General features: G+C 54.7%; 5 protein-coding genes across 12 annotated transcripts in view; all 5 read right to left on the bottom strand.

Moving 5' to 3' along the window:
- LOC133342532 (cyclic nucleotide-gated channel rod photoreceptor subunit alpha-like) overlaps positions 1 to 1,680 on the bottom strand; it is an 11,660-nt gene extending 9,980 nt beyond the window's left edge. Inside the window, exon 1 of the mRNA XM_061551696.1 lies at positions 1 to 1,680. This exon is cut by the window's left edge and continues 1,348 nt beyond it. The gene's annotated coding sequence lies outside the window, so the exon portion shown is untranslated.
- A 6,870-nt stretch (positions 1,681 to 8,550) lies between these two features.
- Positions 8,551 to 17,674, bottom strand: LOC133342530 (vacuolar protein sorting-associated protein 37B-like). The gene is made up of 4 exons (XM_061551694.1): positions 17,459 to 17,674; positions 14,344 to 14,515; positions 12,911 to 12,993; positions 8,551 to 11,657 (listed from the first exon to the last, which is right to left on the bottom strand). The coding sequence occupies exons 1-4, from the start codon at positions 17,624 to 17,626 to the stop codon at positions 11,037 to 11,039; spliced, it is 1,044 nt and encodes a 347-aa protein (XP_061407678.1). The 5' UTR covers positions 17,627 to 17,674; the 3' UTR covers positions 8,551 to 11,036.
- Positions 17,675 to 23,278: 5,604 nt separating this feature from the next.
- Positions 23,279 to 31,951, bottom strand: LOC133342528 (dual specificity tyrosine-phosphorylation-regulated kinase 2-like). Of its 5 annotated transcripts, none has more exons than XM_061551690.1 (4): positions 31,853 to 31,951; positions 29,670 to 29,767; positions 27,468 to 28,406; positions 23,279 to 25,975 (listed from the first exon to the last, which is right to left on the bottom strand). In XM_061551690.1, coding segments are annotated over exons 1-4 (1,827 nt in total). In that variant the 5' UTR covers positions 31,854 to 31,951; the 3' UTR covers positions 23,279 to 25,186. The 5 variants fall into 5 exon arrangements, with proteins under 5 accessions (XP_061407674.1, XP_061407676.1, XP_061407675.1 ...); XM_061551692.1 differs by having other exon boundaries at positions 27,468 to 28,403; XM_061551691.1 differs by having other exon boundaries at positions 27,468 to 28,403; positions 31,849 to 31,923.
- A 2,213-nt stretch (positions 31,952 to 34,164) lies between these two features.
- On the bottom strand, positions 34,165 to 47,388 carry LOC133342527 (transmembrane protein 43-like). The gene is made up of 12 exons (XM_061551686.1): positions 47,249 to 47,388; positions 43,320 to 43,445; positions 42,625 to 42,762; positions 41,711 to 41,805; positions 41,411 to 41,460; positions 40,995 to 41,064; positions 39,807 to 39,877; positions 39,445 to 39,560; positions 38,161 to 38,229; positions 37,184 to 37,285; positions 35,987 to 36,104; positions 34,165 to 35,801 (listed from the first exon to the last, which is right to left on the bottom strand). The coding sequence occupies exons 1-12, from the start codon at positions 47,264 to 47,266 to the stop codon at positions 35,572 to 35,574; spliced, it is 1,203 nt and encodes a 400-aa protein (XP_061407670.1). The 5' UTR covers positions 47,267 to 47,388; the 3' UTR covers positions 34,165 to 35,571.
- Positions 47,389 to 48,082: 694 nt separating this feature from the next.
- On the bottom strand, positions 48,083 to 68,324 carry LOC133342526 (aminoacylase-1A-like). 4 transcript variants are annotated; one of them, XM_061551682.1, is made up of 15 exons: positions 68,257 to 68,324; positions 60,870 to 61,066; positions 60,030 to 60,094; positions 59,439 to 59,543; positions 58,555 to 58,649; positions 57,164 to 57,240; positions 56,908 to 56,997; positions 56,240 to 56,296; positions 55,963 to 56,036; positions 55,281 to 55,330; positions 54,240 to 54,384; positions 53,606 to 53,674; positions 53,158 to 53,237; positions 50,484 to 50,544; positions 48,083 to 49,902 (listed from the first exon to the last, which is right to left on the bottom strand). In XM_061551682.1, the coding sequence occupies exons 2-15, from the start codon at positions 61,027 to 61,029 to the stop codon at positions 49,738 to 49,740; spliced, it is 1,293 nt and encodes a 430-aa protein (XP_061407666.1). In that variant the 5' UTR covers positions 61,030 to 61,066; positions 68,257 to 68,324; the 3' UTR covers positions 48,083 to 49,737. The 4 variants fall into 4 exon arrangements, with proteins under 4 accessions (XP_061407666.1, XP_061407667.1, XP_061407668.1 ...); XM_061551683.1 differs by lacking the exon at positions 68,257 to 68,324 and adding an exon at positions 61,197 to 61,408; XM_061551684.1 differs by lacking the exon at positions 68,257 to 68,324 and adding an exon at positions 61,208 to 61,408.
- Positions 68,325 to 69,161: the final 837 nt, after the last annotated feature.

The raw sequence follows: 69,161 nt of genomic DNA, 5'->3' as shown, positions 1-69,161 counted from the left end.
AGACCTGCAGGGTGGTGAGTGGGTGGTGAGTGAGTCTAGACCTGCAGGGTGGTGACTGGGTGGTGAGTGGGTGATTGATTTGTGCCTGCAGTGTGGTGAGTGGGTGGTTGAGTCTAGACTTGCAGGGTGGTGAGTGGGTGGTGAGTGAGTCTAGACCTGCAGGGTGGTGACTGGGTGGTGAGTGGGTGATTGATTTGTGCCTGCAGTGTGGTGAGTGGGTGGTTGAGTCGAGACCTGCAGTGTGGTGAGTGGGTGGTTGAGTCGAGACCTGCAGGGTGGTGAGTGGGTGGTGAGTGGGTGGTGAGTGGGTGGTGAGTGGGTGGTGAGTGGGGGTGGGTGGTTCAATTGTTTAACGCTGCAGTTTCCAAACAGCGTAATTGGAGGTGGAAACGAGAGCAGAGTTTTCTTTGGGGAGAAGCGCACACGCTGGTTTTGCTGACATTGGCAGCCAGTTTGAGTGACGTGAATTGGTTTTGCATTAATTGCCGACAAAGGGGCAAGGGCGAGGTTTGTTTAAAGCAGTCGGCGGTGAAACGCGAAGCGGTTTCCTCGGCCGTGTCTCTGTAAACACACGGGGGGGGGGGGGGGGTCACAACGACTCGAAGCACAGGAGACACGAGGACACGCTCGTGGTCTGGGCTTCTCGTGGACAGTTCGTGCTCCCCGGGGTGGCACGTCCGTAGATCGACTCGGTTGGACTCCCGACACGCGCGCTTCGCGTGACGCCTCGTGAACTCAAACCCCGTGCACCTCGTCACAACGACTCCACAAGAAACAACACGATCTGGCTGGCTGCACCACAGCAGTGTGTTAGTACATATTCACACGAAGCATTTAATTTGACGTTTCTGCAACATAGCTTCAATTGTACTTGTATAGATTTTAAAAGTTTATGCACTTTCGTTCAGAGTAATGTGTCCTATTTTCAGTGTTTAATCCCGTTTCAACTAAATAAAAGTGAAAGCGCATCGCACCAGCCACGCGACCTTATGGGAGTGCATCATTTCAAGAGCATCGGATCAACACAAACTGGACCCGTTTCACAATTCAGCGTCTCATCAGCATCTTTAATTATCCTGGAGAAATCCGATGAGCCCTGAAGCTCTTTTTCACATGTCCAGTAGGGACTGGTCAGAAAGTTACAACAAACAACACAAAGTATAGGGAAGGTAAGCAAGTAATTAATAATAAATACAAAGAAAGTTAACACGTCCAAATTGCTTAAGTACATCAATTCCCAAACTTGGACAAGGCATCAAAACAAGAGGAAAATAGTCACTGATCACACCAAGACAACAACACAGTCCCTCAATAACATCGAACTATCGACACGTAGTAGGCAAGGATGAAAGTTACAAATCAACATTCAGGCTCGCTGTGACCAATGCTGGTGACCTACCAGATATTTGTAGGCAGTGAGCCCCTCTCTTTGTGCGAGATATGGGTCGGAATTCGACACAAAACTCCATAGAGTGATATACACAAAACAATCATGATATATTAGTTGTGTACTTTGTTATATCTCCCACGATGGTGACAGGAATTGGCGTTCGTTGGTCACGGCAGAGACGGAGGCGACCGTCCAACTCACCTCGCCACTCTCGCCGCCGCCTCCATCGCAGCAGCAGCAGCAGCAGCGACGACGACGCCGACGTCCGCGCCGAGAGTGCGGAGCACCTCATCACCCCCCCCCCCCCACCACTCGCCCCCCCCCCCACCACTCGCCCCCCCCCCCACCACTCGCCCCCCCCACCACTCGCCCCCCCCCCCACCACTCGCCCCCCCCCCACCACTCGCCCCCCCCCCACCACTCGCCCCCCCCACCACTCGCCCCCCCCCACCACTCGCCCCCCCCACCACTCGCCCCCCCACCACTCGCCCCCCCCCCCACCACTCGCCCTGCTGAGAACGCCGCCGCGGGGCAGATGTCGGGGGCGCGGGTGCTGGAGCAGGGGGGGGAGCAGGGGGGGGAGCAGGGGGGGGTGGAGCAGGGGGGGGAGCAGGGGGGGGCAGGGGGGTGGAGCAGGGGGGTGGAGCAGGGGGTGGAGCAGGGGGGGGGAGCAGGGGGGGGGGAGCAGGGGGGGGGGGAGCAGGGAGGGGGGGCAGGGGGGGGATGCGTCGTCACGAGAGCAGCGAGGCGGAGTGGCGACACTGGCGCCCCCCCACAGCAAGGAGGGACTGGGTTCAAGTCCCCGGCCATGCAGGCGTCAGCGTGCAGTTTGTATTCTCTCCCCGCGTGCTGCTGGAGTTCCTCCGGCTCTTCTGGTTTCCATCCACAGCTAAACAAATGTCACTGGTAATCAGTCAAACATCGCCAATGCTGAAAATGTACCTGCAAATGGCTAGACGAGGTGTACAGAGCGCAGCAGCAGCAACATCGCCCTCTACTACAAACCCGTGGCAGGACCCTCCTGAAGAAGAGTATTGAGACTCAAAGAGACGTTCTTGAGACTCGGCGATGTGAACAAGTGCAATGCGAATGAACCACGTGCGATGGCATTTCTCATGAAACAGATTCAGGAAAGTCGCGACGTCCGGGACGGTGTCGAGCTCGTGGAGTCCGGGGCCCGCCAGGAACCCTGACCAACAACCATAACCACCAACAACCATAACCACCAACAACCATAACCTGACCAACAACCATAACCACCAACAACCATAACCACCAACAACCATAACCTGACCAACAACCATAACCTGACCAACAACCGTAACCTGACCAACAACCATAACCTGACCAACAACCATAACCTGACCAACAACCATAACCTGACCAACAACCATAACCTGACCAACAACCATAACCACCACCCCGGAGCGCAGACACGTGACTCGTGCCCTCTCTTGGCAGGCGTTATTATATATAGATGTATGCATTCTTAGTCGGTGATTGTTATTTGCCATTAGCCGTAACGAAACTTATCAGCTTGTGAGCGTCTGGTCTCCTTTGTCCTGGGATTCACAACTACATGGTTTGCGATCAACCAGCTGTGGATCGTGGCCACCTCTCGCGGGTCAATGTCGACGGGCTGAACGAACCTCTCTGCTGTACTCCCATTTCGTGAGCGTCTCACGGCCATGCACGAACTGTTAGCAACTCCTCGATATTAGCATCAAAGTAAGTTTAGAATCTCCAAGTGCTGCTTATGCATCCAACTAAATGCGTCTTCAAAATACTTTATTAGAATCATTATTTAGCCTGGAGGAATCCGACGAGCTATGGAGGTGTTTTTCACAGACGTCCAGTGACAAGAGCACGCGGCTGCACTGCGGACCTGGCTTGTTCTCGTCGGGGATTCGAGTTCACGAGGCGTCACACCAACCTTGGGACACGGGAGTCCAACCGAGTCGACCTACGGCCGCGTACCCTCCTGTGTCTCGAGTCGTTGCGACCCCACCCCCTGTGTTTACAGTGACACGGCCGAGGAAGCTGCTTCGCATTTCACTACCGACTGCGTTAAACCAACCTCGCCCCTGCTCCCCACCACCCGTCCACACGGGACACCACCAAGTGCGTGGGCCAGTGTGAGAACCACGTGCAGAGGAGCGCTCGCGTGCGTGGGGTTCACCGACGTGGAGATCGTCGTGCATTGAGCCTTATTTTGAATTGAGCCTTATTTTTTAGAAGGGTCCTGTCAAGTTCTCGCAGTAGAGGGCGATGTTGCTGCTGCTGCTGTGTGATGCCAAATATTTGCAGGTACATTTTCAGCATTGGGATGTTTGGCCAACACCGGTTACAGTGTGTGTTCTCTGAACTATGGAAGAAACCAAAGAACACCCACGCAGAACAGGGGCAGAATATCCAAACTCCACGCAGAACAGGGGCAGAATATCCAAACTCCACACAGAACAGGGGCAGAATATCCAAACTCCACGCAGAACAGGGGCAGAATATCCAAACTCCACACAGGCCCCAAGACAGGAGTCGAACCCGGAATGTCTTGCTGTGAAACGCGAGTGTCACCGCCGCACCTCCAACGCCACCCGATAACTGACTTCAGGGTTTACGAGATTTGTTTGTTTTTCCGAGTGGATACAAACCATGCACAGAAGCAATTACCTACGACACCTGAAAAACAATATGGATAAATAATCATTGTTCCGCTTGCTTACCCAAGAAAGCCCCACTGAGTATGAAGACTTTTTTTCAGGAGGGTCTTGCCAAGTAAAATTTCTAATTTGTCCAATTTGGACTGTAATGCCGGCGCTCAAGGGCCCACTCTTTAGAATGACGTCACGGGAACGTTAACATCCGGTGCAAGTGAAGCACGTGGCGCGGACCAGTGATTTGTTATTAATCCACGCCGCAGCGATAACCAGCACGGCCTGCTGGGTTCAAACCACAAACCTCCACCCCAAGCGGCGACCACGCACCCGCTGGGCCACGAGGAGCGGGCTCTCCAAGGAGGGAACGGCGTGGTTCCACAGAAGCAGCGGAAGCTGCAGACGGCGAGACGGGAGACGTTGAGTTGAGGTCCACAGCGGCAGAGCAAGGGGACAGCTCGGTGTGCGGTTCCCATCCATTGCAGGTCAATGCTGAGGCTGGTGATGATTTTGTGATAATGTGTCGTCTCCTTCATAAATCCATCCCTCGTACACAAATGCATTTTTTTACACATCCCATCAGCCTCACTGCATTCTGGGAGTACAAAATTTCAAAAGCTTGTTTTCAATTACAAGCAAAACTGGACCTGTTTCAACATTAAGTGTCTCATCAGCAGTCCGGCTCGCTTGAGCCAATGCTGAATTCGCGACCTTCCCATTGTGAGCCGCTCGCTCTACTGCTGAGCGGCCACTCTTGGGATGAATAAGCAGACAACACGCCCCGTTCCCGCATCTGTCCCTCTACACATCCCATCGGCCACACGGCCTTCTGGGCGTGCATTATTTCAGCATCATTGGTTCCACAACACAAGCAAAACTCTGGACCAGTTTCGACATTGAGTGTCTCATCAGCAGAGTCGAGCTCGCTTGAGCCACTGCTGGAGAACCACAAATGTTTATAATCGAGGATCCTCTCTGCTAAACACAGTCCTAGCTTCACGCAAGCTTACAGCGCTCACACAAGCCGTGATCCAGATGATGACGCCAATAGTTTTCTGCCGCCGTTCTCAGGAGACACCGTTCGCTCCAGTCGAGTCGATCTCAACCACCGCGAGTCTCGGAGCAGTCACAGCCCCTTGGGCCTAGTGGGCGCGTCCTGCGCCGCTCGCGGCCGGCCCGCCGCGGGGTCCGCGGCCGGGCGCGCGGCGGGCGCCACGGCGGGCGCCACGCGTCCGCACAGCCACGCGTAGCCGAGCAGCAGCGGGGCCGCCGCGCGGGCCCAGCGGCCGCACGCCGCGTCCACCCCGGCGCACGCGCGCGCCGCCCAGGCGCCGGCGGCGCGCGCCCCGCGGCACAGGGCGCAGAGCGCTCCCAGGCCGCGCTCCAGCCGCTCGCACAGCAGCGCCAGCGCGGCCAGCAGACGGCCCAGGCCCGCCAGCGCGGCCAGCGCCGGACCCGGCATCCCGAGCGCCGCGGCGGGGCCGCCGTGCGTGGCCGCCGTGCGTGGCTTGCTCCGGTGGAGGGTGGACGGCCGCCGGTGTCTTCGGGGGTTTGAAGTGAATCTGGAAAACAAAACACACACGCACGATCGTCGCTCCATCTTATATAACGCTTGTGAAACACGTTTCTTCTGTCGCCAGGATTATCAGACTGGATTGTTGATCGTTATACTCAACGAGTTGTTCATTCCTACGGATTGGGTAGTGGTGGCCAATACGTGGATCACAAACGTTGTTGTGATTCATACTATTTGGTTCTTTCGGTAAAGTCTTGCTGTGGTTTTCCCACCTGATGATGATTGCGTGTGTTGCAATCGAAACGCCGTGATTTATTTTATTTTCTACCTACGTGACTTTACCGAAAGAACCAATGAGTATGGATCCCTGCAGTCACGAAAGCTTCAAATCTAGGTTGTCGTGATTGTTGACGTTACTCTTGTCATGTCACGCAGTGTTGCTGTTTATTTAAAAGCAGAAAATCCATATCGCTCGCAATTCACTTGAGTGAAATCCCAAGCGAGTGCGAGGAATTATTGCGCTCATTCACCCAATAAATCCTCACCGAGTCTCAAGACTCTTTCAGGAGGGTCCTGCCAAGTTTCACAGTGTGGGGGGGGGGCGATGCTGCGTGACCCCTGGTGCGTGACCCCTGCTGCGTGACCCCTGCTGCGTGACTTGCAGGGAATTGTTCAGCATGAGGATGATGTTTGGCCAGACCCAAGCAGAATGGGGGGAGGACACAAAACTCTACACGGAGAGGCACCCGGTTCGGTGTTCGAACCCAGGTCCTTCTGGCTGTGAGACTTGGGTGTCGCCGCTGCTCGCCTCGTCAGAGTTCTTGATGAAGCGAGTTACCGGATCTCGCAAAGAAGAAGAATTCGCCTCGGAGCGCCACGGGTCTCAGGGACGCGGCCGGAACGCGGAACCCGCAGGGAAGTCCGCGGGGAGCGGCTCGGCCGTCTTCATCAGAGCGGTGGCGAGATCGTGGCTGACGATGATGGTGACGGTGGTGACGGTGACGATGGTGACGGTGGTGGTAGGGTAAAGCGTGGTGGGTCCCTCCTGGTCTCGGTGCGGAGAGGGGGGGACCTCGCCACCGCTCTTCTGACGCCGTCTCCTGCACCACGGGAGCACAGCTGAGGGGCCCCGGAGCGAGCATTGGGAGCCCGGCAGGGGGGCCCCGGAGCGAGCATTGGGAGCCCGGCAGGGGGGCCCCGGAGCGAGCATTGGGAGCCCGGCAGGGGGGCCCCGGAGCGAGCATTGGGAGCCCGGCAGGGGGGCCCCGGAGCGAGCATTGGGAGCCCGGGAGGGGGCCCCGGAGCGAGCATTGGGAGCCCGGGAGGGGGCCCCGGAGCGAGCATTGGGAGCCCGGTAGGGGGCCCCGGAGCGAGCATTGGGAGCCCGGGAGGGGGCCCCGGAGCGAGCATTGGGAGCCCGGGAGGGGGCCCCGGAGCGAGCATTGGGAGCCCGGGAGGGGGCCCCGGAGCGAGCATTGGGAGCCCGGGAGGGGGCCCCGGAGCGAGCATTGGGAGCCCGGGAGGGGGCCCCGGAGCGAGCATTGGGAGCCCGGGAGGGGGCCCCGGAGCGAGCATTGGGAGGCCGGTAGGGGGCCCCGGAGCGAGCATTGGGAGCCCGGGAGGGGGCCCCGGAGCGAGCATTGGGAGCCTGGGAGGGGGCCCCGGAGCGAGCATTGGGAGCCTGGGAGGGGGCCCCGGAGCGAGCATTGGGAGCCCGGGAGGGGGCCCCGGAGCGAGCATTGGGAGGCCGGTAGGGGGCCCCGGAGCGAGCATTGGGAGCCCGGGAGGGGGCCCCGGAGCGAGCATTGGGAGCCCGGCAGGGGGCCTCCTCCCGCACCCACGTGGGGCTGCTCGTGTCGCGAAGCGGGAGGAAGGCGCGGGCCACTGAGGCCACTCTGGTGAACGCGCATCGCAGTCTCAGCACAGACATTGCACGACTTACGCCAATTACCGATGCCCAACATGGTGGGCATTGTGTAACCTTGCCGTGTCGTGGGCCGCTGTCACGCTCGTCCACGGTGTGGTGACGGCTTCAGCGCGCCATTAACGAGGCTGTCGGTGCGGTTCGCGTCCCCAACATCATCCTGGCGCAGCAGCAGCAATGCTGATGGCTGCTGCTGCTGCTGCTGGCCACCGGAGCGCCTCGGGAGGGAGTTCGCGTCGTTGTGCTGTTGAGACGACGGTGGTTTTACATTTCGGCCCAGTGTGGGTTGCATGTCCGCAGTCGCACTCCTTGTGGGCTGTCTTTGATGTTCCATTTCTGAAGATGAGGGCATCTACCTGGTGTTGCGTCCTTCCCCCCGCACATCAGATTAGCACGGTTGGCTACGTACGGGGCGAAAGAAGTTTAACACGTTAATGTTCTGATGCGTTTGAGGGCAGTCTCGTTTTTTTATTTTATTCGCGTATTTCGTTTAAGACCGTCAAATACCTCGATATACATTATTTAATACGGACCCCGAATTCGTTCTCTGCATTGATGTCGTCTTTGTTTTCTTGTCGCTGTGCTCATGGCATGACGCATCTCACGTGCTTTGTTATTACCGGGCAACTGGTAAATGGGATTATCCGTGGAACAAAATACATTTCGAGGAATGTGAATGCCAGGAGGTGCGATGCGTGTCGATGCAGCACGAATGGATACCAGGTGAAACTATCACTGTGAATTGTTACCAATGACATTCGGTTACATCGTTTATCGTCTCACCAGGACACATATCCAAGTGCTTGCCCATACAGTTCGCCAGCATCGGCTCAAGCGAATCGGACTGCTGATGAGACACTTAATGTTGAAACGGGTCCAGTTTTGCTTGTAATTGAACAAAAGCTTTTGAAATTATGCACTCCCAGGATGCAGTGAGGCTGATGGATGTGTAAAAATATACTTTGAGTTTGAGGGACAGATTCATGAAGGAGACTACGCAACATTTCCTGTTTTTTGCGAAGGTGGCGAGCTGGCTCCGAGACGAGATGTAGCCAACACACACACGCCCAGATCACCGATGTTTAATTGTAAATAGAAACATGATACGATATATACAAAGACATCATGATTTTGAAATATCACGGCATTTTCCAGTTTTACCAAAACAAAAGCCAACACAGGATTGGGGATTCTCTTGCGACATCTCGTCCAGAAGCAACAAGCTCAGAAATGAACTCGGCCCCGCTCGGTGGAGCGAGGCGGCCACTCGGGACCAACAAAGTTCTCGTAGTTTCTGAATGGCCCCCAATGGCCCCGTGCAACCACTTGGGTTGCCACGAGCCCCTGTTGAACTCTCTCATCAGATATACTGCTGTGTAGACAGACCGAGGCTGACTGAGAAAAGTGTTCAGATTTAGTCTGTGGTGGAAAAGGTGGAGACCCGAACCCGCAGCCCAAGTGTCGCAAAGGACGCGCGCACAGGCCGCGGAGTCGGGACGCGGCGCGCTTTGGTACCCCCACCACACCTACAAGCTCGACGTGTTTATTTCAACCACCGATTTGAAGGCAGATTCGGTACATAAAACAGAATTGTGTTACGTAATAGTTTAGTTTATATGGTGAGAAAACCCTAACTGAAAATAAATGCAAGTGCTACGGTTTTATTTTTAAACGCAGGAAGTGGTGTTCACTTTACCGACTCTAGGATGATGGGCTGAGTCAACCGCCCACAACTTGCTGACCTCGTCAAGGACGATAAACCATCACACCAACTCCAGTCATTCTCGCAGCAGCTTTTGGATGACCATCGAACAAAGACGGTCACTGCATCACGTGCTTTCAGATGCGGTTCTGCAGCCGTCTGGAACGCTCTTCATTGCAATATTAGGAAGCCACTAGATTATGCACTTTTAAATCTAGATTGAATACCAATTTCTTTAGAACTTATTTTTGTCTTGTGTGTTGTCCTTCCCTCGCACATCCAATGAGCACTTGTCTACATATGGTGCGAAAGAAGTTCAACATACAGTACATACAATAACCAGGATTTGAACTCGCAACCTTCCAATTGCAATTGGCTCGCTCTGCCGCTGCACCCAGGCCCAACTCAGCACTGTCAAAGTTGTAATCGATTCAAGTTGACACGTTTCTTGAATCGAGCAGACAGCTGCTGCTGCTGTCTGGCCTGGCGACACCGTGGGGGGGTTCCCACCGCGGCCTCCTCCTCCTCGCTGCTGCCAGTTCTGTTAACATCATCGCAGACTCGTGCAGTGGCTTCCAATGCACGATTACATTTCTCATTCCATTCCATTTCCATTGTGTATACAGATTAAACATACATATGATAGGAAGAAAATGCACTAAACCCTACACTATAGCATTTATTACAAAGTAAAATGTTCACGGCACGCAAAACAGACTTATTGATACAAGTTCAACAGAAGATCACTTTACATCGCCCGGGAGACGACCGTTTGCCAAATATGAGCGGTGCAACTCCCAACATGCACAACGGCCACCCCGCGCCGAGTCCCATCCGCACTACCCACCACCCGGTACACAACTCCTCGTGTCTGAGCAACAACCACCTGCCAAGACTACCAGCGGGCCTGTCCGGCAGCAGAGAACCCAACCGATCCGAGACCACTCCTTGCAACGAGTCCCGTGAGCGCAAACGCAGGATGTTCCTGCACGTGGGGGGATATACACCAGCACTATTCAACGTGAGCTTCTTCAAACTAAATTGTTCCGAGCCAAATTTCGCTACAGGAAATGTATTTAATTAAATATAGATTCACGTTTTTGCAGTTTTAAACGCAGTTGTTTTACACCAACTTATGTTGGTTGTTTTACACAAATGTATGTTGGTTGTTTTACACCAACTTGTGTTTGGTTGTTTTGGCACTGATTTCTATTTGCTTCATTGCTGTCTTTATTGTGATTTTGGTGACCCACGGTCACTCTTGAAATTACACTCATCCTTGTCTCTTGAATTCTCACCTGGTTAAGCAAAATAAACGGTTTACTCTCCAAGGGCACATGTGGCGCAGTTGTGCTTCGTGCCACATCAGGGCTCAAGGAGCTTGGGGACTTCCTCCTGGACACTGACGCTCACAAAGCCCAACAAGAAACGCTCTTGTCAGGACAGTTAATCTGCAAATGTACGATCCACAGCATCACGCTGAGAGGAATCACGCTGCAATGATGAAGGGTTAGGGGTCTGCAGCGCGGCAGGGTAGTGGCGCAGTGGTAACACTTACCTAATACCAAGAATTTATTGGGTTCGATTCCCGACTTGGGCACCTATGTGGAGTTTGTATGTTTTCTCCCCATGTTCTGCATGGGTTCCTTCGGGTTCTGCGATTTCCTCCCGCAGCTAAAAAAAACAGTAACTGATATTGCCCGAATATCCCAATTCTGAAGTATTCAGGAGTTATGGTAAAGTTTAAAAATTAAATATATAAAGCGTTCTCTGTACATTACATCATGTGGCAATGAGAGGAGTGAGGGGATAGTGATAGCGAAGGGCTACAGCGTCGATGGTCGGCTCTACTACTGCGGCATCACGAACCCAATTTGTGCCGGGCCAGAGCGGGGCGGCAGGGGAGGAGGCTGGGAACCTATGTTCCACTGCCCAGGCCGAGGAGGGGGATTGGGAGCCCTGTGCAGGATGGGCCCCCAACCCCCTGGCTGCTGGGGGGCTCCGTAGCCCGGACCCTGGTAGCTGAATGGGGCTGGCATGGAGGGCCCCTGGCCCCGGTGCTGGAGGGGCGGCAACGCTCGATTGGGGTCGAGGGCCTGGGCTGGCATGGAGGCGCCCTGGAAGTAGGGGTAGTGCATGGAGTTGGGCGCTGAGTTTTGGGGGCCGGGCTGTGGGTGCACAGGGCTGGATGTCCTCCCGGGCATGGGGGGCAGTGGAGCGGGCCTTGCGGGCAGTGCGCACTCAGCGTGATGCCGTTGCTGCTGCTGCTGCATATGTTGCAGCTGCTGTATATGTTGCAGCTGCTGCTGCTGCTGGTTCGCCTGTGGCTGCTGTTGCTGCTGCTTGGCGATGATCTCCTGCAGCTTCTCAATCTTGATACGGCGCATGTGAGCCAAGCGCCGCTTGTTCTGGTAGTCGTCCACAAACTCCTCCAGCGTCAGCTGCCCCTCCATAAAGTGTTCGGCCATTTTCTGCAATGGGGGAAAACCCAACTCAAATGACCGAGGACAAATATCGTTATTATTCCATTTGTTTACCCACAAGGCTTGAGTCCCAAGATTTTTGCAAGAAAGTCCTGCCAAGGTTTCACATAACATAATCGATGTTACTACTGTATGTAATCCAAATTGAGTAAATTGCAATTAATTTATCAGCATTGGGATGTTTGTCCAACAGCAATTACCTGTATTACGAATGATGTTGGTTGCACTGTGTGGGTTTTATTAGCTATGGAAGGAAACCGGAGAATCCGGAGAAAACCCATACATACTTGGGGGGGGAGAACATACCAACTCAACACAGAAAGGGGCCCGAGTTGGGAATGAAACCCAGGCGCTTCTTACTGCGAGGCACGAGCGCCATCCTGCCGCCCAATAAAAATATTTACCCAAAAAGTTGTAAATAACTTTTGTGCTTCCACAGTGCACATGTGGACCTTTCCTTTAACTTCTAAAACCACAACCACTTCTATCAAACCCCATCTACACCAACAACAATCAGCAAATAACATCGCCCGCAATCACCACCAACAACCTCAGCCAAGTGATAACAGGCATTTGCGTCGCTCTGGATAATACAACTAAATAAATAAGCCGACAGCCTCCACACCTCTGTCCCTCCACGTCGGAAATAAAAGTCCCGTGTGAAGTGACCCCACATAAGGGTGCACAGCTGTGCCACACTCGGTACAACGTGGACAGAAGCATCAATGGGCACCGAGGAGTCTGAGAGCGGCGGTCAACTGGCACTGCTGCTCGCACTCCACACGCTGCCAGGGGGTCCAGTCGTGGAAAGCAGGAACTAGAGTTTCAAAGTAGCAGTCAATGCTGAGGCTGGCAATTTGTCGCAGGACAACCTCCACCCAGGATGTGAACTCACGGCATTCCCACTGCAAACCACTCACTACCGCTCAGCTGCCACTATTGGAAATGAATAAGCAGCCAACATGCCCCATTCCTACATCTGTCCCTCCACATAAAAATACTCGTATTTTACACATCCCATGAGCTTCTGGAAGCGCATTATTTCTGCAGCACTGGTTCAAAACGCGCAATCTCTGGATCAGTTTTGACAATCAGTGTCTCATCAACAGTCAGGCTTGCTTAAACCAATTCTGGTGAAATTCCAGGTGCCCATAGGCAAGGACCGGTTTTGACATTCATTGTCTTACCAGGAGCGTTCAAAACATTGATGGTAAATGTGGAGAAATGGGACCGGCACCCACCTCTGTTTCGTCCTCGATCTTGGCACCCTCGGCCTGCAGCAGTGCCAGCAGGGTATCCACACCCTGCGAGTCCGCTCGGCTCTCTGCGCACACAGACAGCGCCATCGCCGAGCTCACATGTGGCCCCAACTCACACAGCCACTCACAACACACCACAGCCCTGACTCACACAGCCACTCACAACACACACGGCCCCAACTCACACAGCCAATCACAACACACCACAGCCCTGACTCACACAACCACTCACAACACACACGGCCCCAACTCACACAGCCACTCACAACACACACAGCCCTGACTCACACAGCCACTCACAACACACACGGCACCAACTCACACAGCCACTCAACACACACGGCCCCAACTCACAGAGCCACTCACAACACACACACAGCCCCAACTCACACAGCCACTCACAACACACACAGCCACTCAGCCCACACAGCCCTGACTCACAGAGCCACTCACAACACACATACAGCCCCAACTCACACAGCCACTCAACACACACAGCCCTGACTCACAGAGCCACTCACAACACACACACAGCCCCAACTCACAGAACCACTCAACACACACAGCCCTGACTCACACAGCCACTCACAACACACACACAGCCCCAACTCACAGAGCCACTCAACACACACAGTCCCAACTCAACCAGCCACTCAACACACACACAGCCCCAACTCACACAGCCACTCAACACACACGGCCCCAACTCACAGAGCCACTCACAACACACACGGCCCCAACTCACAACACACACAGCCCTGACTCACACAGCCACTCACTCAAAACACACACGACCCTGACTCCCACAGCCACTCATTCACAACACACATGGCGCCAACTCACACAGCCACTCACTCAAAACACACACGACCCTGACTCCCACAGCCACTCATTCACAACACACATGGCGCCAACTCACACAGCCACTCACTCAAAACACACACGGCCCCGACTCACACAGCTACTCATCTCACTTGTGAATCATGTTTCATAACTACTTATTTACCCAAGAAACCACATTGAGTCTGAAAACAATTTTTCAGGAGGGTTCTGCTACAGGGAGTGTGAGAAGAGCAAGGGAGTGTGGAGAGAGGGGCAGGCAGTGTGGGGAGAGAGGCAGGGAGAGTGGGGAGAGGGGGAGATGTGTTATCAATGCCAGCCCGACTCACAACGATTAGCGATGAGAGTAGAACTCCGCTTACGTATGGCCCTATCGCCCACCTATCCTATTACGAGCAATCCCAATGGACCCGCGGAAACGGCCGCTATCTGCCCTGTGTGCAGCGACAGGAGTGTGCAGCAACAGGAGTGTGCGGCGACAGGAGTGTGCAGCGACAGGAGTGTGCAGCGACAGGAGTGTGCAGCGACAGGAGTGTGCAGGGGGAAGTGTCGCATTGTCTGCACCCCTGCCGTACCGATCCTGGCAGCCTTCTCCGTGAAGGCTTCGTGTAGCGTCTTAAGCTGCTGGTACTTCTGCGCCAGGAGCAGTCGCCCCTCCTCCAGCTGCGGCTGCTGCTTCAGGTTCTCCTCGGCCAGGCTGCGGTTGCTGGCCAGGCACAGCTCCTTCTCCATCTGAATGTTTTCCAGCTGCGTGCGTGGCGCGTGTGGGCACAGATGCAGACACATTCAGAGAGAGCTCCTGAAGTGAGCGTTGAGGCACCGTTGCTCAGCTCCCGTTTACAGCCCTGCAAGAGCCAGTGATGGAAATTCCACATTCTTATGGAGCGACACAAAGCGGTAATCATCTTATTGTCAAAACATGTCCCACCAATCATATCATTCAGTCACACTTTCGCATCATCGCTTCCCACCATCACACAAATGTTACACCATCACGCCCCAGTTACATTGTGTGGAGTTTTTTTAGCTATGGGAATAAAACGGAGAACCCAGAGAAAACTCTTGTAGAACAGGGGGAGGGGAACATACAAACTCCTCACACGGGAATTGAACCCGGGTGCTTCTAGCCGTGAGGCACGAGTGTCGCCACTGCGCCACCACCCTGCTGCCACCGATTGTGTTCCACGACCATATGCACATGCGTCATTGAACACAGCAGCACTGTAAATACCATAGCCATGATACGTTTTCTGTGTACACAACAGCAGTTGTAAGCGTCTCAATGCAGCTGCGTCTTGCTTCACGTAACCGGTATCGGCAGAACATCTAAATTGTTTAAATTTACTGAAAAGGGGTCACACACAGCTACATCGCTCACTGTGACAAACTTGGTAGAACCCTCCTGAAAAAAGTCTTGAGACTCAAGTGTAGCTTTGCTGGGTAAACAATAATAAACAATATTAATATACAGTATGAATATACTATATGAATATACAGTATGAATATACAATAATAAACAATATGAATATACAGTATGAATATACAGTATGGCACAGCATCTCGAACCGCTGCGCTACACAGCCCTGGGTCACGGCCACGGACCAAACCCACGACGCAACCCGTAGGGCAGGTGACGATGTGTACAGTACTGTATGTGTGTACAGTACTGTATGTGTGTACAGTACTGTATGTGTGTACAGTACTGTATGTGTGTACAGTACTGTATGTGTGTACAGTACTGTATGTGTGTACAGTACTGTATGTGTGTACAGTACTGTATGTGTGTACAGTACTGTATGTGTGTAGAGTACTGTATGTGTGTACAGTACTGTATGTGTATACATACATCGCGGGGCAACAACGTAGATATGTTGAACTTCTAACGAAAATATTTTTCAATTTAGATTTAAAGTGCGTACACAAACAGGGGCTGGACTGGCCAGTCGGGGTACTGGGCACGGCCCGGGGGCCCCTGAGGCAACGGGGCCCCCGTAAAGGTGACTCATACAGGTGACACAGGTGACACGATGCAGGTGACACAGGTGACACGCCTGAGTGGAGGTGACACGCCTGAGTGGGGATGTCAAGCGATTCTCGAGACGTCGATCAGTGGCTTCCTGACTGGATTATCGTTTCCTGAGCCATTAAGTCGACGATTACATCCGATGGAGGGCGAGAATCCGATGCCCCGATTGGTGCGAACAATCCACGCGGTGGGCGCACACGGAAGTGGATGATGTCAGCAGCCCGCCCTCGCAAGAGGCCACAGGGGGGACCCCGCTGGGGCCTCAAGAGGGGAAAATCCACTGGGGGCCTTTGTGGTGTGAATTCAGATCTAATGAGAATTCCCATTTTTCCTCACTCAATGAGTCTCCCCATCACCCACCGAGGCTCGTTCTCACAGAGTCTCACCCTCCCTCACACTCCCACACCCCGTCTCACACTCCCTCACACTCCCTCACACCGTCTCACACTCCCACACACTCCTTCACACTCCCACACACTCCCTCACACTCCCTCACACTCCTTCACACTCCCTCACACCGTCTCACACTCCCACACACTCCCTCACACCGTCCCACACACTCCCACACACTCCCTCACACCGTCCCACACACTCACACACTCCTTCACACTCTCACACTCCCTCCCCCGTCTCACACTCCCACACACTCCCACACACTCCCTCACACTCCTTCACACCGTCTCACACTCCCACACACTCACACACACTCCCACACACTTCCACACACCGTCTCACACTCCCACACACTCCCTCACACTCCATCACACCGTCTCACACTCCCTCCCCCGTCTCACACTCCCACACACTCCCTCACACCGTCCCACACACTCCCACACACTCCCTCACACCGTCCCACACACTCACACACACTCCTTCACACTCTCACACTCCCTCCCCCGTCTCACACTCCCACACACTCCCACACACTCCCTCACACTCCTTCACACCGTCTCACACTCCCACACACTCACACACACTCCCACACACTTCCACACACCGTCTCACACTCCCACACACTCCCTCACACTCCATCACACCGTCTCACACTCCCTCCCCCGTCTCACACTCCCACACACTCCCTCACACCGTCTCACACTCCCACACACTCCCTCACACTCCCACACACTCACACACACTCCAACACTCACACACACTCCCACACTCACACACACTCCCACACACTCCCTCACACTCCTTCACACCGTCTCACACTCCCACACACTCCAACACACCGTCTCACACTCCCACACACTCCCTCACACTCCATCACACCGTCTCACACTCCCTCCCCCGTCTCACACTCCCACACACTCCCTCACACCGTCTCACACTCCCACACACTCCCTCACACTCCTTCACACCGTCTCACACTCCCACACACTCCCACACACCGTCTCACACTCCCTCACACTCCCTCACACTCCATCACACCGTCTCACACTCCCTCCCCCGTCTCACACTCCCACACACTCCCTCACACCGTCTCACACTCCCACACACTCCCTCACACTCCTTCACACCGTCTCACACTCCTTCACACACTCCCACACACTCACTCGTACTCCCTCACCCCGTCTCGTGAGTGCCTCACCCTCGCACTCCCCGCGCCTCACTTTGGGCCTCGCGGGACGCCGCGGTGCCCGCCCGCCCGCCCGCTCGCTCACCTCCTCCATGTCGCGCACCATGCTCTCCAGCTTGGCGTCATCCTCCAGCAGCTGCTGCAGCTCCTGGGTGCTCATCTGCCGCAGTTTGTCGCCGTGAGGCGGCCGCAGCGAGCCACAGGCGCCAGTGCGGCCGCTCCCCGGCTCCGCGAACCCCGTGGCCGCCATCATCGCCTTCTCCACAACAGCTGCGGTGACGTCACGAGGTCGTTGCGCCGTGACGTCACTGCATTCGAGTTATGCAGAGCTAATCCATGACGTCACCTCTATGACGTCACTCCACCACGACGCGTGACACGTCACGCGGATCCAGTACACGGGAATAAGAGGTTGCATGACGCAATAGGCCATGTGCCTTGCCCCCCCTGGTGGCCAGAGCTACGAGTTGCCAAGGGTTGACAACCGCCAAGAGATTTGTTTTGAACAGTTTTGGGGCCCCGCCTGACCGATTGGCGAACCCCCTGAGCTGATATCGTTACGCCACTGGATCCCGTCTTCCTTATAAAATAGAGCAAGTCAAGATCTGTAAGTATCTTGGGGTCATCTTTGATTCAAACTGAATTTTAAAGATCACATTGATTATATTGGTAAAAAGACAAAAATAAAAATTGGTTGTCTGTATCGACACAAGCACTGCTTACCACATATGTTCCGTTTGGAATTGATAAAAGCTACCATACTGCCACTACTTGATTACTGTGACATCGTGTATAAATCAGCCCCAAGTACTGTACTGAAGAAGCTTGACTCAATTTATCACTCAGACTTAAGATTTGCATCGAACTGCCCATATAGGACCCACCACTGCGATCTCTACATTGGGTCAAACTTAACATCTTTTAATGATCGACGGCTTGTGCATCAGATCGTATTTATTCACGATGTACTTACAAAAAAATCAGCAAACTACCTGCTGGATCTCCTCACTGTGACCTAAGGTCCTCGCACATTTACCAGCTTCACATTCCTTATTGCCGTACACACACTGTAGGAAGGGCCTTTGCTATTGATGCCCCCAGGGTCTGGAATGCTATCGCAATAAACTGCAACTTGGATCACTACCTGTGAGATCTTCACTCACAACTGCTCTAGAGGAGTTGTACACCCCTAGCTGCCACTGCTATGCAGAGTGGCCTGAAATCAAATGCATCGCTCCGGACGTCCGCTGCAAAGTATGATCTTGAGTTTGGTTATAGTGTGCTGATGTTTAAAGGTGCATTGAAATAGTTTGATTCTCCTGCTGATACTCGTGCTGTTATGGAGTGACTCGTGCTGCCAGCTATGGCTGCAAAGTTTGGTCGTACATGTTATGTAATATTGTTTATTGTTACATTTGAATCACAGTTCCTGTGATCATTGTTACATTGTTTTTATAGCTTTATTTTCATGATTTCGAAAACGTATGGTTTAGCCATGTTTGTTTGTTGAAGTAAAGAGTTAGCCTGATAACTCTAATCTAAATTGTCTTATGGTTGTTATTGTTTGACTTGCATCCCATTGGGATTTTTGCACACAGCGTTGATATGCGGTGCTTTTTCTGGAAGACTTTGCTGTTTTTTCCTGGATTTTTCTGTTGCGCTTAGTCACTTTAAGATGTTTCTTGTTCATGTTTTTGTTTGTTGCGGTTGCACCCGAGTCAAGAGCCACATGGCTCACAGGGCGACACCTCATAAATGAAACTGAAAGACGTAAACTTCCTCAATCTCTCTCTACGTGTTAATACACTCTCAGTGTAATCATCATGGTCTATACTCGTTGGTTCTTTCGGTAAAGTCACGTAGGTATAAAATAAATCACGTTTCGGGCGGAACACAATCGTCCGTCATCAGGTGGGACAAACACATCAGGTGGGACAACCACAGCAAGAAACAAGTCACAGCAAGAAAGAAACAAGTGTTTCTTGCTGTGACGGACGCTTGTGTTGCGCCCGAAACGTCGTGATTTAATTTATTTTCTATCTACGTGACTTTACAGAAAGAACCAAAGAGTATGGATCCCCGCAGTCACGAAAACTTCAAATCTAGAATCACCATGGTCTATCTACTACTGGGTAAAGGGCAATGCGATGTTGTTGGTGTAAGTGCAATTCCGGGCATCTCTCCATCCCTCTTTGCACACTTTTCAGTTTTGTAATTTCCGTGGGTCCAACATTGCAGGGAGTGCACTGAGTGAGTGATTGGCATCTGGGCGTGATCCCCTGAAGTGTCTTGGCAGTTTATGAAGTTTGTAGAGGTTAAGATGTTTAAATTGCCCTTACATTTAATCAACCAATTACCTAGTCGACACGTAGGCTTTAGCAGCCGGTGATGTCATGCTTCATACGGGAGGTGTGTGGGTTGGGTTGGGATGGGCTGCCCGCCGAGCGTGAGCCTCACCGAGTCTCAACTCTTTCCCAGGAGGGTCCTACCAGGCTTCCGCAGTAGGGGGCGATGGTGCTGCTGCCGCAGCCGCCGCCGCCGCTGTATATCATCCCAATTGAGTAGCTTGCAGGTCATATTTCAGCATTGGGATAAGTTGACCACCCTTCTGCGCTCTTGCACAATGTGGGGGGGGGGGGGATTACTGAGGCAACGTACACTATGCATGTGCATTATGCGAGCCCTTTGAACTTGTCCTTCCTGTCTATTGTGTTTATTCAAATAACCCTATACCAACGGTAATCCCTTTTGAAGTACGCTGCCCTTTGTAGGCATGCATTTTAACAATGTATTATTTGATGATTCGCTTCCACGCAGCACTAAGGCGGTAGCTATCCGAACGGTTAAAGTTATTTTGATTTATTTTAATTTCTATAGATTATCTAATTAGTCTTGGACAGGAGTAGCTCGTTTTGCAAAAAAAACTTCAACGTTATCAAAATCAATTGAGTGTCCTTGTTGGCACGCATGTTCTGATACTGCTGACAGTTGCATTTGGGATAATTTAATATTTCTCTGATGTTCAATGGCGGAGCTAGGATTTTCAGGTAGGGAGGTCAACCACTTCAGAAATGAAAAATGATAGGAGTTGTTAGTAAGGACTTGTCCCTTGCTTTTTATTCGACGCGTGTGTGATCGGCATCGCGCTCACTGAAGGTGTTTGCCTTCAGGGAAGTCGCGTACTGTATACGCAACTGCGCACAATTCTGAGTCACTTATAACCGCTTTGCCGTTACTTATTGCCAATTATGGACTCAGACTATTGTCCTATCATCTCATAGAGTGCCTGGCACATAATAATATGCTCCACAGTGGCAGTGGGGGTCGCCGATTTATTACTAATAAACCCCAATGATCCAATTAAAATGAGGGATTTCGATCGGATGATTAGGGGGGCACGTGCCACCCCACCCCCACTGGCTCCGCCAGTGCTGATGTTCTTTCAGTCTCATGCTGGTCAATCGTCCCGTTTTCTCCACAAATCTGTCTGTCGCCTGATGAAGCTGGTTGTAATTACTGGCGAAACGTCGTACTCAGTTTGTAAATGTTGTAGCTTGGCTCTCCAACACACCGGTGTGCTGTACTAGTGACGAATTAGCACGTTCTGTTTACGTGACAACCCTTACTAGTTGGCTGTGTCGGGTGATGGCGAGTTTAACGACACATTTATATATTTACGCGATCTCACCCAAAAATCTAGTATGGATGATATTGGTCGTGAAATCCTCCTACGTGTTAAACTGAGCATTGGGATGGTTACATTGCGCGTGTTCCCTTAACTGGAAGGACCCAGAGGAAGCCCATGGAGAACAGGGGTAGAACATACACACTCCTCACACTCCACACACGCCTAACAGCACCACACACTCCTCACAGCACCGCCACTCCTCACAGAACCACGCGTGTGCGTGCACCGCCACTATTCACAGCGGTTCATATTCCCACACCGCGATGAGGGAAAACGGCAGTGAGTCCAAGTGAGTGTGAGAGGGCGAGTGTGAGAGGGCGAGTGTGAGAGGGCGAGTGTGCTGTGTGAGTGTGCTGTGTGAGTGTGCTGTGTGAGTGTGCTGTGTGAGTGTGCTGTGTGAGAGGGCGAGTGTGCTGTGTGAGTGTGCTGTGTGAGTGTGCTGTGTGAGTGTGAGAGGGCGAGTGTGTTTTGTGAGTGTCCTGTGTGAGTGTGCTGTGTGAGTGTGCTGTGTGAGTGTGCTGTGTGAGTGTGCTGTGTGAGTGTGAGAGGGCGAGTGTGCTGTGTGAGTGTGCTGTGTGAGTGGTGATGAAGTGGTTAGAGTGCTGCGCTATGAAGCCACCTATCCGAGTTCGATTCCCCCTCACGGTCAACACCAGTGACGATTATCTAAAGCAGTACTGGGCCTCTCCTGGGTCGACTCGACCTCAAATGAGTACCTGGTGTGATGTGTAAAACATCGCCACTGGGGAGACAAATGTGGCCGGGTGTGGTGCTGGCCACGCACCCCGTCGTGTGCCTTGCCGGCCTTTAAGGCGACAGGGTGTGTGAGGGGCTGCGAGTGGATCTCTGAGAGAGTGAGAGCATCAGTGAACATGGGCTGCTGCAGGGTGATTCGCTTTCATCGCGCCACCCTACATCGACGTGCGCCACCCAGGTCCGTGTAGGTGTGTACGTTGAACTTATTTCGCACCGTACGTAGCCAACCGTGTCCCACAGCGATCTGATTACACTGCCCTGTAAGGGCTACAATGTTATTCCCACAGCGTGATAGCATTATCATTTGTTCTAATGGATCGTTTAGGTCTTTAAACATTTTCCACCTGGGAAATATCTGGAAACAGAACGCCTCAATTGCACAATTGCCACTGCAAGCACACTATGACGCGCGCACGAGCACCGTTCTGCTGCCCTAGTTCTATAAATATAACGCGACAGGTTTTGCTGCCAGTATCACGACTCATAACTGATGTTTGTATTCGGGTTAAGACCATTGTGTGGCCGAACCCAAGAGTCAATTAAAAATCTTAAAATATAATATGCATGTTTCTGAAATGTTTAAAAATAGCATTTATCATGAAATTGACCTGCAACCAATGTAAAAATGGTGCATTATCGTTGTTATACTTATTTACCCAGGAAAGCCTCAACTCTTTTCCAGGAGGGTCCTGCCAAGGGTTTCACAGTAGGGGGCAATGTTGCTGCTGTGGTCCCTATTGGGGTATGTGGCGAGTCTCAGTTGCATTGCACTGTCTGTGTTTTTATTGCAATGGGAGGAAACCGGTGGAAACTGGGGACAACATACTGTGCTAATCCATGCAGAAAGGCGCCCGAGTCGGGAGTCGAACCCAGGAGGTTCATGCGGTGAGGCGCGAACGTCACCTCTGTGCCGCCGCCGCCCCCACATTGCCACTCATATCAACGACGAAGCGGTCTGGTTATAAAACGCGTAAACTCGAGTATAAACTGCCGATTCACGGTGGTCACTGTTCACGTTTGAAGGGGCCTGGTCGCCAAGTAACTGGCTGTGTGCGTATCAACGCTTCACTGCGCTCGCCTTGTGGTGGAAAATTACCGCGCGTGTCCCAACACCGCAAATTGGCAGCCATTTGTCTGCAGTCTGCATTCAGCACCATGGTTAACACGAGCGTCGCCACCTTCTCCACGATGGACCAAACGTGGACAATGTTTCTAAGTTAGCCTTAGCCTATCTGAAATGAGCAATGTATCGAGTAAGAGTTCAACATGAAGCCACCGGATCTCAGTACACATTAATCCCTGCCTTCTGAATACAGGTGCCAATTCCCGCATCGTGAAGAGTCAAACTCGGACGGGTGGCGATTCTCGTGTTCGCAGACATGAATTTGAAAACAGTGATTGCTAAAACATCACTGGTTACCGTTGTATGTACAAGAAACCCACTTGCGAGTGAACGATGCGTACCAAAGTTGCATTTATATTTTATTTAGCTTTTGTCCACAGCAACGTTAGTGTCAGCTAGCATCTACGAGACACGTTACAGATACACGGTCTGCACATTAAGAGCGATCAGAAATGTGTTTTTGGTTCTCCTGCCGGCAACGTGCCACGATGGGTACGCGGTGTAACGTTGACCCGACTGGCATCTACCTCCATCAGCATCTTATTCGTTCACATTTCATCAGTTTAACTCCTCAAATCCAAGTGCCTTGAAATGGATTCACACAACACTGTCATGCGTACGCACCACTTACAAACGTCACTTTGGTACGACAAATACCACGGCTAACATTAAATTAGTACGCGATCATCCTGCGACTGTACGAACAGTTGTGCAAAGTATAAAAATAGGATGTTTCACGTGATAACTTTGTTTAAAAAAACCACTCTAGCCAAGTCACCCACAGTTATTTTTATAAGTGTGTCCATAGAGAGATTCTGGTCACCAGTGAATCGTCGTCGCAACGATGTTCGGTAAGGCACGACGGCACTGACATCTTAACAAGCACTGTACTGCTGGCGAGCTCTGCTGTAGTCGAACCAGTGCAACTCTTGAGTCACGTACACACGCTGCATCGTCAGTTATAAAATGAACCATGGTGCAAAAACCAAATATAAAACACGAGACACGTTTAAGAAAAGTCACACATTTCCTCAACAGCTTGAAGACCCGAGTTACTGCTGGAATTCATTGGGGAGACATTGGCCTGTAGTCACAGCTTGGCTCAGGCTTGGCTGTGGCACAAGTGAGCCATAGATCAGTCACCATGCTTAACCTGAGCTGGCTCTGGGCAATGGTCACAGCCGTGTACGAGATATTCGCATGATCCGAGCCGAACCACGACTGTTCACTCACGCGTCATTGAAATCATCTGAGCGGCTCAAGCCTGAGCTGGGCTGTGATCGAGGACATGGTCCATAGACTGTGTCGTGCTTCATTGAGAAGGGCAAGGGTATCCTCACTGCTATTCATCAGCAAACCACAACGCCACCGCCACCGCCGCCGCTGTCACAAGTCACACATTGGACAGCAATGGCTGATTATATCGGAGGCAAACTAAAGGTTTTCCCAGATGCTTAAATATGACGCTGAATTGATACGTCTTTTAGTGTTCATTATTTTGCTTGCTTACCTAGAAAAGCCTCACTGAGTCTCAATCATTTTAAAAGAAAAGGGTTCTACCAAGTTTTCATAGTAGGGGGGCGATGTTTCTGCTGCGCGTAATTCTAATTGAGTAATTTGCAATACCAGTTACATTTGTCACGTTTTTTTGCTATGGGAGGAACCCCGCGCAGAACAGGGGGAAGAGATGACAAACTCCACAGACAGGCGCCAAGCTAGGACTTGAACCCAGGCGCTTCTTGCTGCGAGGCGCACGTGTCACTACTGCGCCTGATCAGTGTAGTCATCAAACAGCGCGAGTCACCCCCCGGGATCACACGCGGACGAGGCATCAGAGTGCGCGCGTGTTTGCAGACACCCTCTCTCTTCCTGCTCTTCATATAAAGCGGCGGCTGCTCATGCTGCCACTGCTGCAGTGGGACTCATCAAGCCATTTCGGAACGGCACCTACGCAACAACAAAGATGCACTAAGTGTTTTTAATTTTGCTGATTTTGGACACCACTGTTATATTTTGATCTGAAAGGTACAGCTTAGGTAAAAAAATTGCTTAAAAACCAAAAAGTCCTTCACTTTAGCAATAGTATTGTAAAATATTTTTTTCATTACAAAGAATCGTGAAAAAAATTTCGCGTAAAAACGTGTACTGCAAAAGCCTGGACCCTGGTAGCGTTCTTAAGATTAAAAAACAAACTTTGTAAAAATTCAAGTTTTGTGCAGCTGTAATGTCTTCTCGCGTCCGAGACGTCAGCCCAGGATCTTGGGGAACACGGTTCTCGGGGGCCCCGCGGGGCTGTGCTCGTGCTGCTGCTGCTGCTGCTGCTGGTGGTTGTTGGCGGACGCCGTAGCGCGAGTCCGGTGCTTCCCCGACGAACCGGCGTGCGGCGCCGGCGGCAGCTTGGCCAGCGGGTCCGAGCGGCCTCCGCGGCGGCCCCCGTCCCCCCCGGCCGCCGCGGTGCCGGCGCCCGCCCCTCCGCCGCCGCCCCCGGCCCCCGACTGCGGGGGGGGCCTCGGCAGGCGGCGCCGGAGCCACGGGTGGCGCAGCGCCTGGGCGGGCGTGAGGCGCTCCGAGGGCTCCCACTCGAGGCACCCGCGCAGGAAGTCCAGCAGCAGGGGGTCGTCGCAACCGCGCAGCGCCGCCGGCAGCTCGCGACTTGCCGGCGGCCCGCGCGGCTTCCCGCGGCGCGAGCGCCCCGCGTTGAGCACCACGGCGCCGTCGGGCGCCTCGGTCACGCCGCAGTAGCGCGGGTGGCCGCGCGAGCTCACAAAGTTGCGCGAGCGCTTGCCCTGGGCGAGCAAGCGCTGCGGCGGCATGCCCAGCAGCTCCATGGCGCAGGCCAGCTGGTCGCCCTCGTCCTCGCCCGGCAGCAGCGGGCTGCCCGTGAGCAACTCCGCCAGGATGCAGCCCAGGCTCCACATGTCGATGGGCGGGCCGTAGCGGGCGCCCAGCACCACCTCCGGCGCGCGGTAGAAGCGTGACTGGATGTACGTGTAGACCCGCTGGTGCTCGAAGCAGCTCGAGCCAAAATCTATCACCTGCGCCGGCAGCATCAAGAAGTTAAAGCAAACATTTACGTTTGGTAAAATGGTGAACGTACAATTTAAATGCACGGGAATACCATATTACGTACTATATCGTGTGTAGGCGATGCACTATATCATTAAAAGGCAAAGTGACTACCTGCTCAGATGATTATGGAGGCATTGGTGCTCATCTCTTGATTACATCTCTGAGCCTATGCTGGAAATTGTACATTCTTATGACAGGGCCGAGTCTTTCCATAAGGCAACCATCCCCAAAAAGTGGTGTCAATTTTATCGACCCGGAGGGATGATGGCTGAGTTAACCCCTAACAAGGATTTATGTTCATTCACCCAGGAAAGTCTCACCGAGTCTCACAACTCTATTTGAGGAGGGTTCTGTCATATTTTTCACAATAGGGTTAGATGTTGCTGCTGCTATATGCGATCCCAATCGTGTAATTTGCAGGTAATTATTCAGCACTGGGACGCTTTGCCAATACCAGTTACATTGTGCGTGTGTGTTTAGCTAGAGCGGGAGAACATACAAACTCCACGTGCCCAGTCAGACCTCGAATCCAGGAATGTCTTGCTGTGAGGCATGAGTGGCACCACTGCTCTGCCTTCAGTCTAGATTAATTACTCATCACAATGAGATGACGTCAATGACAGGACGACATTTTTACCATTTCCACTGACGCCTCCATCACTCCTGCTGCTTCACCTAACGGTTGACTCCACAGATTGAGCTTGCCCTGCCCCAAAACATCAGCCTTGGTCACTCTACTGCTGGATGAAGGCCTCTACAAGCCACCACACGAGTTGATTTCCTCGCATCCTCTCGGATGCGTTGTGTAAAATTACTCTTGATCGTCGCCCATCATCGTTTCCTTCCAGTGGCAACGTGTTCTGCCCAGGCCCACTCACCTACCTTCCCAGTTTGAATGGCGTCTCTAGCCCGCGTGTTTCCTCTCATCTACGCCATCCTCTTCCTCTTTCTCAAAGTCATTTTAAGCAGGTTTTACCACGCTTCTTTGCGCACTTTGTGTTCCATATTTTAAATGACCGTGTTTTTGAACGATGTGTCCTAGTAGATAGTCGTGTGCACTTTCTCTTTATGCATATGTATGTAGGCACATGGACCAGTGGTCCATGTGCCTACATACAGTTAAAGGGAGGCAGGGTGGCGGCACAGTAGCAACACTCGTGCCTCACAGCCAGAAGCACCTGGGTTTGATTCCCGACTCAGGCACCTTTCTTCTGCGTGGAGTTGGCATTCTCTCCCCCTGCTCTGCATGGGTTTCCTCCCATAGCTAAGACACACAACGTAACTGGTATTGGACAAATGTCCCAGTGATGAAAATGTACCTGCAAATTACTCATTTGGGATTACACACAGCAGGAACAACATCACCCCCACTACCAAAACTTGTCAGGACACTCCTGAATTAAATACTGAGATTTGAGACTCAAGTGAGGCTTCCCTGGGTAAAGGAGCAACGCGTACCTTGATGCCGCTGCGCCCGGGCTGCTTCAGGAGAATATTCTCTGGCTTCAGGTCGCAGTGAATGATGCGGTTCCGGTGCAGCGTGTCCAGACACTGCAGGATCGAGTGCGCAAACTTCCGCACCAACGCCAAACTAAACCCCTGGAACTTGTTCTTCTTGATGAGCTCGTAAAGATTCATGCTGAGCAACTCGAAGGTCATGCAGACATGCCCGCGGAAAGTGAAGCTCTCCAGCAGGTGGATGATGTTCATGCTGTTCTCCCGGTCCTGCTTGCGCAGGTGCTCCAGGATGCGGATCTCCTCCGCCGCCTGCCGGTGAAAGCGTTTCTCGTTGCGCACCATCTTGAGCGCCACATGCGTCTGGGTCTTGTGGTCAAAGGCCTTCACCACCTGCCCGAAGCTGCCCTTGCCGATGACCTTGAGCACCTCGTAGCGGTAGGCGACGTGGTCGTGCGCGACGTGCACGTACGAGCCCTGCTCGTCGTCGTAGCCGCAGTTGCTCGCTCCGCCCACGACCCCCGGCCGCTTCTTCGCATTGTGCCCCACGAAATATATCTCCGCGTAGTTGTAAATCTCCTGGTGCTCGTACGCCGTAAGCTTCTGCCCATACAGCCGCACCGCCTGCTCGGGAGACGCCGGCTGGCTCCGCTGCTTGCCGCCATTGTTGTTGTTGGGGGACGCGGAGCACGAGGCGTGATTGGTGCGGTCGCCGGACTTGGTGGAGGCTGGGCTGGCGCCGGCGCCGAGCGTCTTATCGGCTGCGCGCACGGCCGGCAGCGCGTGGGCCTTGCCGGCCAGCGGTGCGCCGTTGGGCTGCGACGCGAGCACCGGCCGCCGGGCGCCGACGCCGGGACTGTCGACATACAGCTGCTGCACCTGCAGCTGGGAGTGCGCCGAGAGCAGCGGATCGCCCGCGCCGGGCCTCGACGTGCCGCCCTGCTGTGGCCGTTCGGCGCGCACGTTGCCGAGGGAGGACACGCAGTCGAGTCAGTGCAAGGTCGGTGATTAGTACCGGTTATTGTTGTGCCAGCGGTATATACGGTGAAAATCGGTTCGTACTCGTTTACAGCACGTATAGAAAAGTCTCTTGCAATAAACACAGCGCGTTTTCATTGGAACCGAGAAACGAAGGGAGCTGACGCTGCCGTAGTGGTCGTGGTGGTGTCATGGGCAGCAGCATAATGGACTTGCAATCCAGAGGTCGCCGGTTCCATTCCTTTCCCAGCGCAGAAGTTGAAACAATGAGGCACGTTTATTAAATCCTCCAACCCCTGGCTTTTAGAACCAGTAATCGATTCTCAAAACGGTTACCGCTTTTCGGTGCGGTGAACCACCCCTGCGCTCAGTGGCTCGGCAGTAAAGCAATCAGAAGGATGAGAGTTCAATCCTGGATGACGATAATTATAATTTTATTTGTTTAGTGTCAAGACTCTTATTAAGAAGGGTCCTAAAAAGTGTTTACAGTCGGGGGCAATGCTGCTGTGTGTGATCCCAATTGAGCAATTTGCAGATAATTTTTCAAAATTGGGATGTTTTGCCAATACCTGTTACATTGTATATTTTATTTGTGGAAACTGGAGAACCCATGCAGGACAGGGGGAGAAAACATCCTCCACACAGAAAGGCACCCCGAGTCGGGTATAGACCACATGTTGTGCTGTCTGCGAGTCAAGAGCGTCCACCACTGCACTGGCCTGCCCCTCATGTCTCGTCATTACGGAAAACAATGTTGTCACAAAGGTTTGGATCCACAAGGGCCTGCAGGACCTAGTGATTCTGTAGGACGAGGGACCGTGGCACTCGCGAGCGAGATGGGAGAAGTTGATCCCTGTGTCCACAGATATGTAATGTACTACTGCCAATTACCATTTTTAACAACCAAGATAAAGAAGCAGAAAATTTGCCTCCTTCCCTCAACTGTTCATTCACATAAAATATACAAATATTTTGACACATCCCACGGCCTCCTGGAGTACATATCACAATCAGCAGTCAGACTTCCTTTAATTAATTCTGGCCAACTGCCAGATGTCTATAGGCAAGAACCCTTTCAATTCGACATTGGTCCTTGTTCAAGACAAAACTATGTAAGTCAAGAGCTCGAAGTGTTCCCATGTCCCCATGTCTCTGTGAGACTGCGACCATTTTGCAGGCCACGCGCGACGTTCACGAGGTGAACGCTCCATGGCGCCGCGTCCTCACCGGCTGGCTCCTCAGTGGCGGTAACTCCACAGGCGTGACCGGATCTCCGCGGTGGCGTGGGGGGCCGGACTCCGGGCCCTTGTCTCCGGAACCGGCCACTGCAGCAGCAAGAAGACAAGAAATCGTGTCACTTCATTCACAACATCTGTAATTGACGAGGAAACCCAGCACAACAGAAACATTAATGCCGGCTGGGAATGGAGTTAGCAAAACACAGAGGTGCACAGCATGGCATGTACAAAGGCCTTATCCAGACCACCAGCGGAAAATAACTGGCTGGCTACATTTTTTCAACTCTTTGAGTTGGTGGTCTAATCGAAACATTGGCCACACGTTATTTTGCACTGGTGGTCTGGAAAAGGCGGAGACCTTTTTACATGCAATGCTGTACACCTTGGTGTGTCGTTGAATATAATCTTATCGCTTAACATTACACTTCATAACGTGTAATCTGTGCCCCACGCTCACACCATCATTCACGCCCCGTGATGTCACCAAACCTCTTGCATTATTGGCCAACTCCACATAATTTAATGTGCTCCACACGCGCAGCACCAGACACCCTGGACTATGGACACCCTGCGCCACACAACCAGCCCTGCACGCCTTGCACCAGACACCCTGGACACTTGACACCCACCACCCCCGAGCAGTGCGTCCTGCACCCCCCTTGCGTGGCCCGCATCGTCCCCGTGGCTGCGAGTCGGGGGTGACACTAAACGCGAATTCGCGGCGTTGGCAAAACTCCCCAATGCGGGGCTCCGCGACCGATTCATGAGACGCGGGCTCCCTCGGGCACTTGCAACGAAGATGTATCCACCCCAGTGGCAACCGACGACTCCTCCGACCACATCACCGCCCGTGTCGCCCCGCTCCTCCCCGGGGCTCCGGTACCTGCTGGGGCTGACGCCGCCTGCAGCGGCCTCCTCGCCACGAACATGGCGACTCTTGCCGGCCCGAGCCCCCAGTCTGCCCCCGTGTCTCCGTGTCTCCCTGTCTCCCCCCCCCCCGTGTCTCCGTGTCTCCCTGTCTCCCCCCCCCCCCGTGTCTCCGTGTCTCCCCCCCCCCCCCGTGTCTCCCTGTCTCCCCCCGTGTCTCCGTGTCTCCCTGTCTCCCCCCGTGTCTCCCCCCGTGTCTCCGTGTACCCGTGTCTCCCTGTCTCCCCCCGTGTCTCCCCCCGTGTCTCCGTGTACCCGTGTCTCCCTGTCTCCCCGTACCCGTGTCTCCCTGTCTCCCCCCGTGTCTCCCTGTCTCCCCCGTGTCTCCCCCCGTGTCTCCCCCTGTCTCCCCCCGTGTCTCCGTGTACCCGTGTCTCCCCCCGTATCTCCGTGTACCCGTGTCTCAGATGACAGACTCTCAATTGTTTGTGCTTCTCGTGTCATGCACCTCTGTTTCCCCTCATCTCTATCTCCCAGTGCCTCGCATTCCCGTATATCTTTCTCTGCCACTCGTGCGTCTCCAGGTCCCTTCGTATATTTGTCTTTCCGTATCTCCGTGTTTATCTCCGTGTCTGTCTCCGAGTATCTGTCTCCGTGTTCAGTGTCTCTCCCCCGTGCCCCTGTCCCCGTGTCTCTGTCTCTCCGTGTCTCTGTCCCCGTGTCTCTCCCCGTGTCTCTGTCCCCGTGTCTGTCCCCGTGTCTCTCCCCCGTGCCCCCGTGTCTCTCCCCGTGTCTCTGTCCCCGTGTCTCTCTCCGCGTGTCTCTGTCCCCGTGTCTCTCTCCGCGTGTCTCTGTCCCCGTGTCTCTCCCCCGTGCCCCTGTCCCCGTGTCTCTGTCTCTCCGTGTCTCTGTCCCCGTGTCTCTCCCCGTGTCTCTGTCCCCGTGTCTCCGCGTGTCTCTGTCCCCGTGTCTCTGTCCCCGTGTCTCTCCCCGTGTCTCCGCGTGTCTCTGTCCCCGTGTCTCCGCGTGTCTCTGTCCCCGTGTCTCTGTCCCCGTGTCTCTGTCCCCGTGTCTCTGTCCCCGTGTCTCTGTCCCCGTGTCTCTGTCCCCGTGTCTTCGCGTGTCCCCGCGAACCGGACCCCGCATCCCAAGATGGCGGCTCCCTCCCTTGCACCGCTCGGCGCCAGCGCCCCGCACCGTCTCCCACTCCCTCGCCTCACGCTCCCTCACACTCCCTCTCACGCTCCCTCTCACACTCACTCACTCCCTCTCACACTCCCTCTCACACTCCCCTCACTCACTCACTCGCCGAGTTCCTCGTCTCTCGCCCCGCGCGTCTCGGCGCCACCGCGTCTCCCTCACGCCGAGCCCAGGGACCGCGGGGGCGGCGTCTCTATGGCGACGCGTGGCCCCGACCTCGGCCCCGGGGACCGTGGCGATTTCACCGCGAGGCTCCATCCAGACCGCCCTCGCGAGGCGGCTGCTGCTGCCCCCCCCCGCGCGCCCCCGCGCCCCCCCCCCCGCGCCCTTGGGTGGTGGCGGCAAGTTGGGTGGTGGTGGTGGGTGGCGGCCTGCAGTGTGGTGGGTGGTGGTGGCGGCAAGTTGGGTGGTGGTGGTGGGTGGCGGTGGTGGGTGGCGGCCTGCAGTGTGGTGGGTGGTGGTGGTGGGTGGCGGCCTGCAGTGTGGTGGGTGGCGGTGGTGGGTGGCGGCCTGCAGTGTGGTGGGTGGTGGTGGTGGGTGGCGGCCTGCAGTGTGGTGGGTGGTGGTGGCGGCAAGTTGGGTGGTGGCGGTGGGTGGCGGTGGTGGTGGCGGCAAGTTGAGTGGTGGCGGCAAGTTGGGTGGTGGCGGCAAGTTGGGTGGTGGCGGCAAGTTGAGTGGTGGCGGCAAGTTGGGTGGTGGCGGCAAGTTGGGTGGTGGTGGTGGGTGGCGGCCTGCAGTGTGGTGGTGGTGGGTGGCGGTGGTGGTGGTGGGTGGCGGTGGTGGGTGGCGGCCTGCAGTGTGGTGGGTGGTGGTGGCGGCAAGTTGGGTGGTGGTGGTGGCGGTGGTGGTGGTGGGTGGCGGCCTGCAGTGTGGTGGGTGGTGGTGGCGGCAAGTTGGGTGGTGGTGGTGGCGGTGGTGGTGGTGGGTGGCGGCCTGCAGTGTGGTGGGTGGTGGTGGCGGCAAGTTGGGTGGCGGTGGTGGGTGGCGGTGGTGGGTGGCGGTGGTGGGTGGCGGCCTGCAGTGTGGTGGGTGGTGGTGGCGGCAAGTTGGGTGGTGGTGGTGGCGGTGGTGGTGGTGGGTGGCGGCCTGCAGTGTGGTGGGTGGTGGTGGTGGGTGGCGGCCTGCAGTGTGGTGGGTGGTGGTGGTGGGTGGCGGCCTGCAGTGTGGTGGGTGGTGGTGGCGGCAAGTTGGGTGGTGGCGGTGGGTGGCGGTGGTGGTGGCGGCAAGTTGAGTGGTGGCGGCAAGTTGGGTGGTGGCGGCAAGTTGGGTGGTGGTGGTGGGTGGCGGCCTGCAGTGTGGTGGGTGGTGGTGGCGGTTGAGTCGCGGTGTGTGTCACTCAAAGGCTCACGCGCCCATAGTTGGTTCATTAAGACGTGTGTGTGTGTATTGTTAGTTTAACACGTAGGCTTTCGCGACCAGTTTATTGTTACGAGATAATTCAGAGTAAAGTCACCTACTTTTAAAAGTTAAGTAAAAAAATGTATTACCAATAACATTAAACATTTACTAATTGTCCAGGAAAGCCATGCTGAGTCCTCTGAATCTCTTTCAGGATGGTCCTGCATTTTTTTATTTTAAGATGTTTCGAGACTGTTTATATCATGGGACCTTCTTTGCCAGTGTCAAAATATGATTATCGGTTTTCCCCTTTTTTTCTGGCAATAACAGGTGTCAGGATGTTAAAACACCAAACTGAAACCTTTTACAAGGACAGTATATGCAGCATATATGCATATACTTGTTTTGATTCCTTGCAAAAAGGTTTCAGTTTGGTGTTTTTACATCCTAACACCTGTTTTGTTGCCAGAAAAAATGGGAAAACCTCTTCTTACGGTATTTATACGCGAGGGGGAAACACTATTCCCTTACGGATGGAAACAGATGGCGAGAAGTCGACTTGCTGTAACTGCCTTCCAGCGAGCGAGGCCATGGAACCTCGACACTCGCGCGGTGATCCCACCAACCCTGGCTGCTGCTGCCGCCTCCCGGCAGAGCTGCATTGGAGGCCACGTGCTGCAGCACAGCCAGCACCGCCTGGCCGGGAGGAATCGTACCGAGCTGACAATCGATGTCAACTCCCGTGGCTGAGCTCAAGCGGGCAGCTTCGCCATCCGGAATGTTGCAAGTTCAAATCCTGGTTGAGAGTGGACTCAGCCCACCATTCCTTCGGGGGTCGATTAAATACCAACTTTGTGGGGAAGCCAACCGCGGTCGTCCTCTGGGTCGACACTCACCCCGACATAGGAATGAAGAATTTCCACACGAGCTCCGATGCCTTATTGTTCATCGTAGCCGGAGCTCGCTTGGACTCGACACACCGTCTTGGGTACTTGGTGCCCACGGGAGGTGGACGCGGGGCACAAACACATCCCTCTCGCTCTTACTGTGCGAACGCAATGCAACTGTAAACACCAGGAGAGTTTTTTGCTTGTATTTATTATGAAATGAAACATTCAAATACAAAAAAGCATACAAATGTATGTCATGTTGTAGCACAACGGAAAAGTGGAGTTTGTTCAACTCTTTGGTAATAATCTTATTTTAATTCCACTGTATACCGAGGGCCACTGATCGCAGCCGTTCCTTTTCAGTGTTGCTGTGCTGTACTTCCTTCTACTGGCGAGCCAGGGTATGGCTCCTCCTCTTCAATGCCCATGGGAAAGAAGTGTTGCAACATGTGTGACCCACCAACCCTTGCCTTCAAAGTGCGAGATTACAGGCTACGTGCATAGCCACCAACAACATCCTGCTACATTACCAATGGCACGTTCTGGTAATTTACAGTAGAAATATGTGGACGGCTATATAGACTTTGGAATTAAGGCTGCATGAATGATGAGTTCAGTTGATGTGTAACGAGCTGAGAACTCAACAGACCAGAATGAGTCTCACTGCAAGAGTGAGCGGGGTAAAGCAAGGTTGTCATTATGCTTGTTTAACCAGGAAAGAGGGTCCTGCCAAGTTTTGGCAGTAGGGGGCAATGTTGCTGCTATGTGTGATCCCAATTCAGGAATTTGTAGGTAATCTTTTAGCATTGAGATGCTTGGCCAATGCCAGGAAACAAAATTTAAGACAGAGGCGCCAGAGTCAAACCCGGTCGCAACTTGCAGTGTGGCACAAGCATCACCACAGGCGCAACTTGCAGTGTGGCACAAGCATCACCACAGGCGCAACTTGCAGTGTGGCACAAGCATCACCACAGGCGCAACTTGCAGTGTGGCACAAGCATCACCGCAGGCGCAACTTGCAGTGTGGCACAAGCATCACCACAGGCGCAACTTGCAGTGTGGCACAAGCATCACCGCAGGCGCAACTTGCAGTGTGGCACAAGCATCACCACAGGCGCAACTTGCAGTGTGGCACAAGCATCACCACAGGCGCAACTTGCAGTGTGGCACAAGCATCACCACAGGCGCAACTTGCAGTGTGGCACAAGCATCACCACAGGCGCAACTTGCAGTGTGGCACAAGCATCACCACAGGCGCAACTTGCAGTGTGGCACAAGCATCACCACAGGCGCAACTTGCAGTGTGGCACAAGCATCACCACAGGCGCAACTTGCAGTGTGGCACAAGCATCACCACAGGCGCAACTTGCAGTGTGGCACAAGCATCACCACAGGCGCAACTTGCAGTGTGGCACAAGCATCACCACAGGCGCAACTTGCAGTGTGGCACAAGCATCACCACAGGCGCAACTTGCAGTGTGGCACAAGCATCACCACAGGCGCTGCCACCCTGCTGCACAGCGAGTGGAGTGAACGCGCATTTGAAGGCAGCAGAGACGCAGACCGCCCACCCCGTCGTGCACACTGGTGACAGTGCTACTCTTTCTTTGAGCGCATCGCTTGCGCGGGCCTGGCTTGCGGCCGCACGAGCCTCCAAGGCACCATCACGACTGTGACGGCCGCCAGCAGCAGTAACGCGGCGTGTGCGGGGTGGTAGGCCAGCCAGCTGAGCGCAACGACGGTCACCGAGAGCGACACGGCGCCGATTGCCGCAAACACCGACAGGCCAAGGTTCACGAGGTCACGCACCAGCGGCAGCCAATCCACTGCAGAGGCCAAAGGGACACACGCACACGCCCGCCCTCAACGTCTTAGTCACCACCACACACCGCTCGCATTTCGGACAAAAATTCACGCAGTTCTCAATCGATATTGGTTAATTCCATACAAACACCCGCAAATACGGCACGTCTAAAGTGTCCCTGCTGCTGCTGGCCGGGGCATTTCTTACCGAGCGTGTGGACGATGTTGACCATGAGCCTGATAGCCAAGTACATGAGAAGCAGGCCGGCAGCACGCAGTGCCCAGCTCAGCTGCCGGTTGCTCTGGTGCTCCAGCTCAAAGAGCTCCTGCGGGGAGGCAGAGAGCCATCATAATAGAGCACCATCGCTTTGAGACCCGGAGCGCAGGTGCTACAGAGGAAGCAGCAGCATTGGTGGCCCTAACCTCTTGACCTTGCATAACAATAATCGACGTCGTCCTGGAGAATAAAATTAACTAAATAAACAAGCGGACAATACACGCTGCATTCACATCCCATCGGCCACACCTGGGAGTGCACCACGACAGTAGCGTTGGCTCAACGCAAGCGAGACTCTGGACTGGTTTCGACATCCAGTGTCTCATCAGCAGAGTGAGGCTTGCGTCACCTTACAAATAGTTCTCTTCAGAGTAGTTTATTACCACACTCAGTGGCTGAATGGCAGCAGGAGCTCCTCCATCCCTATCTTCAGTTTAACCACCGGCCAAGTGGCTCGGTGCGAGTGGCTCACAGCAATCGGAATGTTCTGAATTAAAATCCTCACTTGGGGTCGACTCAGCGTGTGTAATCGTCCCTCCGGAGTCAATAAAATAAGCACCACTTTGTGGGGAAGTCAACAGAGGTTATCCTACGGATAGACTCACCCCCACCATATGAATATGGAATTTCCATCACTGGCTCTGCAGGGCTGCGAATGAAAGAGGAGCGTCATGCCTCGATGCTCACTCCGACATTTACCCCATTGAGCTGGGCGATGAAAGCCCAGCTCCGTCGCCCCAAGTTGCTTGGCGGCGACGCCCGTGCCCCACAATGAGAACCATCCTGGGGGCACGATTCCCAACTCAGGCGCCTCTCTGTACATTCTCTCCCCGCTCGGCATGGGTTTTCTCCACGTTCTCCAGTTTTCCTTCCATCGCTAACAACACACAATGTAACTGTCACTGGCTAAATATCTCGATGCTGAAAAATGACCTGCAATTTACTCAACTGGGACCACACAGCAGCAGCAACAATGCCCCCCCCCCACCTGCAAAAAGTTGGCAAGACCTTTCTGAAAGAGTCTTGAGACTCGGGAAGGCAGCTTTCCTGGGAAAACAAGTTGAACAATAATGATCAAGAAGGTGTTTATGTAGTTGTGCTGCCACAAGCTTGGGCGGTTTGCAGCACCTGGGCAGAGAATCGGCCCGGGTGGAGGAGAGCCAGGGAGCTCCCAGACTTTGTTGCGTGAGCCACCAGCTGCTCGCCTTGCTGCTTGGCGATGATGGACACCTGCACAGAGATACGGCCAATGCTGGGTGGGGCCTTCAGAAGCCGACAATAAACACATACATCCCCGTATAGCTTCAACAGATTCTTGGGGCAAGTTGTGTTAGCGAGCACCTATGAAAGGCAAAACAGCACACGAAAGGGTGGGTGGCCAGCACACTCGGCTGCTGCCTTTGTCTCCCCAGTGGCGATGTTTATAAACCGCACTAGATACTCATTTGAGGCTGAGTTGACCTGAGGGAGGCCCAGGACCGGTTCAGACAATCGTCACTGGTGTTGGCCGCGAGCGGGAATCGAACTTGGGTCACCAAATTCGTAGTGCAGTGCGCTAACTGCTGCATCACCGCTCCCCACAGAGGCTGACAGCCACACACCCACACACGTCGCCAAGCATACATCCCAATCGTCAAGCGGCCAGCAACCAAATCAACTATTAGAGTAGTATGCAGTAAGCGTTAACACGCTTCTTGACGTTAGCAAGGTTATTCCTGAAAGATCTTGGGGAAAGGGAACAATGACAAGTGTGAGGGACGAAGCAGAGTGGGTGGTGAGTTAGTTGTTGGGTGGGCGAGTGGGTCTGAGTATGGGTGAGTGGGAGAACGAGCGCTTGAGATGTTGTGGTGTGCAGTGTGGTTGGTGAACACGGTGTGGATGAATGAGGTGAAACGGTCAGTGTCTGGCCAACCGAGTCCTCAACACGGGTGGGAGAATCGAGGAGCGATGCTCACAAGAGCACGAAGTCTCTCATATTTCGTAAAAACTACAGCAGACAGCTCGAGGGCGCCGTTGTCCAAATGGCTGTCTGTTATTTCGCTTGCGGTTTCACTTTCCTGAATCAGTTTGTCCCCCCGAGTGAACACTCCAAATAAACCTCGTACCTCCTCACCATCCTCTCCACTCGAGCCGGCAGAGGAGAAGGACACGCGGAGGTCGCCCACCTGCGCGTACTGATGCACGCCGCACGACAACACACGACAAATGCATGTCCATGCTGCAACACGATGCCCGGCGGCCTTCAAGACAAGTGAACACGTTGACGCGGCCCAGCGGTGTTAAGCTGGCCGCTCGTTGCAAAGGTTCGCAATTAAAATCTCGCAGGCCGCCCCGGTTAATACTGCGGGTGTAATGAAGCGCAAAATACTACACGCCATCTGCTTCGCAGTGCACACACTCTTAGGTTTTTTCGGTAAAGTCACATAGGTAAAAAATAATAATAAAAGAATAAGAAATGAAAATAACTAAATTAAATCACGACGTTTCGGAGGCAACACAAGTCTCCGTCTTCAGGTGGGACCGTCACAGCCAAATTTACTGTATCAAGTGAAGAGAAATCCAAGAGACAAGATCTTATATACTGGTTAAGGGGAGGGGGCTTATCTAAATGTGGCAGTCAGGGACTGGGAGGGTGGGGGGCTAGAAGGGAAGGTGGGCGGGGCTAGAAGAGAGGGTGGGGGGCTAGAAGGGAAGGTACAAATGAAGAACCTCACAGGGGTTACGGCCGATTTTGGCTGCCAAATACAAAATAGCAGCACTGTTAAACGCTGGGGATGTCAGCAACTCGGTAAAATAGACTAGTACCTGTCAGATAAGATGGTACAAATATGCGTTATTAAATCTTTTTTACATGGTTAATAACATCTTTCCAATGATTTCTCAATTTGTATCTATCATCACGGTTGAAGTTATGTCTATGTTTGTATATCTGGATGGCTTCGTGGACAAACCTTTGATGGTAGCCAGAAGGTTTGCAGAGCACCTTGGTCTCGGAAAAGACAATGTCATGAGAGCCCACAGCGTTGTAACAATGATCGGCAATGGCAGAAGACTCAGTTTTGCCGTGTTTCAGATCTGACTTGTGCTCGCGGACACGATCAGAGACATGACGTTTCGCAGTGCATGTTGAAGATGCCGTCACGTCCTTTCAAAAGAGTCGGCGATCGTGTATCGGCGTCACGGTCCACCTTTGTAAAATTTGAACAAATGACACTAAAATTACTCAACTAGAATCAGACGCACAGCATCATCATCACCCCCGAGTGCGAAACCTCTGCAGACTGCGCCTGGGAAACACAGCGGCGCCTTCCTCTGCGTCGGTCTGGCGCTACGAGAACGACATCATTTGACTTTGACTCCCTCGGCAAATAGCGGCCGCGTTGCCTCACCTGGCCCGGGTGGTAGCGGTGGTAAAAGTGATTGTCGTGGATCTCCGTGTCGGCATTGGGCGGACTCATCCCGAGCAGGGCTATGGGCCGGAACCAGGTGATCTTCTCCAGGAGTTCTGCGGTAGAGCACCCGGCGTGACCGTGAACACGGCTCACCCCGCGACATTCTCACGCCGTGAGCCGACCGAAGACCCTCCCCGTGATACGAGGCCTGGCCCGAGGCAAAACAGCACGACGCGCAACAACCACGGGCGTCGTTGTGGGGAACGGAAGAAACTAGACAAGCAGATGGGGGAGGCTCCTGGCTGCACGTCTCTCCACGCGAAAGACGCGAGTGGTGCGGGGCCAGGGTGAACGGTCACCTGCAGAGAGGAGGAGCCGGCCCACGCGTGCGTCCGAGGCCACGGCCGTGAGGCTCTCCACCGCCATGATGCTGCAATACAATCACACGCACGGCGTCACGGAGCACGGCGTCACGAGGGCGGTGGCGGTGAGGTCAGAACACTCGCGCCATGCTTGTTTAATATGATTAAGGTACCAGGTGGGAGTGGTCTGCATCTTAGCACACAGTATGTAAATCTAGCACAGCAGGATGGAAAAGTGGTGATGCTGGTGCCTCAGCAAGAAGTGTCTCGGTTAAATTCAACAGTCTGTTAACAATCTTGATTTGAAGCTTTCGTGACTGCAGGAATCCATACTCTTTGGTTCTTTCGGTAAAGTCACGTAGGTAGAAAATAAAATGAATCACGACGTTTCGGGCGCAACACAAGCGTCCGTCATCAGGTGAGAAAGCATGGTCTGCTGCTGAGTCAGACTGTTTTAAAAGGCTTGAAATGTGTGTAGCCCAAGGGTCATAAAGAAGTGGTCGGGGCTAGTGATGTTTATGTGAGAAATTAGCATGTAAATGTAAGATCGGAGAGCGGCCTCCTCGACGAGGGCACGGAAGTGGCTATGTCAATGTGAGAGATTAGCATGTTAATGTAAGATCGAATAGTGGCTTCTATGAGGCAAGAGCGTCAACGCAAGAGAACCACCGCAACAGTGGCCATGCCAGTGAGACACACAGCCCATAACACAATAAGAACCAACGATACATCGAGGCTAAGGGAGCAGTAGTGGCCATGTTAGCGAGACCCCAGCCCGTTAATGCAAAGGCATCCCACAGGGCAATGCAACTCAGTCGGAGATAACAGCCAAACGGCAGGAAGGATGGAAGCATCACAGCGAGTTATGACTTTACCTGGAGAGGCGAGTCTGTTAAGACTATCTATATACAGGAATCTTTGCGTTGTGTGATGCTGTGGTTGTCAGTCGGTAACAATGCTGTGGTGGCTGTGTGCCATGCTAATCGGCATTACCCTCATGGCACTCACAGCTGCCACATATGTATGTTTATATATAGAACTTATTTTGCACCGTACGAAGCCAACCGCACTAATTGGAGGTGCGAGGGGCTGGTGACACCTCCACAGGGAGAGGCGAGGAGGGAGATCGGAGAGGTGAGGGGAGAATGGGGGGGTGAGGTGAGCGGGAGAGTAGCGCTGGGTCACCTGGGGTTCTGGTGGCCAAATTCTTTGTCGAAGTTGCGGCTGTTGACCACGTCGCTGCGCCACTCTGTGTCTGAAGAGACAACGCGACCGAGATAGCCAGTTGTTTGTAATGCAGCATTTATGCGACGTGAAGATCAAGGGACGAGGGGACGAGTTCAGGTCTTGATGGTGGTGTTTCAGCTCTGTACAATTCAGTGTCTCTATTGGCAATCGGGCTTCTCTTGCAACTGTGTCTCGTCGGAGACGACCCCCGTCAGGTACGGCTCCTGGTTCTAGGCAAAGCCATTGAATACACAACAAAGAACGAGCACAAGTGACGGCGAGGAGACGCCCTCCGCGAAGGCACTGGCGGCGTGTTTGTGCCCAACAGGCGAGGAGCAGCTCCGCTCAAAACGGGGCCCCAGACAGACACTCACCATACGAGTACCTGGCTTCTCGTTTCACGTCGCTCCCCTCCTTGTACTCCCTGCACAACGAGAACGCACACCGTGACACGGCGCTACGCACCGACAGCCCCAGAGTGGCCCCTATCCAGCACACAGCATTGCAACGAGACGCGGCCAGGAGAAACACCCGACCCCATGGCGTTCCAGCGGGGTCCTCTCTGGACGAAGCGATCCCACTCGAGCCAGGATAAACATGCGTGGTAAACGTGGCGATTGGCGAGTCCGGCGAGCGCGTGGCGAATGTGGCGAGCGGTGTGGTCGGGTCTGCACCTGCCATCTTCGTGCTCCACCCACTGGTACATCTCCACGTGGCGCCGCAGCTTCACGGCGTGCACGCGAACGCCGTAGTTGGGGTCGTACAGTGGCTGAGCGAGGCAGCGAGATGCAGCGCGTTAGACACCCGTTACCGTCATTATCATCATTGTTATCTTTACCATCGTTATCATCATCACAATCAGTCATCTTTGCAGTCATTGTAATCACCACCACCAATACCATCATCACTGTCATCATCATTTTCATTGCCGTGTTTGTTTTGATGTAATATTGGTATCTTTGTAATTTGTTTTTGTTGCTGCTGTGCTCACTTCCGTGTACAATAGTTAAGCAACCAGGTAGACGGGACCACCATCCCTGTAACAAAGTAAACCAAAGCAAAATCACTCGTAACGCTGCGAAAGAAAGCATGTTGAGCACATTTTTTTACAGACAAGTGGGAAATCAGGCCAGAGCCGGCACTAACAATCGCCCAAGCTCTGTGGTCCTATAGTGGGATGTCTGGCCAACGCCATGAATTTATGTTTATACGAGTGGGAAGAATATGGAGTACCCGGAGAAAACCCACCCTTTATTTAACCAGGATATGTAATAAACCCATTGAGATGTACGACCTCTTGCGCAGCATCAGCAGCAGCGATGGCACGGAGGACAACAGCAGCGCGCAGCAGTCTACATAATGGCAGCAGCAGCTACAGCAGCTACAGCAGCATTCACTCAGCAGTGGCACGCAGCAAAACACCAGCAACAGCACAGAAGCTGCTGCTGTACAACAGCAGCAGTGGTGGTGTGACATCGTTCAGGATTTTTCAGGCCCCATGCTGCTTGTATAATGTTCTGGGGCTCAGTTTTTCTCCTTGTAATGTCACCCAGTAGCAGCTGCTGGTGGAATGGAAGCAGCAGCGAACCTTCTCCGTACGAATCGGCCCGGACAGGTGGACGAGCTGCCCCTCGAACTCGCTCGCCACCGAGACCGGGGCCTGCGGGAGGCTTTTCACAACGGCCAGACCCTCGTCCAGAGCAGCGGCAGTCTTCACGGCACGTCCCTGCACACACGAGCACAGAGACACGGCACACGGAGACACGGGCACACACACAGAGACACGAGGTACAGCCAGGTGCAGGTGGTTGTACACGTGTCAGTATGTAAATGAAGATTATTGGGCTTGTTTAACCAGGGAACCCTCACCGAGTCTTCACTTTTTTTCAGGAGGGTCCTGCCACGTCTCCGCAGTAGGGGGCAATGCTGCTCTGTGATCCCAATTGAGTCATTTGCAGTCAGTTTTTCGGCATTTGGATGCTTGTCCAATACCAGTTACACTTTGTGGGGTTTTCAGGTATGGGAGGAATCCGGCAAACCCGGAGAAACCCCACACTGAACAGGGGGGAGAGCGAACAAACAACCCCCACACAGAGAGGCACCCGAGTCAGGAATCGAGCCCAGGACGCGTCCTGGCCCCGAGGCACGAGTGTCGCCACCACCGCGCTGCCCCCCGAGCGAGGCGGGACGCGTCTCGCCCTCATCCTCCTCCTCTCCCCCTCCTCCTCTCCCCCTCCTCCTCCTCTCCGGCTGCCGCTCGTCAGCGCCGCAGGAGGCGCGCACCTCGTTGGTGACGAGGAGGAAGACGGCACCCAGCAGCAGCAGCGCGCCCGCGGCGGTGCCCACGGCGCTCCGTCCCATGCGCTCCAGGAACCCGGTCGCCTCCTCCAGGGCGTGGGGGGGCGAAGCCTGAACCACCACGCGGGAACAAGTCACACACGAACCACCGCGCGGGAACAAGTCACACACGAACCACCACGCGGGAACAAGTCACACACGAACCACCACGCGGGAACAAGTCACACACGAACCACCAGGCGGGAACAAGTCACATACGAACCACCAGGCGGGAACAAGTCACACACGAACCACCACGCGGGAACAAGTCACACACGAACCACCAGGCGGGAACAAGTCACACACGAACCACCACACGGGAACAAGTCACACACGAACCACCGCGCGGGAACAAGTCACACACGAACCACCGCGCGGGAACAAGTCACACACGAACCACCACGCGGGAACAAGTCACACGAACCACCACGCGGGAACAAGTCACACACGAACCACCACGCGGGAACAAGTCACACACGAACCACCAGGCGGGAACAAGTCACACACGAACCACCGCGCGGGAACAAGTCACACACGAACCACCAGGCGGGAACAAGTCACACACGAACCACCGCGCGGGAACAAGTCACACACGAACCACCGCGCGGGAACAAGTCACACACGAACCACCACGCGGGAACAAGTCACACACGAACCACCACGCGGGAACAAGTCACACACGAACCACCAGGCGGGAACAAGTCACACACGAACCACCAGGCGGGAACAAGTCACACACGAACCACCAGGCGGGAACAAGTCACACACGAACCACCGCGCGGGAACAAGTCACACACGAACCACCGCGCGGGAACAAAAAAAAGTCACACACGAACCACCACGCGGGAACAAGTCACACACGAACCACCACGCGGGAACAAGTCACACACGAACCACCAGGCGGGAACAAGTCACATACGAACCACCAGGCGGGAACAAGTCACACACGAACCACCACGCGGGAACAAGTCACACACGAACCACCAGGCGGGAACAAGTCACACACGAACCACCACGCGGGAACAAGTCACACACGAACCACCAGGCGGGAACAAGTCACACACGAACCACCGCGCGGGAACAAGTCACACACGAACCACCGCGCGGGAACAAGTCACACACGAACCACCACGCGGGAACAAGTCACACACGAACCACCGCACGGGAACAAGTCACACACGAACCACCAGGCGGGAACAAGTCACACACGAACCACCGCGCGGGAACAAGTCACACACGAACCACCGCGCGGGAACAAGTCACACACGAACCACCGCGCGGGAACAAGTCACACACGAACCACCGCGCGGGAACAAGTCACACACGAACCACCGGGCGGGAACAAGTCACACACGAACCACCACGCGGGAACAAGTCACACACGAACCACCAGGCGGGAACAAGTCACACACGAACCACCACGCGGGAACAAGTCACACACGAACCACCAGGCGGGAACAAGTCACACACGAACCACCACGCGGGAACAAGTCACACACGAACCACCAGGCGGGAACAAGTCACACACGAACCACCGCGCGGGAACAAGTCACACACGAACCACCGCGCGGGAACAAGTCACACACGAACCACCACGCGGGAACAAGTCACACACGAACCACCGCACGGGAACAAGTCACACACGAACCACCAGGCGGGAACAAGTCACACACGAACCACCGCGCGGGAACAAGTCACACACGAACCACCGCGCGGGAACAAGTCACACACGAACCACCGCGCGGGAACAAGTCACACACGAACCACCGCGCGGGAACAAGTCACACACGAACCACCGGGCGGGAACAAGTCACACACGAACCACCACGCGGGAACAAGTCACACACGAACCACCACGCGGGAACAAGTCACACACGAACCACCACGCGGGAACAAGTCACACACGAACCACCACGCGGGAACAAGTCACACACGAACCACCAGGCGGGAACAAGTCACACACGAACCACCGCGCGGGAACAAGTCACACACGAACCACCGCGCGGGAACAAGTCACACACGAACCACCGCGCGGGAACAAGTCACACACGAACCACCGCGCGGGAACAAGTCACACACGAACCACCGGGCGGGAACAAGTCACACACGAACCACCACGCGGGAACAAGTCACACACGAACCACCAGGCGGGAACAAGTCACACACGAACCACCGCGCGGGAACAAGTCACACACGAACCACCGCGCGGGAACAAGTCACACACGAACCACCACGCGGGAACAAGTCACACACGAACCACCGCGCGGGAACAAGTCACACACGAACCACCGCGCGGGAACAAGTCACACACGAACCACCGCGCGGGAACAAGTCACACACGAACCACCAGGCGGGAACAAGTCACACACGAACCACCAGGCGGGAACAAGTCACACACGAACCACCGCGCGGGAACAAGTCACACACGAACCACCGCGCGGGAACAAGTCACACACGAACCACCGCGCGGGAACAAGTCACACACGAACCACCGCGCGGGGACAAGTCACACACGAACCACCGCACGAGAACAAGTCACACAACACAGAAACAAAGTCACAAGAACCAGCAACAGACGTCACTAAACACACAGAAACCAATAATCACGCCACAGGAACGAACCCGAACCCGTGTAAATGCAACACCGCGAGACTGATGAGAGACGCCGCAGCCCGGGAGGGACCCAAGCCACGTGGGGGGGGGGGGGGGTGACCGTAGGGGTTGGTGGTGTGGCAGCAGAAGGGTGGATGATGGGGCAGCGGGGAGCGAACTTCGCAACGAACCCAGCGACCCGAGTTCGATTCCGCTAGCGACGATGATCTGAACTGGTCCTGGGCCTCCCCTAGATCAACTCGGCCTTAAATTAGTGTCTGGTACGATGTGTAAAACGTCGCTAATCGGGAGACAAAAGCGGCTGGGCAAGGTGCAAGCCACCCACCCACCCGGCCTCCATCGGCGCTACTCGCTCACGGCACTGGCCCCGACAGCCGTTCACGGACACAGGGGGGGGGGGGGGGGGGGGTCCTTGTTCTTAGTGGTTGAGAGTCAATGAGTGTGCGAGGGGGTATGGAGAAGAGAGTATAGAGAGAGGGGGGTTGTAGAGAGAGGGGGTAGAGAGAGACGGGGGGGTATGGAGACGGGGGGGGGGGGTAGAGAGAGACGGGGGGTATGGAGACGGGGGGGGGGTAGAGAGAGACGGGGGGGGGGGTGTGGGGAGAGAGGGGGGTAGAGAGAGGACGGGGGGTATGGAGACGGGGGGGGGGGGTTAGAGAGAGACGGGGGGGGGGGGGCGTGGGGAGAGAGGGGGTAGAGAGAGACGGGGGGTATGGAGACGGGGGGGGGTTAGAGAGAGACGGGGGGGGGGGCGTGGGGAGAGAGGGGGGTTAGAGAGAGACGGGGGGTATGGAGACGGGGGGGTATGGAGACGGGGGGGGGGTAGAGAGAGACGGGGGGGGGTGTGGGGAGAGAGGGGGTAGAGAGAGACGGGGGGTATGGAGACGGGGGGGGGGGTAGAGAGAGACGGGGGGGGGGGGGGGCGTGGGGAGAGAGGGGGTAGAGAGAGACGGGGGGTATGGAGACGGGGGGGGGGGTAGAGAGAGACGGGGGGGGGGGGGGCGTGGGGAGAGAGGGGGTAGAGAGAGACGGGGGGTATGGAGACGGGGGGGTATGGAGACGGGGGGGGGTAGAGAGAGACGGGGGGGGGTGTGGGGAGAGAGGGGGTAGAGAGAGACGGGGGGTATGGAGACGGGGGGGGTAGATAGAGACGGGGGGGGGGTGGGGAGAGAGGGGGTAGAGAGAGACGGGGGGTATGGAGACGGGGGGGGGTAGAGAGAGACGGGGGGGGGGGGTGGGGAGAGGGGATCAGCGTCTCGTACCCGCTCTCGCTGCGCCATGGTTGGCAGTCCGCGTCTCTTGGGACCGCACTGCGCATGCGCAACTGACGCGGTTGAGGGGAGGGGCGCAGCTCACGCTCGGAGGGGGCGCGCGCCACGTGGCGACGTCACGGGACGCGTGGCGCATGCGCAGTGATGCGCGAGGCCGCACGCGGTCGCTGGTGTCCACGTGCTCGCGCGGGTTCCTCCCCAGAGGTGGTGGTTGATGGTTGTGGTGGTTGATGGTTGTGGTGGTTGATGGTTGTGGTGGTTGATGGTTGTGGTGGTTGATGGTTGTGGCGGTTGATGGTTGTGGCGGTAGTGGGGGGCACAGCTGGTGCGTCTGTCAGTCAACCCATGGCACCTGGGTCTTTCCCGTGACCTGCCAGCCGGCCTTCGACGCTTCACGTGGCCTCAAAGCGCACATAGCCCGATCACATCCGACACCAATTACGATTAATTGAACCGATCCTGGGCATCCCCTAGGTCAACTGGGCCTCAAATGAGTACCTGGTGCGGCCACTCGGGAGACAAAGGCGGCCGGGCGTGGTGGTGACTCTCCATCCCCTCGTTTGCTATTCTGGCCTTCAGCGGTGCTCGCTAATAGCGCTTGCCCCAAAAGTCTGTAAACACGGATGGGGGGGGGTTCTTTGGTGGTGGTGACACTGATATCGCTCATGCGCAGTGCCTTCCACAAAAACACGTCCCTAACCCCAAAGGGCTGTACAAGCTCAAACAACAATTGGTGAAGGTGTTATCCCTCCACCGTCACCAACATCACCTCCACTCCATCCCTTCATCTCGACCGCCATCGTCCACATTCAGAAAAGTGTCAAGTTTGATGATTTCTACGTGGATATTCATTTTTATTGAAGTGCAACACGTTCAAATGTCATTCGTCTCAAACCAATAACTTCATTTAACAGCCATCAGTTTTTGATACTGCACTCACAGTGCCACACAAGAACAAATGATTAAAATTAACAAGTCAACACTGCGGCCTTAAAATGGTTGATATCCGGACGCCGCGTCTGGCCCTTGTGTGCTCTGAAGTAGGGGGTTGACCCAAAACGTTGCCCATTATGCATGCTCTCCGGCTAAGGCCGCAGCGTGACTGGCGGATCTGCTGAGTTGCTATTTCAACAAAGTCTGGCGTGGAGACGCGACCCAGCGTTCGCACTTTTATTGCGTGTTGCAGAGGTTCACGATTCGACACCGGCTGGCCACCCCGGTTAATACCTTAAGTGTATAACACGTGTGCCGTCTGCTTCACAGTAGATGTTAAAAGTCCCGTGCCATCATTCGAAACGATGAGGCTACTGTGTGACCGCTTCACAGTCTAATTTTGCCAAAAAAACTGGCACCGCAAATTACTCAATCGGGATCACATCAAGTTCAAGTTCATTTATTAGGTATAGCCCTATAGCAACAGCATCGCTGCTGCTATATGCAACAAAATGTAAATTGCTTTGAAGTCGCTCATTAATTGATTAATTGATGCCGATTTTGATACATGCGTGCATTGTCATCCGAGTACGTGTGCAAACTTTGGAATTGATTGGACATCAGGAAGTAGACTAAATGTTGATTACAAGATTTGACCACGACAAACAGGAATCAAGTAAAACTGCTGAAAAAAGCGCGCGAGGCGCCATCTTCAGCAGAGTTGGAAGGAGGTCGATCCGAGCTGGGGCGTCTGCTGGGCCCCGAGGAGCCGATCAGTGACGGACGGGAGTGGAGAGATGTTCGTCACACTTCGGGGGAATAATGTTTAGAAATATTTTGGAGACGGAGAGAAAGACGGACCCAGGAGCAGGTTTGCAACGTGTATTGAATGCAGCTGTGCACACACACGCCATGCTTTGGGCCATAGCCATTTAAGTTTGCAAATGTTATCTACGAGGTCAAGGCAGAAAGTAATTTTACATTGTTGACATTTCATGCTTCAAGTAAATTGGTTAACTGGTTATGGTGTTTTCCAAATTTCGAGGATGTACATTACATTTTAAAGGTACATTACTGGCTCGTGTGTGATCATATTTTATATTTAAATTTTCAGGCAGAGAGAGATAGAGTCAAGAAACGTGATTAGCAGGTAGTTTCAGATTCCTTCAGTTAGAGACAATCCTGGACAATCGTGATTAGCAGGTAGTTTCAGATTCCTTTAGTTAGAGACAGTCCTGGACAATCGTGATTAGCAGGTTGTTTCAGATTCCTTCAGTTAGAGACAGTCCTGGACAATCGTGATTAGCAGGTTGTTTCAGATTCCTTCAGTTAGAGACAATCCTAGACAAATGTTTTTTGCAGGTTACAGATTCCTTCAGTTAGAGTCCTGGAACTGAGTTTTCAGGTAGATTGTTTTACACAGGAAGTGTATGAACAGGTTTCAATGTTTCAGGCAGTGTTTGATATAGGAAATGTATCAACGGGTTTCCAGCCTTTCAGGTCGAGGTTTGATCTAGGAAGCGTGGCGTAGAGGAGCCGGCGGGCAATCAGTGCTCGGCGGGGACTGCGGGCACGCTGGCCAGGGCTGGCAGGATGCCCGCGTACACGTCGATGCCACGCAGGAACACGGCTTCGCTCACAAACTCGTTGTGGTCGTGGAGCAGGATGGGTGTGCGGTTCATCGGAGAGAAGCCGATGGCCGGAAGTCCAATCTACGCGCAGACCACACGGCACTGGGTGTCACTCGCGCTTCACAGAGAGAAGTTACTGGATTTGGGAATCTTTCTGTGTGGAGTTTGTGTGTTCTCTTTCCCCCTATTCTGCATGGGTTTCCTCCGGGTTCTCCATTGTTCTCCCATAGGGTAAAAGCCCATACAGTGTAACTGGTATTGGCTAAACAACATCCCAATGCTGAAAAATAACCCACAAATCACTCAATTGTGGGGATTGTGTGAGGAACTCAGAAATCCTTGAAAGATCTGGCCAAAGTCCCATCGGTGGGCTCCTCCGGCAGGTGAGGCTGCGTTGGCTGGATCACGTAACCCGCATGCCCAGCTACCGCATGCCTAAGCAGTTTCTGTTTGGCCACAGAGGTGTCTAAATGGGTACGATATGGCCTACAGAAGAGATGGGGTGTTGGGATGTGTAAAAGACTTTAGTTTTTACGTGGAGGGAGAGTACGTCGGGGAGGTGTGTTGCGTGCGTATTGAAGGTGATTCGGCGTGGGTGAACGCGCTGGAGGAGACCCGGCACGGAGCCTCAGCAGGCTCTGGGGTGTCACGCGTCGTGCTACCTCGCGCAGATAGCGGCTGTCGGTTGCGGCGGGGAAGATTTCTGTCTTCACGTCCAGGTTCCTGTGCAGAGGCAGCACGAGAGGCCCACGTGGCCCACGCAGATTAGAACCATCACCCTCCGCTCGTTGCAGAGGTTCGTGGCTCAAGTCCAGCAGGCCACTCTGGTTACCACTGCAGGGGGATTCGCTGTAAAACCTGCGCTGTCTGCTCTACAGCAGATGTGAAAGATCCCGTCACATTCGAAAAGAGTAGCCATTGTGTGTTGGTGTCACGGTCCACATTTACTCAATTTGAAAAATCACACCGCAAATTACTCTATTTGGATCACACCTGCAGTCGCAGAAACATCGCCCGAGTGTGGGAACTATTGCAGACTGTGAAACAGCGGTGCTTTCCCTCGTGACGATTGCCCTGCGTTGTGAGAATGAAGGCACCAGTACCCAACGTAATCGATTACAAAGGTCTACAATTTTTTAGACGTCTGCTTCAGAGATGCAATGTGATGTTTATTATGCATTTTGATATGCTGAATTCAAATGACAAAACAACTGGTTGGCTACTGTTCTCAAGATATTTAAGTTTTCACATTTTATGTCTATGTATATTGTGTAGATAGAGTTTTACTCATAAGTTGTAAACCTAGGTCTTTTCATGTGTTTATGGTTGCTTTACATGATAACATGTCACCTGTCCTGTTCATGTAACACTTTGAAATTCAGCAAAAAGGTTATATAAATAAAATGTATTATGATTCAAAAAGCAAAAAAGATGATGTATATATAAGTACATAGTTTAGTCCTTATTCAGTGTCTACTCGGCGCTTCTTGGCTTGTCTCTTGTATTGGATCATCTCTTGTCACTGTCCAGCCATAGTCTGCAAGCATTGATGGGCTCCATTTGCCCTGAGAGCGTTTCTCCATCGTCGCAATCTCCTGGTGACATTGCTCGCCGTGCTCGTCGCTCACTGCTCCGCAGTTCGGTGAGAAAAAATCGAGATGAAAGTGCAAACAATGTATCTTTAGTGGCATGTTGCAACCAAGGCTTTTGTATGCCTTGAGATTTCCCACCAACTCCCTGTAGTCGTCTGCCTTGTTGTTTCCGAGAACATGTGTTGCCACTAACTGGAAGGCTTTCCATGCCGTCTTTTCCTTGCCAGGTAGTGCACTGTCAAATGCATCATCTCGAAGAAGTTCACGAATCTGAGGACCCAACAACGACACCTTCCTTTATCTTAGCCTCACTTAACCTTAGAAATGTTCCATGGAGGTACTTGAAAGCTGCTTGTGTTTTGTCCATGGCTTTGACAAATTTCTTCATCAGACCCAGCTTGATGTGTAAATGTGGTAACAAAATCTTCCTTGATTCAACAAGTGGTGGATGCTGAACACTTTTCCTCCCAGGCTCCAATGACTGTCGGAGTGGCCAATCTATCTTGATTTAGTGGGAATCTCTCGCACGACCATCCCATTCGCAGAGAATACAGCAGACCAAGCGAAAGAGCAACAACCTTCAAATCAAACTTGATTTGAAGCTTTCGTGAATGCAGGAATTACTCTGTTTCTTTCGGTAAAGTCACGTAGAAAGAAAATAAATTAAATAACAGAATACGACGTTTCGATTGCAGCACAAGCAGTCCTCATCAGGTAGAACTACATTTGAGAGAAAAAAAAACACAGACACGGAGACACACAGACAGACAAGCAGAGAGAGACAACACAGAGACACAGAGAGAGACACAGAGAGAGACACACAACATAGACACACAGAGACCCAATGTCTCTGTGTCGTGGCCTTAAATAGAGAGAGGTGGGGTGGGGCAGAGAGAGAGGTGGGTCTGCTGGAGCAGAGAAATTAGCATGTCAATGAGAGAGCTGTGAGAAATTGAGATCCCTTCCCTGTATAACTCACTTATTCTCCACCATCCCAAGTCAAGTGTCGTATGTACTCACCCAGTAGCATATCTTTAAAACTAGAGCCAATCAATTTTAAGCAACATTTTCATTCTCAGTGACCCATAAATAGTAACGTTAGACTACATTTATTTCGAAAGCATTTTGGCTGCAGACCAGTATTAATATCGTCATCAAGCACCATAGGCTTTCCCAGCCTTGACTGGAGCACAGATGAAAACCTGTTGTAGTTCTTCTCCACTCAACGTCGAGAAGTACAACTGCTGCTATTGTCACCATTAACAGTAAAGACAAATGTCCCCCCAATAGCCTTAACAGACTCTTTGGGCAAGTGCAGTTAGCGAGTACCTATTAAGGTCAGCACGGCATATAAGGGGATGGGTCGCCAGCGCCACGCCCAGTGGTCTTGTTTACACACCGCACCAGGTACTCATTTGAGGCTGAGGAAATCTACGGAAGGCCCAGGACTGGTTTAGATTATCGTCACTGGTGTTGGCCGTGAACGGGAATCAAACTCGGGTCGCCGGATTCGTAGCACAGCATAGCGTTAACCGCTGCGCCACCACTCCCCACTGTCACCAATCGCAATGGGCGCCGTCACGCAGACAACCGGTGCCCCACCAGAGTGCCGTGTGTCGCAAGCGCCGCCGTGTTGTGAATGCAATGGCGGAGGGGGCACGGTGGCGGAGCGACGATCGCAACAACACGCGTGTCAGTGGCGTGTCAGTGGTGTGTCAGTGGCGCGCATCGGCGCGCGTCTCACATGTCGCGGCAGACAGCAGAGAAGGCGCCCCACCAGGGATCCGACTCGCTCGTAGACGTCACACTCTGGTCCATTCCCTTCTGTGAACAGAGCACCACCACACGGCGTCACGACGCACCACGTGACGCACAGCCGCACCAGCCTGCCCAGCCCAGTTTCACCAATTTCACCAGCACCAGCCAGACAGCCCCACCAGCCCCACCAGCCAGACAGCCCCACCAGCCTACCCAGCCCCACCAGCCTCCCCAGCCCCACCAGCCAGACAGCCCCACCAGCCCCACCAGCCAGACAGCCCCACCAGCCCCACCAGGCAGACAGCCCCACCAGCCCCACCAGCCTACCCAGCCAGACAGCCCCACCAGCCAGACAGCCCCACCAGCCTCCCCAGCCGCACCAGCTGCACCAGCCTCTCCAGCATGAGAGGTCCGAGTGGCAGGGCAGCGCTCACCTGGGCAAACTCGTAGGTGACGCCGTCCCCGGCCTCGCGGCACCAGCTCTCCAGCTGCTGCTCGAACGCCTGCGGGCACCGCGGGCACAGCCATTTGCTCTGGCACCTCTCCACAGCAGCATTATTGCTATTCGTTATTGTTATTGTCTACCCAGGACAGCAGCAGCAGCACTGCCGTCACCGCTCTCTGGCCACCGTTGTCTACTGGGAGACTTTGATTGAGTTGAACTCCGGTGCAGCCACGGAGTCGGACCACAAACGAAGCAAAGACAAAGGTCCCCCGTGTCGCCCACGCCGGCTGCTCAGGCAAGTGCTGTTAGCCATTTACTGCACATGGTATTTATTTAAGGCTGAGTCGCCCTAGGAGAAGACCAGGACCATTTTAGATGTTCACCGATGTTAGCTGCACACACAGACACCGATGCTCGCACAGGCATACACTGACATCCAAACGGGCACACAGACTTCCACACCGGCACATTACTGATGCTCAGCAACATCCAAAGGGACACGCACTCATTTCCACACTGCCACACACGGTGACATACTCTGACACGCACACTGACACACACCGACACTGGCACACGTGCTGCGGTTGAGGAGGCGACGATCTCTGGGTGAGGGCGCGCGTGACCTGCAGGTCGATAGTGGGAGGCACACGGACATCGAAGCTGGCGGCCAGCTCCACGGGCACCACGTTGTACTGCACTCCGCCATGCACCATGGTCAGGTTCACGGTGGTGACATCGCCCAGCGTCATGCACGCACTGCAGTCCAGCCTGCGGCACAAGCAGGACCCAAGGTGTCGACCTGAGAGAGGGCCTCGCCTGCTGCAGGGGGCAGTTCACAAGCAGCGGCTCAAACGAGCCCGACTGCTGAGGAGACACTGAATGTTGAAACTGGTCCAGAGTTTTGCTTGTATTGAACTGATGCTGCTGAAATGTTGGAATGACCAAAGGGCATGTGGCTGATGGAATGGAGGATCATTATTTTGTTTTAATTACGATGATTCCACTCAGGAAAGCCTCACTGAGTCTCAAGGCTATTTCAGGAGTGTCCGGAGGGTCCTGCCAAGTTTGTCGCAGGAGGGGGCGATGCTCGCGTGAATGTGTGTCTCCACTCGAGTGACGTGCAGGGAATATCTATGGGACCCTTTTTGCCGATATCAAATCATGAAAAAAGAATAGGCTTTACTCTCTGGAAATAATGGAGGTGTTAAGATATTCAAACACCAAATGGACACCTATTGCAAGGCATCAAGTTTGCATTAACTACACATGCTTGTGGTAAAACATGCAAACATGATTTGATAAAGTATGCATTGTCTTTGAAACCGATTGGTCTACACCAGAGACAGCCTCCTTTACGGACTTGTCTCACCACCAGTATAAGACCAGAGAACGCACCAACAGGCGAACAGCACAGAGGCAATGCAAACATCAAAGGCATGAACAGCTCGGGTTGAGCAATGACAGCGGTTGCAGAAAATGTTTCCCTAGTGGAGACGTTTGGCTAATAGCGGTCACACTCGGCACGTGCGTGCAGCCTCCCTTCAGACACGCGCAGGAGACCGCTCTAACTTGTTGACGCTCTCGACGATGCCAGCGATCGCGCTGCACGTCGGTGGAGGGCGGTGACGAGTGGGTACCTCGCGCGATCGCGACGCCACAATCACCTTGCCTTCTCCTTTTCTCTGAAGCCCAGGAAGGAGTTTATAATCTTTTGCTGGAACGAAAAACATCGATGCACAGATCACGCACCAAGGCAGGTAGCAGAGGGAACAAATGCCGCTGGGGAACGCTCGCCCCAAAGCTGAGAGGGGACGAGTTGACACCCCCTGTGAACTTTTATGGGAACTCAGACAAGGAAGGTCTGCTCGATTCCCTGAAACCCATAATGCTCTGTAAATATTATTTATACTCGGCTTTTTTTACTCAGGAATGCCTCCTAAAATATTATTTTTCAGGAGGGTCCTGTCAAAGTTTTTTGCAGTGGTGAGCGATGTTGCTGCTGCTGCTGTGTGTGATCATTCCAAAGTAAAATTTTTTGCATTGGGATGTTTTGCCCAGTAATAGTTACACTGTGTGGGTGTTTTTTAGCTATGAGAGGAAACTCACACAGAACAGGGGGAGAGAGAACACACAAACTCCACACAGAGAGGCACCTATGTCAGGAGTCGAACCCAGGTGCTTCTGGCTGTGGTGTTACCACCTTACCCCCAGACTCGGAACATGACGAGTAAAGTAATGGCTTGATGTGCCTCTAGACAGTGACATCGTACCTACACGTGCAGCACACACATAGAAGCCAAGCAGCTGACTCACAAAACCGAGGCAATGGAGAAGAAAATCCGTTACCAGTTTCTCGGCGGCAGTGTTGGTGATGAAGCGTGAGCCATGCCCCGGGTGGCCAGTGCACTTCACGGTGACCCCTGCGCCGCCACACGCACAAGCACACGCGGCGGTCATACACCGCGCACGCACACCGCACGCACACCGCACGCAGCACGCGCACAGTCGGCGGGCGCCGTCACTCTGACGTCATCTCCCCCAGCGCCGCCTCGCCCACTCCGCACGGCGCTCGGCGTGTGCTGGGCGGGGAGTGAGGAGCGTGGAGTGCGGTGACGCTACTCACACCAGCAGCTGCGCTCCCCGTAGAACACGGTGTACGCATCTGTGGGATTGGCTAGGCCTGCGCGCAGCACGACAAATACACGTCCACATGCACGCACGCACGCAGACAGCACAACACATGCACACGAGGAGGGACAGATGTGGAAAGGTGATTTGTGACATCGAAGTTTGTGCAATATGAACTTAAAAATATATGGGATAGGCACGTGGTGTTAAGACTTACTACCCATAAAACCATGTCCTCCCATGGAACTAAGCAGCACATTTGCTCTGAGCGCCATCAATCTGATCGCAGGAAGGCGCCGCTGTAAAGACGCAGTTTGCAGTGGTTCACAGAAGGGGGCGATGTTGCTGCTGTAATACCAAGTGAAAAATTTGCGATGTAGGGTTTCAAATTTGGACCGAGATGCCGGCATGCGATTGGTTCCTCGTTTCGAATGGTGTCACGGGATCTTTAATGTCCACTGCGAAGCAGACAGCGTGGGGTATTTGAAGCTTAATGCACCCGCAGAGTTAATCAGTGGCGTGTCGAATTTGAGCCACAGACCTCTGCAACAAATGGCGAATGCGATTACGTTGAGCTGCATCGCTGCCCCATACAAACTACACCAATTCCTTTTACTAAAGCGGATGAAACATCACAAGTAGCAAAACAGATCTCAACCCTACCTTCGTCCAGAACAAATCCCACGTTCAAGGCTTTGAACTCTGGGCTCTTAACGAAGAGGCTCATCCCACGAAATCCTCCGACCTCCTCATCTGCACACGGCCACAAGGCATACATCAATCACAGCTCCCGTCGACCACGGCTCACCGCGCACGGCGTGCGTTATGAGCCGTGGCCCCAGCGGTTGCCTGAATCTGGTTGCATGCACGGTGAAGCAAGCGCGGGGCGGAGCGGTGACCGTGTGGCGAGGGACTCAACCGGGGACAAACAGCAGGTGCAGCGTGCGTGGGAAGCGCTTCCCCTCGTCGCGCAGTCTCCGGATCGCTTCGACGTATCTGCAGGTAACACGTGAGGCACAGGTCTTGTTCGGTTGTGCGAGTTCCAAGTTGATGTTGAGTAACCCGGTGAGAACTCAAGAGACTAGGATGAATCATTTGCAAGAGTGAGCGGGGTCACCAAAACGACATAAGCATACTAATGCGCAGAGACAAATAGAAATAATGGCAAAACAAGAAAAAAATTCAGCTAAAAAAACAACCGCACGAACATAAATCACACAGGCCTCGGCACAGAGTCGTTGTCCTTCTGTTTGTCTTGCTGTGTGTCTCGCTCGGTGTGTCTTTGTGTGTGTCTCGCTCTGCATGTGTGTCTGCTGTGTTGTTTCCATGTCTGTGTTTATCATTCATTCTTACCTGATGATGGTTGCTTGTGTTGCAATCGAAACGTCGTATTCTATTATTGTTTGATTTTATTTTCTACGTGACTTTACCGAAAGAACCAAAGAGTAATTCCTGCAGTCACGAAAGCTTCGAATCTAGTTTAAACATAAATCAATTTTAATGAAAAATGTATTTCCTGTCACGAAAGTTGCCTTGGACAAATGATGTTTAGAAACCGTTCCCGGTAAAATCAAGTCAGAGAAACACATCAGCGTGGACCGCGGCGATTGCTGCAAGTGTGGGTAACGGACGGGGGATGCACGTCACACACGGCCGCAAGCCAGGTCGTCACTCGGCAGCGCCCACTACGCATCACGTGCAGCGATGTCCTTGCTTGTTAAACGTCCACTCCGACTACAGCGCAAGAATAATGACGAACCTCCCAACACAGCTGGGGGATCTGCTCGCTACGTGCTTATCCGGTGGAGAGAGACACGGAGCCACGGGGCAGGAACCGCGAGCAGTCATACCGAGAGGCTCCTTCACCGAGCCAGGCTGTGAGGTCAAGGGGAGGCGCACACGTCCAACTGCGATCATGGGTAGATAGGTGGAATAGTGGGTGGGTGGGTAGGATAGTGAGTATGTGGAATATTGGGTGGGTGGGATAGTGGGTGGAATAGGTGGGTGAGTGGAATCGTGGCTGGGTCGGCAATTCAACTCTCAGACAAAGCAACCAAATAGATTAGCTTAGGATCGCTCTTCATAGGCCATGCTGCACAAGAGGCCATGGGCTATGGAAGCTCCTCAACCTCACCAGCCCAGCTGATAGCCAAGCCTCGGAACAAAACCACTAAGCAGGAAATTTACCTCCGTCACATATCGACACATGGGTCACGCAGCCTCCTGGGAGTGCATCATTTCAGCAGCGGTGATTCAACGCGAGCGCACGTCATGTATTAGCGCGTGGCGGCTTGGGCAGTGGGAACTCACTGGATGCCCACGCTCTTCATGTCCTGCGCTCCACGGCCATAGATGTTCCCCTCGGCGTCCTTCACCGCCTCGAACGGGTCGTACTGCCAATGCTCCTGGAGACGGGAACGAGAATCTCATCATGGCAGTGCAGCTTGTTGTGGAGGTTCGCTGTTTGAATCCGGCAGGCTGCCCTGGTTAATGCTGCAGTAGTATTCACCGAAAAATTCCGCGCACGCCCTCTGCTTTAAGACGTTAAAGATCCCGTGAAGGCCTCGTGTCCGCTTGCTTACTTTGATGTAGCAACGAGGAAGGAGTGACCTGCATCTTGGAATGCTTTACATAAAGCCGAGGGTGAGAGGGCAGTGCCAACTTCAGTGCCTCTGGCTGGAGTTTGAATGTTCTCCCTTTGTTTTGCATGGGATTCCTATGGGTTCTCCGGTTTCATCCCAGATCTAAAAAACTCATACAATGTAACTGGTGTTGGCCAAACAACTTCCCATTGCTCGAAAATGTACCTGGAAACTACTGAATTAGGATCAACAACAGTAGCGATTTACCGCCAAGTGGCGGTGACGTCACCATGGCGCCTGTGTCAGGCCAGGTGCACTTTGAGGTCACGTGAAGTGTCGAAGGCTCGCTGAGAGGTCACGGGACAGACCGAGGTGCCGCACCTCCGATTAGCACTGTTGGCTACGTACGGTGCGAAAGAAGTTCAACACACGCACATGGGTTTACTGAGATGACTGGCAGATGCACCACCTGTGCCCCCTACTGTTGGGATCACACACAGCAGCAGCAACATTGCCCCCAACGGCGACGATTCGGCAAGACCCTCCTGCAACAGGGACTCGGTGAGGCTTCCCAGGTGATCTGCGCCGAGCACCACAAAGTGGCCGCGCGACCTGGAAGGCAGGGACCACGTCCGTGTGGGAGTTCAGCAGCACGGAGCGCAGAGCGGGGTTACTGCCCTCCCACGTGATCACCACGGCAACGAGAGAGGGCTCCAGCTGAGAGCAGAGACAGAGACGACACGCAGGCCTGCGTCACCCCGGCCACCACCCAAAGACAAAAATCCCCCAAGTAGCCTTAACAGACTGTCAGGGAAGGTGCTCTGTGAGCACCTATGAAGCCCGGCACGGCGGACAAGGGGGTGAGTGACCGGCACCACACTCGGCCGCCTTTGTCTCCCTAGTAACGATGTTTACACACTGCACTGGGTACTTATTTGAGGCAGAGTCAAACTAGGGGAGGCCCAGGACCGATTTCGTCAATTGTCACTGCTCTTGGCCGTGACCGGGAATCGAACTCGGGCCACCGAGTTCGTAGCGCAGCGCGCTACCCGCTACACTACCGCTCCCCACCACCACGACCCACGCTCATCAGCAGTATCAGTCTCTACATCGCTCCATCACCCATGCATATTACTCAATTGGGATTACAGAGCAGTAACGGAAGCTCGCACACCCATTCACTAAGCAACGTTTGGTACCAACCTCATACTTCTTCAATGGAAGGTCAAGATCGATGGCCACGCGCTCCAAAAATGCAACAGCAGAGTCTGGGAATGGGCAGGATCACAGGATCACAGGAGCACGGGTCAGCACGGGTCAGCACGGGTCAGCATGGGCAGCAGCAGCTGCACCAGGGAGCAGCACCGTGTCTGACTGCACCTCTGTGTACACACGGGTGCAGCAATCACCTCAACCCACGCTGATGTTTCTGTAACTTCATTTTACTGTGAACGGTTTTTAAACCTGATTTGTCCAGGCCAACTTTCTTTCCAGCACATGCATTTGATTTCGTATTGATGTGTGGTTGTGCACTGTGTAGATTTATTCTGTAATGCGGTCATCTTTTTACTCCCATTTCTATTTGGCTTTATTGCTGTGACTTCATTTTATTTGTTTTGCTTTTTTATAAATATTCTGATAAAAACATTCTGAAATGAGACTCATCCAGGCTCTTGAGTTCTCACCTAGTTCAACAACATCAACTAAAGTGATCTACCTTCAGTACCGCTTTGTTGCGAAGTCAACACTCGTTATCCTACACAGAGACTTGGCTCCGCCATGGGAATGTGTAATTTCCACCACTGACTTGGGGCTGAAAACACGAGATGAGCACCAATTCCTCAACGCTCATTTGAGCCAGAAATCACTTTGGCTTTTCTTTTTGACCACGTTCAAAACGGAACTTTGTGAGTCACCCAGCCCCCCGAGCCGAGCTACACGCGACGCATTCACGCAGCACGAGGGAGAGACGACGGGACGGACGAGGAGTCGGGGGAGGTGTGGGAACGGGACGTGCACACTGCCGGATCGCCGCAAAATCACCGTAGTCGGGTTCGGGGTGCACGGTGCGGATGCGCAGGTACTCGCGGAAGAGGGTCACCTCCCGGCGTTCCTCCTCCTCCTCCTGCTGCCGCTGCCCCTCCGCCCTTGCGCTGGCGCCGTGTGCTTCTCTCTGCTGCCGCCCGCTGCTCTGGAGCGACATGGCGCCGGGTGTGGGGTCCCGCGCCGGAGGGGCGGACCTGGCTCGCGCAAACCGCAGAAGAGGAACGCGAACAGGAGTACGGCGGTGAGGCGAAGGGAAACCCGACGCTTATCCTGGTCTCAGACTCCAGATCGCCTTTCTTACTTCCTCAACAGATGGAAACTCACCAGCCACTCACAGGGGGTGGCTACTTTCAATATTTCAGGCACGGCAGCCCCAGCAGGGTCATCCCCACATCGCCTCGTGATGTTATCTGGGCTGAGGGAGTGTGTGTGTCGTTAGTTAGTGATTAACACAAGTCACTAAATGAGATGGCAGTCTCCTCTGTGCAGTCAGCAGTGCGTACCGCGAAGGACAAAGTCACCTTCACGGCTCACTACCCCGTCCAGCACACGACTCGTGCTGGACGGGGTAGTGAGCCGTGAACGTCGCTCGTGGCCGCACAGCGGCGCTCACCGGGCCCGCTGGAGGCCTGCACAGGGGGTGAGGCAGCAGCAGTGGAGGCCCTCGTGTGCGTGCTCATGGGTGGGTGCGTGTTCACGGGTGGGTGCGTGTTCAGGGGTGTGTGCGTGTTCATGGGTGTGTGCGTGTTCATGGGTGTGTGCGTGTTCATGGGTGTGTGCATGTTCATGGGTGTGTGCGTGTTCACGGGTGGGTGCGTGTTCACGGGTGTGTGCGTGTTCACGGGTGTGTGCGTGTTCATGGGTGTGTGCGTGTTCATGGGTGTGTGCATGTTCATGGGTGGGTGCGTGTTCACGGGTGGGTGCGTGTTCACGGGTGTGTGCGTGTTCACGGGTGTGTGCGTGTTCATGGGTGTGTGCGTGTTCAGGGGTGGGTGGGTGTTCATGGGTGGGTGCGTGTTCACGGGTGTGTGCGTGTTCACGGGTGTGTGCGTGTTCATGGGTGTGTGCGTGTTCAGGGGTGGGTGGGTGTTCATGGGTGTGTGCGTGTTCATGGGTGTGTGCGTGTTCATGGGTGGGTGGGTGTTCATGGGTGGGTGCGTGTTCATGGGTGGGTGCGTGTTCATGGGTGGGTGCGTGTTCATGGGTGTGTGCGTGTTCATGGGTGTGTGCGTGTTCATGGGTGGGTGGGTGTTCATGGGTGGGTGCGTGTTCACGGGTGGGTGCGTGTTCATGGGTGGGTGCGTGTTCATGGGTGGGTGCGTGTTCAGGGGTGGGTGCGTGTTCACGGGTGGGTGCGTGTTCACGGGTGGGTGCGTGTTCACGGGTGTGTGCGTGTTCATGGGTGGGTGCGTGTTCAGGGGTGGGTGGGTGTTCACGGGTGTGTGCGTGTTCATGGGTGGGTGCGTGTTCAGGGGTGGGTGGGGGTTCAGGGGTGGGTGCGTGTTCACGGGTGTGTGCGTGTTCACGGGTGTGTGCGTGTTCATGGGTGTGTGCGTGTTCACGGGTGGGTGCGTGTTCATGGGTGGGTGCGTGTTCAGGGGTGGGTGGGTGTTCAGGGGTTGGTGCGTGTTCACGGGTGTGTGCGTGTTCACGGGTGTGTGCGTGTTCACGGGTGGGTGCGTGTTCATGGGTGGGTGCGTGTTCATGGGTGGGTGCGTGTTCATGGGTGGGTGGGTGTTCAGGGGTTGGTGCGTGTTCACGGGTGTGTGCGTGTTCACGGGTGTGTGCGTGTTCACGGGTGTGTGCGTGTTCACGGGGTGGGTGCGTGTTCACGGGTGGGTGCGTGTTCATGGGTGGGTGGGTGTTTCAGGGGTTGGTGCGTGTTCACGGGTGTGTGCGTGTTCACGGGTGTGTGCGTGTTCACGGGTGGGTGCGTGTTCATGGGTGGGTGCGTGTTTATGGTGTGTGCGTGTTCACGGGTGTGTGCGTGTTCACGGGTGGGTGCGTGTTCATGGGTGGGTGCGTGTTCATGGGTGGGTGGGTGTTCAGGGGTTGGTGCGTGTTCACGGGTGTGTGCGTGTTCAGGGTGTGTGCGTGTTCACGGGTGGGGTGCGTGTTCATGGGTGGGTGCGTGTTCACGGGTGGGTGGGTGTTCAGGGGTTGGTGCGTGTTCACGGGTGTGTGCGTGTTCACGGGTGTGTGCGTGCGTGTTCACGGGTGTGTGCGTGTTCACGGGTGTGTGCGTGTTCACGGGTGTGTGCGTGTTCACGGGTGTGTGCGTGTTCACGGGTGTGTGCGTGTTCACGGGTGTGTGCGTGTTCACGGGTGGGTGCGTGTTCACGGGTGGGTGCGTGTTCACGGGTGGGTGCGTGTTCACGGGTGGGTGCGTGTTCACGGGTGGGTGCGTGTTCACGGGTGGGTGCGTGTTCACGGGTGGGTGCGTGTTCACGGGTGGGTGCGTGTTCACGGGTGGGTGCGTGTTCACGGGTGGGTGCGTGTTCACGGGTGGGTGCGTGTTCACGGGTGGGTGCGTGTTCACGGGTGGGTGCGTGTTCACGGGTGGGTGCGTGTTCATGGGTGGGTGCGTGTTCATGGGTAGGTGCGTGTTCATGGGTGGGTGGGTGTTCATACGAATCACAGTTGCCACTGAGCACAGAACGTCAAGCGGCCAGCAACAAACAGCACCACGTGGTTGCAGTCAAATACATTCAGCAGGGGGCACGTGTAAGGACTAGAGGTGAATGCTCGGAGTGATCTGGTTTTTGGGTGAGTGTTGGGGGTGAGTGATCTGGTTTGTGGGTGAGTGTTGGGGGTGAGTGATCTGGTTTGTGGGTGAGTGTTGTGGGTGAGTGTTGGGGTGAGTGATCTGGTTTGTGGGTGAGTGCTAGGGGTGAGTGATCTAGTTTGTGGGTGAGTGTTGGGGTGAGTGCTAGGGGTGAGTGATCTGGTTTTTGGGTGAGTGTTGGGGGTGAGTGATCTGGTTTGTGGGTGAGTGTTGGGGGTGAGTGATCTGGTTTGTGGGTGAGTGTTGTGGGTGAGTGTTGGGGGTGAGTGATCTGGTTTGTGGGTGAGTGCTAGGGGTGAGTGATCTAGTTTGTGGGTGAGTGTTGGGGGTGAGTGTTGGGGGTGAGTGCTAGGGGTGAGTGATCTGGTTTGTGGATGAGTGTTGGGGGTCAGTATTGGGGGTGAGTGTTGGGGGTGAGTGTTGGGGGTGAGTATTGGGGGTGTTGGGGGTGAGTGATCTGGGCTCTAGGCCTCGGCAAGGCAAGGTAATTTACCCTTTGTACCGGGTAAACGGGTAAAGGTGTCTACATGGCAAGGGGTAAGGTAAAGGGTAGGGTAAAGGTAGCTCAGAATTACCCGGTAGGGTAAAGGTAGCGGCGAAGTATTACCCGGTAAATACAGTACCTTGTTTACCGCTAGAAGCTCCGTGGCGCAGTCCGTGGCCTCCATTTAATAAGTAATATAAACAAAAACTTTTTTTAAACACGCTTTTATTAAATGTACTAGTACTGGCAGAACTCCACGACTCCAGGAAGTGGCCCCGAAGCTTGCCATAACGTAAGGGACCGTGGCCAATTACAGCCAACGTCAGTTGAGCGTGGACAATTAGACCCAAGCCAAAACATAACGTATAAAAAATGTTTAGAAATATTTTTTTTTAATGATATAATATAGTTTTGTCATCAGTAAGACATAAGTATACCAAGTTTGCAGTCGATACCACATTAGGAAGTGGGTAAAAATTGAGTTGCAAGATTTGAGGATACAACAATGACGACAAGCATGACGACAACAACAGACAGTGAGTTAATAGAAAGCGTGTAAAATTGGAATCATCGAGAGTATTCTATATGAATAAAGCGCTCTACCCAGCATTTACCGTTATAAACCTTGTTCATGTGTAGTAGTTCCCTAGTAATGACCCTGTAATCGGGTAATGTGTATGGGGTGAGGGTAAAAGGTAGGGTAGAGTGATTGTATGGGGTGAGGATAAAGGTAGGGTAAAGGTAGGCTCGTTGCTTTTACCTTTTAACTTTTACCTTACCTTGCCGAGGCCTACTGGGCTCCTACCTGAGTGTTGGGGGTGAGTGCTGGGGGTGAGTGCTGGGGGTGAGTGCTGGGTGGTGCTGGGGTGTGTTGGGGGTGAGTGCTAGGGGTGTGTGTTGGGGGTGAGTGCTGGGGGTGAGTGCTGGGGGTGTGTGTTGGGGGTGAGTGCTGGGGGTGTGTGTTGGGGGTGAGTGCTAGGGGTGTGTGTTGGGGGTGAGTGCTGGGGGTGAGTGCTGGGGGTGAGTGCTGGGGGTGTGTGTTGGGGGTGAGTGCTGGGGGTGTGTGTTGGGGGTGAGTGCTGGGGGTGTGTGTTGGGGGTGAGTGCTAGGGGTGTGTGTTGGGGGTGAGTGCTGGGGGTGAGTGCTGGGGGTGAGTGCTGGGGGTGAGTGCTGGGGGTGTGTGTTGGGGGTGAGTGCTAGGGGTGTGTGTTGGGGGTGAGTGCTAGGGGTGTGTGTTGGGGGTGAGTGCTGGGGGTGAGTGCTGGGGGTGTGTGTTGGGGGTGAGTGCTGGGGGTGTGTGTTGGGGGTGAGTGCTAGGGGTGTGTGTTGGGGGTGAGTGCTGGGGGTGAGTGCTGGGGGTGAGTGCTGGGGGTGTGTGTTGGGGGTGAGTGCTGGGGGTGTGTGTTGGGGGCGAGTGCTGGGGGTGTGTGTTGGGGGTGAGTGCTAGGGGTGTGTGTTGGGGGTGAGTGCTGGGGGTGAGTGCTGGGGGTGAGTGCTGGGGGTGTGTGTTGGGGGTGAGTGCTGGGGGTGTGTGTTGGGGGTGAGTGCTAGGGGTGTGTGTTGGGGGTGAGTGCTGGGGGTGAGTGCTGGGGGTGAGTGCTGGGGGTGTGTGTTGGGGGTGAGTGCTGGGGGTGTGGTGTTGGGGGTGAGTGCTAGGGGTGTGTGTTGGGGGTGAGTGCTGGGGGTGAGTGCTGGGGGTGAGTGCTGGGGGTGAGTGCTGGGGGTGTGTGTTGGGGGTGAGTGCTGGGGGTGTGTGTTGGGGTGAGTGCTAGGGGTGTGTGTTGGGGGTGAGTGCTGGGGGTGAGTGCTGGGGGTGAGTGCTGGGGGTGAGTGCTGGGGGTGAGTGCTGGGGGTGAATGTTGGGGGTGAGTGCTGGGGGTGTGTGTTGGGGGTGAGTGCTGGGGGTGTGTGTTGGGGGTGAGTGCTAGGGGTGTGTGTTGGGGGTGAGTGCTGGGGGTGAGTGCTGGGGGTGAGTGCTGGGGGTGAGTGCTGGGGGTGAGTGCTGGGGGTGAGTGCTGGGGGTGAGTGCTGGGGGTGAATGTTGGGGGTGAGTGCTGGGGTGTGTGTTGGGGGTGAGTGCTAGGGGTGTGTGTTGGGGGTGAGTGTTGGGGGTGAGTGCTAGGGGTGAGTGCTGGGGGTGAGTGCTGGGGGTGTGTGTTGGGGGTGAGTGCTAGGGGTGTGTGTTGGGGGTGAGTGTTGGGGGTGAGTGCTGGGGGTGAGTGCTGGGGGTGAGTGCTGGGGGTGAGTGCTGGGGGTGAGTGCTGGGGGTGAGTGCTGGGGGTGAGTGCTGGGGGTGAATGTTGGGGGTGAGTGCTGGGGGTGAGTGCTGGGGGTGAGTGCTGGGGGTGAATGTTGGGGGTGAGTGCTGGGGGTGTGTGTTGGGGGTGAGTGCTGGGGGTGTGTGTTGGGGGTGAGTGTTGGGGGTGAGTGCTAGGGGTGAGTGCTGGGGTGAGTGCTGGGGGTGTGTGTTGGGGGTGAGTGCTAGGGGTGTGTGTTGGGGGTGAGTGTTGGGGGTGAGTGTTGGGGGTGAGTGTTGGGGGTGAGTGCTGGGGGTGAGTGCTGGGGGTGAGTGCTGGGGGTGAGTGCTGGGGGTGAGTGCTGGGGGTGAGTGCTGGGGGTGAGTGTTGGGGGTGAGTGCTGGGGGTGAGTGTTGGGGGTGAGTGTTGGGGGTGAGTGTTGGGGGTGAGTGTTGGGGGTGAGTGCTGGGGGTGTGTGTTGGGGGTGAGTGTTGGGGGTGAGTGTTGGGGGTGAGTGCTGGGGGTGAGTGCTAGGGGTGTGTGTTGGGAGTGAGTGTTGGGGGTGAGTGCTAGGGGTGAGTGCTGGGGGTGAGTGCTGGGGGTGTGTGTTGGGGGTGAGTGCTAGGGGTGTGTGTTGGGGGTGAGTGTTGGGGGTGAGTGCTAGGGGTGAGTGCTGGGGGTGAGTGCTGGGGTGTGTGTTGGGGGTGAGTGCTGGGGGTGTGTGTTGGGGGTGAGTGCTAGGGTGTGTGTTGGGGGTGAGTGTTGGGGGTGAGTGTTGGGGGTGAGTGTTGGGGGTGAGTGTTGGGGGTGAGTGCTGGGGGTGAGTGCTGGGGGTGAGTGCTGGGGGTCTCGCTCGCTTCGTGTCTGGCAGGACGTGAACTCTGAGCTCGGCACCTCGACTCGGCGGGCGGGGGGGATGTGGGGCGGGGGGGATGTGGGCGGGGGGGATGTGGGGCGGGGGGGATGTGGGGCGGGGGGGATGTGGGGCGGGGGGGTCAATACGGGGGGGGTCAACACGGGGGGGGGTCAACACGGGGGGGGGGGTCAACACGGGGGGGGGGGTCAACACGGGGGGGGGGGGGGGTCAACACGGGGGGGGGGAGGTCAACACGGGGGGGGGGTCAACACGGGGGGGGTCAACACGGGGGGGGGTCAACACGGGGGGGGGTCAACACGGGGGGGAGGTCAACACGGGGGGGGGGGTCAACACGGGGGGGGGGTCAACACGGGGGGGGAGGTCAACACGGGGGGGGGTCAACACGGGGGGGGGGTCAACACGGGGGGGGGGGGTCAACACGGGGGGGGGTCAACACGGGGGGGGCATCGTCCTCGTCGGCATTTCTCATTCCACGGCGGGGCTGCGCCAGACACCCGCTGTGGACCTCCCGTGCCGATGCCGTCCAGGGCCATCATCATCAGCCATCATCATCAGCCATCATGCAAACTCCGCGGCCATCCTCGCAACTGCTGCAGCAGCTGCTGCGGCTGCTGCAGCTGCTTGTGGCAGCGGCGGCTTGTGGCTGCCGCCCTCGACGGCGGTCACCGCAGCGCTCGCGCTTCCAGACGCGGTCCTGCGGCCGTCTGGACCGCGCTGCTGCCTTCCGGTATTCTGAAGCAACTGGATATAAGCACTTCTAAATCATCATCTCGATTGACAACTAATTTCTCCTCGTGGAGTTTGTTGTGTTTCTCCCGCACGGCTGCTCCGCACGGCGCCACGCAAGTTCCACTTGCGCGCATTGACGCAGACAACAGGCAGCCTGGGGCAGAGTCAGTTCGCCGCGGACCCTTTCTGCCGACCACGAATGTATGTTTCGTACCGTACGTAGCCAGCCGTGCTTACCGGAGGCGCACGTCTGTGTGTGGCTGCGATCTTACCAGATGATCTCTCTGGGAAGCGCCGCCAACTGGAGGCGCTGTCACTTGGGTCGCCGAAGCAGCGAGAGGACGGAGACGAGAGACGGCCCAGCGACGTCCCACAAGGTTAAGTTCGACGCGGTCTCTTACTTCTCAAGGCCGAATCGATTTTCTGCCACGATTCTCCGGCACGCAGATTCCCGGGCTCACGATTCCTGCCTCTACCGCGTTCCGCGCTCGTTCCGCGCTCGTTCCGCCTTCCCTGGGGAGGCCACGGGGCCGGGAGACGCGGGCCGGGCCGGGAGACGCGGGGGCAGCGGCGACGCCTTCCACGCGAGGCTCGGAGGGGAGGGAAAGGGGCGGACGGCGGAGGGGCGGCGGTGGAATCGCGAGAATCGATTCTCGCGCCCGCCTCGTGACGCTGCCGCACCGTGCGGCAGTCGCCGCTTCCACCCGCCCGGTAGCGACTACGTCACACAGCGGAGTAGGTACTCACACACACACAGTGTTAGTACCACACACAGCGGAGTAGGTACTCACACACGCAGCGGAGTAGGTACTCACACACACACAGTGTGTGAGAGTACCACACACAGCGTGTGAGTACCACACACACACAGCGTGAGTATCACACACACAGCGTGTGAGTACCACACACACAGCGTGTGAGTACCACACACACAGCGTGTGAGTACCACACACACAGCGTGTGAGTACCACACACACACAGCGTGTGAGTACCACACACACAGCGTGTGAGTACCACACACACAGCGTGTGAGTACCACACACACACAGCGTGTGAGTACCACACACAGCGTGTGAGTACCACACACACACAGCGTGTGAGTACCACACACACAGCGTGTGAGTACCACACACACAGCGTGTGAGTACCACACACACACAGCGTGTGAGTACCACAC

Source organism: Lethenteron reissneri, chromosome 15, assembly GCF_015708825.2.
Source record: "Lethenteron reissneri isolate LAM-NWPU_2019-01 chromosome 15, ASM1570882v1, whole genome shotgun sequence".
Classification (NCBI taxonomy): domain Eukaryota; kingdom Metazoa; phylum Chordata; class Hyperoartia; order Petromyzontiformes; family Petromyzontidae; genus Lethenteron; species Lethenteron reissneri.
Note: the sequence above shows the minus strand (reverse complement) of the source record. Positions and strands in the feature narration are given on the sequence as shown.

Coding starts and splice junctions, on each gene's coding strand:
- LOC133342527 (XM_061551686.1), bottom strand. Junction 41,806..42,624: donor GGCCGATTCGTACGGAGAAG/GTTCGCTGCTGC, acceptor TGCCTCGCTCAG/CCACTGTACGACCCCAACTA. Junction 41,065..41,410: donor AGAAGCCAGGTACTCGTATG/GTGAGTGTCTGT, acceptor TTGTCTCTTCAG/ACACAGAGTGGCGCAGCGAC.
- LOC133342526 (XM_061551682.1), bottom strand. CDS start 61,029: ATGTCGCTCCAGAGCAGCGGGCGGCAGCAGAGAGAAGCACACGGCGCC. Junction 58,650..59,438: donor ACGTGGTCCCTGCCTTCCAG/GTCGCGCGGCCA, acceptor TCCCGTCTCCAG/GAGCATTGGCAGTACGACCC. Junction 53,675..54,239: donor CTCCCACTATCGACCTGCAG/GTCACGCGCGCC, acceptor CGGTGCCCGCAG/GCGTTCGAGCAGCAGCTGGA.
- LOC133342530 (XM_061551694.1), bottom strand. CDS start 17,626: ATGATGGCGGCCACGGGGTTCGCGGAGCCGGGGAGCGGCCGCACTGGC. Junction 12,994..14,343: donor GGAGAAGGCTGCCAGGATCG/GTACGGCAGGGG, acceptor CTGTGTGCGCAG/AGAGCCGAGCGGACTCGCAG. Junction 11,658..12,910: donor AGATCGAGGACGAAACAGAG/GTGGGTGCCGGT, acceptor CCCCCATTGCAG/AAAATGGCCGAACACTTTAT.
- LOC133342528 (XM_061551688.1), bottom strand. CDS start 30,609: ATGTTCGTGGCGAGGAGGCCGCTGCAGGCGGCGTCAGCCCCAGCAG. Junction 28,407..29,669: donor CGCCACTGAGGAGCCAGCCG/GTGAGGACGCGG, acceptor GAACGGCCACAG/CAGGGCGGCACGTCGAGGCC. Junction 25,976..27,467: donor CCGGGCGCAGCGGCATCAAG/GTACGCGTTGCT, acceptor CTGCCGGCGCAG/GTGATAGATTTTGGCTCGAG.